This window comes from Carcharhinus amblyrhynchos, chromosome 26 (genome assembly GCF_965287045.1).
Source record: "Carcharhinus amblyrhynchos chromosome 26, sCarAmb.v2.hapA, whole genome shotgun sequence".
Taxonomy (NCBI): Eukaryota; Metazoa; Chordata; class Chondrichthyes; order Carcharhiniformes; family Carcharhinidae; genus Carcharhinus; species Carcharhinus amblyrhynchos.
In genome coordinates, this window is record NC_137349.1 from 29,549,187 (window position 1) to 29,610,134 (window position 60,948).

A 60,948-nucleotide genomic window follows, 5' to 3' on the forward strand; every position below is an offset into this window, starting at 1 on the left:
GGTGTAACCATCCAATTTATACAGATTCTTCCCTCTCCCAGAGCCATCCCCCATGCCCATTGGAATCTGAAACCCTCCTCCTCACAGCATCTTTTCAGCCATGTAATCATCCTGTGTATCCTGCTGTTTCTACTCTGACTGGCATATGGTGCAGGGAGTAATCCTGATTTGAGATCCTACTTTTCAGCTTGCTCCATAGCTCTCTATATTCTGCTTTTAGGACCTCATCCCTTTTTTTAACCTATGTTGTTTGTACCAATGTGTACGACGACAACTGGCTGTTCCTCACTCCCTTCAGAAGATCCTGCAACCATTCCAAGACCTCCTTAATCACTTCTTGATACCAGGTCTTCCTCTACCCACTATACAGTCAGGGCGACTGTGACAAATTCTCCCAGAATGCCCCTCGGTGGTCTCTCTGACGGATGAAAGTGTCGGAAGGATGATTCACCTTGGCCTCCTCCAGAGGTTCCCTAGCATCACAGATGTCAGTCTTCTGCCAGTTCAATTCACTCCATGTGATATCAAGAAACAGCTGAAGACAAGAGATACTGCAAAGGCTATGGACCCTGACAATATTCCAGCAATAGTACTAATAATAGCTAAACTGTTTCAGTACAACCAATGTGGCTACAGCTATAACAATGCTATCGACCTAGCAATGTGGAAAATTGCCAAGGTGTGTCCTCTACACAAGAAACAGGATAAATCCAACCTGGCCAATTACGGCCCCATCAATGTACACTCGATAATCAGCAAAGTGATGGAAAGGGCCATCAACGATGTTATCAAACAGCACTTACTCAGCAATAATTTGCTCAGTAACACCCAGTTTGTATTCCACCAGGGTCACTCAGCTCATGACCTCATTACAGCCTTGATTCAAATATGGACAAAAGAGCTGAATGCCAGAGGTGAGGGTGACTGCCCTTGACAACAAAGCAGCATTTGACCGAGTGTGCCATCAAGAAGCCCTAGCAAAACTGTGGTCAATGGGAATCAGAGGAAAACTCCCCACTGGTTGGAGTCATATTGAGCACAAAGGAAAAGGGATCGCTAACAGTGGCAGCTGTGTGTACCATGTACAAGGTGCACTGCAAGAACTCACGAAGATTCTTTAGGCAGCACCTTCCACAATTGCTACCATCTAGAAGGATGAGAATGGCAGATACTTGGGAACACCGCCGCCTGTCTGTTCCCCACTGCATCCTGACTTGGAAATGTATCTGTGTTCCTTCACTGCTGCTGGGTCAAAGTACTGGAATTCCCTCCTTAACAGCATTGCGGGTGTACCTATACCTCAGGGACATGAAGGCAGCTCACCACCACCTTCTGAAAGGCAGCTAGGGGTGGGCAATTAATTCTGGCCTAACCAGCAATGCCCCACATCTGGTAAGTGACTTTTTAAAAATCCATTTTGACTGGGATACATCCAGGAAATACTTGCAGATGTGTATAGTGGATAGAGGAAGACCTGGTGTCAAGAAGTGATTAAGGATGTCTTGAATGCTTGCAGAATATTCTGAAGGGAGTGGGGAACAGCCAGTGTCATAATACACATTGGTACAAACAATATTAGGTAAAAAAGGGATGAGGTCCTAAAAGCAGAATTGAGGGAGCTGTGGAGCAAGCTGAAAAGTAGGATCTCAAATCAGGATTACTATCTGTGCCACCTGCTAGTCAGAGTAGAAACAGCAGACTTGTTACTCCCCAAGATTGGACAATGAAATCAGCAAAGTATTCGGCCATCAGAACCAGATCTGATCCTGTCCTCAGGTCACATTCATACACACGAACCTCTGTCAAGTTGACTTGTTCCCCTCTTTATCCCCTTGACACAGAGATTAATGGTTACATCCCACGTGTCCCTCTAACAGAAACCAGGGTCAGCAGCCCTGCGGTCTCCAGGTGACACCCTTATTTATTTAAGAAGCAGGTGCTCTGTGAATGGCAGGGATTCACTTAAGTGAAATTGGCTTCTGTATGTGTGTGTGTTCCCCATTTTCTTTTCATTTCAAACACGGAGGCACTTTTTTTGTTTCTCTAACCCTCTTCCCATCCCATACAGGTCCCTTTTGTTCTCTGAGTGGGATTAGGTTTTGGTGTAACTACTCAGATGGCGACCTGTGCAAACTTGGCGCCAGGAACTTTCCACTGCAGGAATCCTGTCATGTGAAAATGCAGAGCCTATTCAGAGTGTATTTTAATCAAACTCAATCTCAATTAATTCCGCTTGTTGCTCCATTATCTTTGCTCAGACGTTGTTCCCTGCGAGTTGGGCAGTTAATTTGAAGCCAGTCCCATTAGTGGGACCCAGGGAATCGATTATGCGATTAATTACTAGTTAGAGACTTAATTGTCCCTAATGAATCAGCGGGTCCTGAACCGCCTATAGGGGAGTAACGAGCGGAAAAAAAAGCTACTCCAGTTTGCACTCTCTCTAATTAGAAAAGGGGATTCTGAGTCTTTTCAGGAGCCTGGAACAGAATAGACTTTGTCCCTGAAACAAAAGTTAGGCGGGGAATCAAAACAAATTTAAAACAAACCTTTTGAAAGATGTTCCCCTGGTGGAGAGGATGCATGCAAACATGAATAAGTCCATTGATTAAATTAAAAGCGACAAGTTTTGAATTAAATATATTACATTAGTAAGAATAAAAACAGGCGGAGGGAAAAGTCACGATGGAAAATAAGCACAGGCAGAATGATCCAGGAACATATTATTTTCAAAAGCAGGATAAGCACCCGGGAAGAGAAGAATTAGGGATTTGGCAAACTAAAAGCAAAGATTTGTACAGGACGGTATCACAGGTTGCAGTGGAGGTGAGCGCTGTCTCCACCCGCCCATTCTGTTTGATACACCAACAGTTTCTTCCAGAGGGAAACGCTCTGTAATATTCTCGAGAAGCCGGGAACACATTTCATTGGGGTCAATTTACCACCGCTCCATCCTTTCTCCAACTCGTCTTAGTAGGGCAATTAACCCTTAGCAATCAACTTCATCAGAAACAGATTCTCTGCTCATTATCACATTTGCTGGTCGGAACTGGCCGGGCAGAAATTGGCTGCCGCCTTTCCAGCATTACTGTGGTGACCACATTTCAATAGTGCCATCGGCTGGGAAGTGCTGTAGGTGCTATACAAACGCAGGTTAGACTGACAGCGATACTGTCACCTCCATAAACACCCGAACGAAATTGTAAAAGATATCAGAGCATCTCAAGAATCTGTTAAATTAAAATTCAGCCAATTGTCATATCTTTTACTAAAGATACTGAATTAGTAACGTACGTTCTGTTCTCCACTCTGCAAACAGGCAGGCAGATGATGCCAGACTAGCATGCACTGGAATGCTAGTCTGGCACTGGAAAGGCAACATCGAACCTGGTGGCAAAGTGGTTAGCACCGCTGTCTCACAGGGACCTGGGTTCAATTGCCAATTTGGGTGACTGCGTGGAGTTTGCACGCTCTCCCCGTGTCTGCATGGGTTTCCTCCGGCTGCTCTGGTTTCCTCCAAAGATGTGCTGCTTCGGTAGATTGGCTATGGTGAATTGCCCCTTAGTATGAGGGGAACTAGCAAGGGTAAATGCATGGGGTTATGGGGATTGGGCCTGGGTGCAATTGTGGTTGGCACAGATTGGATGGGCCAAATGGTCTCCTTCTGCACTGTAGGATTCTGTTCTGATTATTCTCCACACATTTACAACTTTGGAAGAAGGAAGAGAAGGAAACAGTTACAAAAATGCATGTTGCTAGATATGATCTATCTATGAGTAATTCACTTAATTAAATCAAATGTCTCAAAGTGGCTTGGAAATATGTATCCATTCTTGATTTGCTGTAACTCTTATTTAGAAACATAGAAATAGAAGTTATGTTATTCGGCCCTCTGTGCCTGCTCCGCCATTCATTATGATCGTGACTAATCATCAAATTCAATATCCTGATTTCCCCCTTTCCCCAGTAGAAACACTGTATCTCTCTCCTCACTCTTCTCCAACCAGAGGTGTAGCCATGTGCTTCCTAAATGCATTGTCTCCCTCCACTGCAATGGCATGTCATTGTTAACCTGCCATTATCTTTGTTGCTTCTCTCTGTCAAAGATTAAACCTTCTATTAGATGCCCAGAGCTGCATAAAGTGCTCCAGGTCCGCTCTGACTAATACTTTATACATCACAACAATGCAACCACTTTTTGGTTCACTCTGTCCCCTTCCTGATATACCCCAGTGATTTTATTTTCCAGTTTCACTGCAGCCATGCCACAGTGCTAATACTTTCTTAGCATTACCATTAAAACTCAAATTTCTCTCCTGATCCACAATATTTTTTTCAGCACACTGATATCTCCTGATCCCCACACTGCCCACTGTTCTCTTTCACTCATTCTTTCTCTTGTATCTTTTTCCTGCTAATTACTTTGCCCTCATCCACATTGGGGCACATCGGCCATCTGTTGACTCAGTTTAAAAAAAATCTTCATCTGATTGCAATGCCCCCCTTTATTTGCCATTAATGCGTTGTGAAGTGGACTGATAGTACTATGGTGGCACAGTGGTTAGCACTGCTGTCTCACAGAGCCAGAGATCCAGGTTCAATTCCAGCCTTGGGTGACTGTGTGCACATTTCCCCCCTTGTCTGCATGGATTTCCTCTGGGTTCTCTAGTTTCCTCCCGCACTCAATAATGTGCAGGTTAGGTGGATTGGCAATGTTAAATTGTCCTTTAGTGTCCAAAGATGTAGGGTTGGGGGGAATTTGCCATGGTAAATGCATGGAGTTGTCGGGATAGGGCAAAAGGGAGGGCTTGGGTAAGATACCTCTTTCAGAGAGCCAGTGCAGATTTGATGGGCTGAATGGCCTCCTTATGCCATGCAGGGATTCTATGGTTCTACTCAATGACTAGAAGAACCAGTGTTTGACATTGCTCTGGTCCTGTTGCACGCTTCTCAGCAGCCATTTATAGCATCCTGCTTACAGAGGGCAGACTTAGCCAAGAGACACCTGAAATAACAGATGCAGCTAAAGATCTTTAGCCGGATTTAGATCAGTCTGCAACTAGACGGAGATAAATGGCAGACGAGCGTCAACAGCTTGGCACAATTGGTCATGTTCTTTCCTCTGAGTCAGAGTAAGGCCTACCCCGGATTTCAGCATGGAACTTAGGCTGAAATCTGAGCAAGATTTGGAGCACTGCATTGTCAGAAGTGTCACTTCACAGATGAGACATATAGGCAGACAACCTCTCAGTTCAACTGGATTAAAATAAAACATCTTATGACACAACATAAAAAGGATCAGGGATGTGCACTGACCAATATCCTTCACAATCAAAATCTGGAAGTCTGGTTGTTCATCTCAATGCATTATTCATATTTTCTTTTGTGGATATTGATAGTGGTGAGGCACTGTACAGTGCTTAAAAATAGATATCATGAAAGGTTTTGTATTATCAAAGGCAACACTGGCTTCAGTGCATCAAGAGGTGGCACAGTGGATAGTACTGTGTCAGGGACCCGGGTTCAATTCTGGCCTTTAGTGACTATCTGTGTGGAGTTTGCACATTCTCCCTGTGGCTGTGTTTCCTCCAGGTGCTCCGGTTTCCTCCCACACTCCAAACATGTGCGGGTTAGGTGGATTGGCCGTACTAAATTGCCCCTTTGTGTCAGGGGCAGTAGCAGGGTTAATACATGGGGTTATGGCCTCTTTTATAAGGTCAAACCAAATGAACAAATTCAAGTTAAATCAGGACAAAGTAAAAGGGACAGCTCCCCAAAAAGAGGGGGAAGCAGCCTGAACAAAACCAAAGTACAAAGGAAACTTGAAAACATCAAATTAAAATGTGATCATTAGGGTCGATAATGCACCCCAGCCCCTGCGGTGCCCAAAAGGCATGGAAAAACATGGGATCATGGGGATAGGGCCTGGATGGGGTTGTTGTCAGTGCAGGCTGAATGGCCTCCCTCTGTACTGTGTAGGGATTCTATGAAAAAGAGCATTTGGGAGAGAAATATTGGTTCCTGATCACAGTTGCTGTCCAGTATTTCTTGCTGAAAAGTGTCTGTGAGTTCACGCACATGTGTGTGGAAATATGAATGGGAGGGCAGGTTATGTGATTTCCCCCATGGTTTATATTTCAGATGGAACTCAGTGGTATCTCTCACTACTGAGCAAAATGCTCTGAGTTCAAGGTTCAGCCCAAAAAAGTGAGCACAGAATCCAGGCGGACACTCCAGTACAACACCAACAGAGTGCTGCACAATTGGAGGTGCGGTGTTTCAGAGGAGAATGTCTGCCCTCTGAAATGTACACGAGAGATGAAGGGAACTCTCTCTGGTGTTGTGGCCAACATTTGCCAGCACAAACACACATTGTCACATTGTTGTTTATGGGAGCTTGCTGTGCACAAATTGGCTGCCTTGTTTCCTACATCACAACAGTGACTTATACCTGAGAAAGTACTTCATTTGTTGCAGAGTGCTTTAGGGTGGCCTGAAGTCACAAAAGGCAAAATATAAAATTCTGAATAACTTGCCAACATCCATTCTTATTTATTATTAGTGTCACGAGTAGGCTTACATTAACACTGCAATGAAGCTACTGTGAAAACCCCTAGTTCTCACACTCTGGTGCCTGTTCGGGTACACTGAGGGAGAATTTAGCATGGCCAATGCACCTAAACAGCACATCTTTCAAACTGTGGGAGAAAACCGGAGCACCCAGTGGAAACCCACACAGACATGGGGAGAACATGCAGATCCCACACAGACAGCGACCCAAGCCAGGAATCGAACCCGGGTCCCTGGCACAGTGAGGCAGCAGTGCTAACCACTTGTGCTACAAGAGCCCACCAGTATGTATCAGTCACCATGGCCTCAGATAGCAAGGCTCGGCTAGAATAAGTACCTTCAGGATAGGAGGGGAGAAAATTAATGTTAAAAGCAACAGAACATTTACCCATTGGTTTATGGCTCTCAGGTTGATCTCTCAGTCACAGCGAGGCGCCAAACTGCTGAGACAAACCCTGAGAAATTTGCTAAGAAATCTGGCCATGTTAATGTCCTCAAGTTTAACATGTGCTGAAGCAGGGAGATTCCCCATAATTAAAACAGCTCCTGCCCAGAGAACTGCCAGACCCCTGCCACGCTGAATGATTGGAGCCTGCCTGCTCCTGACAGCTGCATGAAAACCCACATCGCCTGTGTAAAAGTTTCCAACTCAACTCGTTTCTGCTCCTGTGGCGAAGAGACAATGTTAAAAGGAAACAAAGCACAAAAGACTGTGTGCAGCGTGATGTGCTGTTATTCCAACACTTGCAGCAAAAACAGTTACAGGCATATGGAGCAGGCATTCATTAACCCTGGACTCATATATTTACTGGCACTTTCAAGAGCAGATAGGAAGCAATGTTATAAAAACACAAAAATGCTGGATAAAAAAAATAAACACAGCAGCTCTGGCATCTGCAGAGAAACAAGACCAATGTGGCTCTTCTGAATGTTCCTTCATGTAACATTGTGAATAATGGGCAAATAAATGGAGCATTGTGGATTTAAGTTTATTTATTATTGTCACAAGCAGACTTACATTAACACCGCAATGAAGTAACTGTGAAAATCCCCTAGTCGTCACACTCTGGTGCTGGTAGCACAGTGGTTAGCACTGCTGCTTCACAACGCCAGGGACCTGGGTTTGATTAGCAGTTTGGGTCACCGTCAGTGTGGAGTTTGCACATTCTCCCTGTATCTGCATGGGTTTCCTCCAGGTGCTCTGGTCTCCTCCAACATTCTGAAAGACGTGCTGGTCAGATGCAGTGACCCAAACAGGTGCCGGACTGTGGCGACTAGAGGAATTTCACAGTAACTTCATTGCAGTGTTAATGCAAGTTTTACTTGTGATTAATAAATATATAAACTTAGAAATAAATTTATAAACTGTTCGGGTACACTGAGGGAGAATACAGCATGGCTCAGTGTACCTAACCAGGGTCTTTCAGACTGTGGGAGGAAACTGGAGCACCCAGAGGAAACCCACGCAGACATGGGAGAAGGTGCTGGCTCTGCATAGACAGTGACCCAACCTGGGAATTGGACCGAAGTCCCTGGCGCTGTGGGGCAGCAGTGCTAACCATTGTGCCACTGTGCTGCCCTGTGGTGGGAGTCTAAGATAATAATAGAAAATGCTGGAGATGCATTAGTGAACTGCCCAGCATCTGAAACAAAAAAAAACAAGTTGAGGTTTTGGAATTTTTTTGCCCCTGAGTGCCCCTGCATTGCTCCCACTCTCCAAAGAGCCCTCAGCCTCTCTCTTTAGCTGGGCATTGTTGTCTCCAGCTTCAGTGTTTGATTTACTGCCACCATGTGAAGCTGTCTCTGGAATTTTGCGCAGTTGTGAGCAGTCTCCTCATTCACAATGGCTGCACAACAGTATGTTGTCTTTGGACAGCTTATCCCCTTCCATCCATCATCCCCACTGACCATCACAGATCTTCTTCAGCCTTTGTTAATGCATAAGATTGGAAATGGATTCTTATTCCAGCTCTGTTGATGTGAATGGATTAATAGCATAGTCAGGAATTTCATAGAATCATAGAACAATGCAGAAGGAGGCCATTTGGCCCATCAAGCCTGCACTGACAACAATCCCACCCTATCCCCATAATCCCACATATTTATCCTGCTAGTCCCCCTAAAATTAGGGGACAATTTAGTATGGCCAATCAACCTAACCGGCATATCTTTGGACTGTGGGAAGAAACTGGAGCACATGGGGGAAACCCAGGCAGACACAGGGAGAATGTGCAAACTTCACACTGTCATCCAAGGCCGGAATTGAACCCGGGTCCCTGTTGCAATGAAGCAGCAGTGTTAACCATTGTGCCACTGTGTGACTCCTAGTTCAAGTGTGAAACGCATTTATACCAAAACTGTCCTCAGTGGCAAACGTGATGTAACTTCTGAGGTGGGATTTTCCGGCTGCGCTCGCCCCAAGACTGGAAAATCCTGCCCAAAGTCAATGATCTTTGCATGGTCCACCCTCTGCCCTTTACAATCCCTGTGGTAGGTGGGATTGGGAAAATCCCCCCCAGTCTCTCATTGCCTCTCCTCTTAGGGTTAAATTGGCTGATGTCCATTCGGGTGATGGCCCTCACAAGCAGTTTTGTATTGAAGAATTAGTGTGTAATGGAGGGTCTACCTGCATACAGACAGTTAACGGTATATATTACTGTGCATGTTGTTCAGAATACATACATTATACAATCAGTTAAAGGTTTGGGGAAAGTGTATGTTTACTGTTTTTGGTGCCTGTAAGCGCAGGGCTGTTTCCCTCAGGAATCACTTTGTTAACGTTGTCTTTGGTTTGGTTCTTCTCCCTCTTGTTGTGTGTTTTATACATCATATAACTTTTATGTTGACATATTGATAGCTTTCCACTGAATTGCTGGAATCTACATCAAACCAAATGTTAGAAGTCAATTATTTAGGGGAGTTTTGTGGGTCCAAGTCTCTAATACAGACTCAACCCACTTGATTAATCTCTTCTGGGTATTCTTTCCCTGTCGCGGATTTTACCCACACATTTATTTTTGGTCGGCACCTCATGTACCCTTGCTCCTATCATCATTTATTAGTATCCTGAGGGAAACGTATCTGTAAGCACTTCCCACATCCCCAAAGATATTCAAGCAAAAGTTTAATGTCCAATTTCACACTTACAGAGGTTATTAAACGTGTGTACTTATCACTGCAAATGCTGCTTGTTGTGCTATACAATCGCCCCTGTTTCTACTGTGACACTGGTCTCTGCAGTAGCCAGATTCGATATGAAGGCCAACATGTTTAGTCTGGCTTCCAGTCACAGTCACTTAAATTATCCTGACGATCTTGTAGTGGGTTTAGAGCACAGACTATTTGCCTTATACTACTACTGGTTACTGTTTCATGAAACCTGCCCCTATTTTGATGAGTACGCTTCAAAAGTATCTCATCGGCTGTAAAGTACTTTTGAAAGATCTGCTGGCTGTGGAAGGTGCTATATAAATGTAACTCTTTCTCTTTTTACATAACGAAGTTGAATCCTGAGGCCGTTGAATTCCCCTTCTGGTGATTTCACGTTTTATTTGAGTTCCTAAAAGTTCAGGACGGAGACCCTCGTCTCTGTGCTCAACTGCCCATGGTTTATTTTACCTGCCATCGCCTCCGTTGGAAGTCACAGATCTGAATACCTCTGGCTATGAATAGGGAAATATCAAACCATCCTCCCCACCTCACCCCCCTACCCCCAATGCACCACCTCACCCCCCTGCCCTACCTCACCCCCCACCCTCTACCCCTCCCACACACTCCCCATCCCCCTACCCCCTTACTCCTATCCCCGCTACCCTCCCACTCCCACAGCCCAACACCTCCCCCCATGCTTTAACTTTCAATCAAAAACGAAACAGAAAGTTAGGAGATTGGAGACTCCGTAAATGTTGAGTCCCATTACCCTCACAACAATGCCACTTGAATCCTTTATTTAGAGAATAGGAACGGGATGATCTGCTCTTGTCTACCTGTTCTTCGTAATGTAAAGACTCTGGATTAGAGTTGCCAACTTTTATTTGGATTTATTCCTGGAGGTTTCATCACGTGACCCTCCCCAATAACCTCACCCACCCAAGTAGCTTTTCCTCCCCTCTTCAGTTTTGTTAATAAATGACTTTTTTTTACTCATTCATGGGACATGGCATTTCTGGCTGGCCAGCATTTATTACCCATCCCTAGTTGACTGAGGGCTCTGAAGTCACATGTATACCAGACCAGGTAAGGACGGCAGATCTCCTTCCCTAAAGGACATTAGCGAACCAAATGGGCTATTCTGATGACTGACAATGGTTCCATGGTCATCAGTAGATTCCGGATTCCAAATATTTTTTATTGAACTCAAATTCCACCATTTGCCATGGTGGGATTTGAACTCAGGTTCCCAGAACATTAGCTGTGTTTCTGGATTAATTGTCTGGCAATAATACCAATAGGCCATCACCAGCCCTAAAATGTTCAAAGAACATTCCAACAAGTCTTTTTATACCAGGTCCTCTGATTCTTTTCCTGGATTTTGTGCAACAATATCCAGGATTAATCTTCAATCCTTGGGGATTCCTGGCTAATCCTGGAGGGTTGGCCTCAGCCTTCACTGTCCCAGACATTGCTTGCAGCACTCCATATTTCTTCTTAGGACATTTCCTACATATACTCATTTCAACATGGACTGTATGTCAGTTATCTCAATATTCTAGGCCCAATTTCCACTTCCCTTTTGCTCACTTTATTCTATAAAGAACTTCAGGAAAGTTTATTTTGAATGTTTTTTTCTAAAGGACAGAGTTGTAACCTTTTTCTAAAGGACAGAGTATCAAAGAAAATGGAGCAAAGATGAATAAATGGAGTTGACACACATTTCAGACATTATTTAATTGATGATGGAGCAAGCATCAGCGGCTGAATGCAATGTCCCTAATGTAGACAGTACTTTACTGAATATCAGATCTATGCTAACAAGACCCCAGAGTGCTTTATTAGGTAAAATAGAGGAAACTGATCTAATGGTGGTTAGAACTGCTACCTCAAAGTGACAGGGACCTGGGTTCAATTCTGGCCTTGGGTGACCATCTGTGTGGAGTTTGCACATTCTCCCTGTGTCTCTGTGGGTTTCCTCCACGAACTCCAATTTTCTCTCTCAATCTGAGGATGTGAAGGTTAGTTGATTAGCCATGCTAATTTCCCCTTAGTGTCAATGGGATTAGCAGGGAAAGTATGCCAGGTTAGGTCCTGGGTGGGGTTGTTGTTGGTGCAGGCTCAATGGGCAGAATGGTCTCCTTCTGCACTGTAGGGATTCTATGATTCTAACTTCTCTGTATGGGAACTGGCATTGTCTGATGCTGACATTGGGTATTTGCTTGGGGAAGTATTTCATTCCCAGCACCAACACGCCTCACTCTATAGAGTACAAGCACTCAAATTAAAAACGAAAAGTATAACATATCAGAAGTACTGAAACACACAAGTGATTCAACTGACATCTTTCATTGCAGCACTGTTCAATAAACTGACCTTTGGCTGAATGGTGACCTGGCAGATTTGATATTAGTTAATGGTAAGGTGTTAGGGAGAGAGTTATAGAACAGAAATCTGAGAGCCCTGATTCTTAACTCCTTGAAAATGGAGTCACAGGTGGACAGGGTAGTGAAGAAGGCATTCAGCATGCTTGGTTTCATTGGTCAGAACACTGTATACAGGAGTTGGACATTTTGAAGTTATACAAGACATTGTTAAGTCCACACAAAATACTATGTACAGTTCTAGTCACCCTATTACAGAAGGATATTTTTAAACAGGAAAGAGTGCTGAAAAGATTAAGTAGGATGCTACTGGGACTTTGATAGTTTGAGTTACAAGGAGAGGCTGGGACTTTTTTCCTTGGCATGTAGGAGACTTAAGGGTGATCTTATAGAAATCTACAAAATAATGAGGGGCACAGATCAAAGAGAAAGTCAACATCTTTTACCAATGGAGGGAGTCTAAATGTAGAGGACAAAGGTTTAAGATGAGAGGGGAGAGACACAAAAGGGTCCAGAGGGGCAATTTTTTCCACACAGAGGGTGGTGAGTGTCTGGAACAAGCTGCCAGAGGTAGTAGTAGAGGCAGGTATAATTTTGTCTTTTAAAAAATATTTAGACAGTTATATGGGTACAGAGGGATATGGGCCAAATGCAGGAAATTGGGGCTAGCTTACTGGTTAAAAAAGAGCGGCATGGACAAGTTGGGCTGAAGGCTTGTTTCCATGCTGTAAACTTCTAATTCTATATGTAACCTTCTGTAATATCATTGACCAATATTCTAGAATGTCCTTCACATGTGATTCACATAAAATTTATTCATAAGAAGTCAAATGTTAGACCCAGTGAGAAAGCACTGTACACAATGTTTGCTTGCTAAAGATGACAGTTCTTTTCAAATAACTATTTCACAGCAATGTAGTCTTTGTTCTTAAAAGGAAGTCAAGTTTAAGACAACAAAAGAAGTGATCCTCTCTACATCATTGTGTTGAAATCAAAATTCATCGCACCATCTCTTCATCTTGCATACTAAATTCTACACATTTTAATAACCCAAGCTTGAGCATCACCTAACCACTATTGTCTTGTCTTCTACCCTTTACAACCTTGGTGGTGTCCTGCACTGTGGGCCTTGCCCCTGCACCTAGGTTCCTCAATAATATTTATTAAAATTGCACATTGTCTACAAGGTTCAATAGATCTACATTGGGACAATAATGGAAGACAACAGTTTGCTAGTTTCATGACAGTGGAAAAGCATAAAAATCAGCAGTGTCTTTATATTCTCCCCTTAGCACTCAAGTGTCACCTTATTAATGAAAAGATAAAATTGATCCTTTGGCTTGTAACCATGACCAGTCAACATGTATGGTTCAATTGTATCCCAGGTTAGAGCTGGTGGCGTTTATTGTGGTGATTATTGCCTCATGATGGATGACGTTATTTTGGAGCTGGAGGCTGCCATCACGATGCCATGCCAGCCAAGAAATTGTTCAGCATCAGTCTGTCCCACAGCTGGTAACTTGGCGTCAGATGGGTTGCCAGCTCTTGTCGATGGACTGAATGTGCTCCTTGGCTTTCATCCTTAAGGAAGCAATGCTGGAACTTCTCTGGTCTACGTCTTCCAAAGGATATTTGTCCACAAATGTCGTCGCACATTGGTAAGGTGGCGGTCCCATGGACTGCATTGTCTGGGCCATCGGTGGTGGGGAATTTAAGAAAGTGTGACCTGGGTAGCTGGTCTGTAGGCCTTGAGGTGCCCCCATGAAGCCAGGTATACTGTGGATAGAGGTTGCATTAGAGATGGGCGATGTCAGCCAAGGGTCCAGTGGGAGGGAATTGCCCATGGGTCCAACACTGGGGGGCATCGGTGGTCTACTGAAAGACAGCATGGGCGAATCATGCAATTTCATTGTGCTAGCCTCTATCTTCTCTTGTCTCCTCCACTTTGCTCTCCTATTTTGAAACCACACCTGTGATTTAAAAGTAAAACATTTGACGGGATGACTGATGTAGAAGATACAATGCACATGCTAGTTTACACTTCCCTCCTTGCATGATGAAATTTTCCACTCTCTTCCATTGAAAGTTTGCGCTCATGTTGGGGGTACAGTTACCTGGGCACTGGTTTCCCTCATAGGACTGCACACAATAACCAATTTCCAAAAAGGGGGCATAGTAGCTGATGCCCAGCTGGTATCCCTCCACCACCGCCCCGCCCCCCCCCCCCCCCCCCGCCCCCCCCACCACCCCACAACTCATTAGTAATTAGTAACTTAAAGTAAAAACACTGGCTGGTCTTCTGGATTCAATTCATGGAGAGACAATGAAGGATCTACATGAAAAAAAAATCAAAGCACTGAAATACATAACTCTCTGAAAGGGCAAGAATGGCTAGACAAAACCAAAACAGAACTTTGCATCTTATAAGTGCACCAGTATAAAGAAGCAATGATGAAGTTGTACATAAGGATTTCAATCCAGTGACATTTACATGGATATAGAGGGAAATGGGCCAAATGCGGGCAATTGAGTCTAGCTTAGTGGTAAAAACTGGGTGGCATGGACCAGTTGGGCCAAAGGGGTGTTTCCATGCTGTAAACTTCTATGACTCTATAATATTGGTTAAGCTACATTTTCAATAACAGGTACAGTTTTAAATGCCCTTAATGAGGGCATTAAGAACAGAAAGAGGGTAAAAGTGTAGACTTACCAGGATGATGGAATGGGGATCTATATTTTGGGAAGAGACTTGAGATACCAGCAATCTTTAAAATTCTGTTTTAATGTATCTGGCTGGAGACTTACAACAAGAGGTCAGCGATTTAAAATTGTCACTCAGAACTTACAGCATAGAGCATAGAACATTACAGTGCAGTACAGGCCCTTTGGCCCTCGATGTTGCGCCGACCAGTGTGACCACTTTCGAAGTGTGGTCAGGCAAGATCTCTTTATGGAGGGTTAGAATGTGAAAGACTTTTGTCACAGGAAGTGGCTGAGATAGAGATCATTTCACCTTTTACAGGGGAAAGAAAAGGACAGGATAAAACTGTGGGGAGAGTATTGGCGGTGAGATTAGTTTGGAGTGATTTAGCAAGGGGTTTAAAAAATGGGCAGAATGGCCTCTGTCTGTGATGTCAACCTCGGTGGTTCTATTTTTAGGTCAGAAGTGGGGAAGCCAATTGTCATTTAGAGAGATAAATGTTGTAGAAGTTGAACCTGGCATTGGGTCCATTAATTTATCAGAATGCCACAGGCTGCCTCACCCACTGTGCCACTGGGGATACATCCACTAAAGTACAAGGCAAGCTGTCCAATATGGATTTAATTACCCAGAGCACACAGTTCAATAGAATAAATATTTTATATTTTTTGCTCCGCCCAACATATGGCCTCAAACAGAACATGTACACAGTGACATGTTGGAGATCTGCATTAATGGATTCATTCCAATTTCAAATTGAAAATTGATTGTACTATGTGAAAATAGAGCTGAGCATTGAGTGGCAGGGTTAAATCCCATCACCTTGGGCCAATGTGTGTATCAGACATTGACAACAGCTATCAAAAATGGCAAGGTGGGCCATTTCTAACCACCATGAACAAAAATGTTCATCCTTGTGAAAGATAAGAAAAGTTTATTTACTAGTCACAAGTAGGCTTACATTAACACTGCAATAATCTGTTCAGGTATGCTGAGGGAGAATTTAGCATGACCAATGCACCTAACTAGCATGTCTTTCGGACTGTAAGAGCAAACTCGCACAGATATGGGGAGAACATGCAGACTCCGCACAGACAGTGACCCAAGCCGGGACTCAAACCCAGTTCCCTGGCAGTGAGGCAGCAGCGCTAACCACTGTGCCACCGTGCCACTCTCACAACCCAACAATTAACAGAAAAAAAAGTCCTCTTTTCATCTGCCACTGGCTTTGGTCATTAGGTAGAAGAGCAATCAGATTAAGCTTCAAGCACAGAGTACCAGAGCCAAAGTATTCAGACAACATGGGCAGAGAAAACACAGAATGTATATTCCATACAGTCCCTATAGTGCAGAAAGAGGCCATTCAGCCCATCGAGCCCACACCCAAAACAATCCCACCCAGGCCCTATTCCTGTAACCCCTGCTAATCCCCTGACACTAAAGTCAATTTAGCTTCGCAGATCCACCTAATCTGCAGATCATTTGTTGCCACAGGAAATGATTAAACATGTTATTTCAAGATGAGGCAGAAAGATAATCCACTATCGAGAATTTATGTTCCAAGTATTCATGAATTAAGTGGTCCCGGGTACAAACGCCTCCTCGCCCACTTCCGTCTCCCACCCCTCCTCCTGAAGATGCAGATGTCTGCTGGGGTCCACTCCAATGCTTATCGACCACACGGCTGGTGCTCGCTGAAGTGACTGTCGTTCATATGCTAACCCAAACAGTTTTGGTGGAAAGGCGGGGGTGGGGGGTCCCATCCTCTGGGGAACTCATCGCTGGCCCGACTTCCTGGGACAGCCTCAAGCGGGACTCCAGGATAAATTCCTGCTCACATTTTGCGAGCTGTAAACCGCTATCCGCAGCTGCCAAAAAGGGGCAGACCAATCTGAGGGATTATCATTAAAAAAAATCTCCAATTTCCACTGGTAGAATCCACTAATCGACTAATCTGCCAATTTTCCTTATCTCCTTTTGTCATCCCGGCTGTCAGTCCCCCTTTTTAAAATCCCTCTCAGTCATTTCCCCTCCGTTAGTGACACTAGCTGCCTGTTTAAAGCTGCCATTAGTGCTCAGTGTTGGAAACAGAATGGCCATTACCAAAGACAATTCATTCCTTTGGAAGTGTAGTCAGTTTTGTGCAACATCCCAAAACAGCAAAGAGAAAACGGAATAACTGACCATTTGACTGTATGCGAGCTGGCCATTCACCACCCCATTACCTCGCACTATTTCCATTCTGTTTCCTTCCCTACGTTTCTCATTGTTAGTTTGTTTTTTTTAAACTATTTCTGTACCTTTTATTTATTTGTATGATTCTCACACTCAGCTCTATTTTCCATGATTTTCTCGTCTCTTTCTCCCCGTCCTCCTCCAATTTCTCCTCTTCTTATCTGTGCATTTCTATCTATACAGATCATTCTCTCTCTCTGCCCTAGCTGTATTCCTCTTACATTTCACCTTCATCTCCCCCACTTTAGTCTCGCTCAGCTAACTTCCTTCCGACAAGAGTCATCCAGACTTGAAACGTTGGCTCAAATCTCTCTCCACAGATGCTGTCAGACCTGTTGAGATTTCCCAACACTTTTTGGTTTTTCCTTCCTCTATATCTCTCCTTGTTTACTGGATTGCCACTACTTTTTCTCTGCTTTCTTCTTCTGTTACTTAACAGTGTCCCCTCTTTAAATCTGTCCCATTTCTCCCTATCCCATCTATTTTTTCCTCTTTGATTTTCTTACACCTCCTGACTGCTTTCTATCTCCATCTTCATCTGTTCTGACCTGTTTTCTTCCTATCCATAAGTATTTCATCTCCACCTCCACCTCCCCCACCCCCCCCCCCCCCCCCCACCGCATTTCGATCTCTTTTCACTTATCCCCCACTTCCCTACTTGACTGGAATGCTGTCTCACCTGCACCCGGACTTCTGGGAGGTTGACCTTCATGGCTAGCTCCTCCCTGCTGTACACATCAGGGTAGTGGGACTTCTCGAAGGCTCTCTCCAGCTCATGGAGCTGGTAGGTGGTGAAGGTGGTCCGGTTCCTCCTGTGCTTCTTCTTCGGAGGCTCCTCGTCCATTTTCTGCCCTCCCTTCTCCTCGCTCTGTGCGTCGCTGGCCAGCTCACTCAGATCCTCCCCGCATTTGTTCAAAAAGGCCCTGGAATCTGAGGAGGGCACAAATCAAACATTGAACTTGACAGGAACCATCTCCCAAAGTTTCGAGAGCCCACCCTCCTCGGTAAGATGCAGCGATTCCATCTGCTGGGATCAAATCACAACCCTCCTGCAGCTCAGTTACAGATAATAGACAACGATGGCATCCAGATCTTCAGCACAAAGCAACTCCTTCCATTTTGGCACATTAATCGGAAGCTCAATTAGAATCACAAAGTGATACATTGTTGAACTTTTCTCACATTCCACTCTGCAATGTCTTGTTTAGTCGATTGGCTGGGAGAGACAATCACAACTCAATGTGTTTGTGTATTGCTGAAAAAGAGAGATGTCAAAGTTTTGCCTCTTGCACTCATCAGCACACTTCGCAAGCATATCAAATCCAATTAACGTTAAATGAGTAAGAAGTCTCAGAGCACCCAGGTTAAAATCCAACAGGTTTATTTGGAATTTGGAGCGCTGCTCCTTCATCAGGTAAGTAACTCACCTGATGAAAGATCAGCACTCTGAAAGCTCTGATTCCAAATAAACCTGTTGGACTTTAACCTGGGTGTTGTGAGGCTCCTTACTGTGTCCGCCCCAGTCCAATGCTGGCATCTCCACATCATGGCAACCTTAAATGAAAACAAACTTTCCACTGATATTCTTGCCATGTGACCTGATGAGTGCAAGACCAAAAACTTTGACCTGTCTCTCTTTTTTTCAGCAATACTCAAATTTTGTACTATCAAACAACTCTTGAAACTACTTGAGCACCAACTTTCCCTCAGGGCCTATTCCCATCACAATTAATTTGTATCGAATGCCCAGCGATTCAGCGGTATTTAAGATGAGACTTTGTACAAGGGCATGGGGTGGCAAAGCAGAGGAACTCCACTCAAACCATGAAGTCCTTATTTCCTGCACAGGACATTGGTCAGACCACATGGGGAGTATGGTGTACAGTTTTTGCTCAAGGAGGGATATAACTTCCAATGGAAACAATTCAGAGAAAGTTAACTAGGTTGATTCCTGGGATGGAGGTGTCGGTTTTATGGAGGCAGGGATTTATGGATCTATTATACTCACTGGAATTTGGAAGAATAAGAGGTGATCTTATTGAAACAGCTGAGAGGGGCTTGACAAGGGTAGAGAGGGGGACTCTAAATCTAAATGATACGGTTTAAAATGTCTCCCGTTTAAGTCTTGGGTGAGGAAGAATTTATCTTCACTCCGAGGGCCTTTAGTATTTGAAATTCTCTTCCCCGGAGATTAGAGGAACCGGGTCATTGAATACAGCCAGGACTGATTTAAGCAGGGAAAGAGGAGAAAAGACCACAGTCAGATTATGCTATGGCTTTATCGAAGAGCGGAACAGGTCAGATGGGCCGAATGGCCTTCTCCTGTTCCTATTTCTTATGTCCCCTGGGTCTCCAGATCCCTGACAGGCTCAAGAGGGATCTAGCGGATCTGGAGCACCTCAAATGCCGCGCTGTCCCCGATTTTGACTGTCTCTTCCCCACCCCCCCCCACCCCGCCCATCGCTCTGCGCGCCGTGTGTGAACCGCTTGCGGAAACTGCAACTCCGCAATGTCTCAAAGAGATGGGTTAAACCACTGGTCAAGTGCGGTTAAATACGACGCGAACGAATTAATTCGATGGAGGAAAACGAACGAAAAATAAAGACAGAAAATAAAGAGCAAATGACAAAGCAAAAATAAACAAAATTGAATTTAAAGGTATTCGGAACAGATTAATATAATTGATTGTATGGAGGAGAGGGATTAATTCCAGCGCAACTCTTAATAAAATGGTAATGAAATTGGAGTGAAAGTGCTTTACGAGGGAGGCATGGATTCATTAACCGTGATATTGTGTCCTGTATAAATCTGGAGAAAGGTGGGAGATTCAGTGAGATCTTTATACTTCCTTCCAAATGTGATCATCCAATTTAAAAGGGGGAAACAAAAATCTCCAGTGACCCTCCCAACAAGTGTAAAAACCAGGCAGCTCCACTTGTTCCATTTAAACAGAACCAGGAAGTCCAAAACCATTTAGTATCCAGGTTGGAACTGATGCTGGGGAGTGATGAACGAGAAAGGTTGCACTCTGGAGAGGGAGACCGCTTCCACTTGTACCCGGTTTCTGTATTTCTAATCTTCAGTTTCACTTCTGGAGGGGAACATTCCCAAGCGGAGAGTGCCCCACGTCCCAGCTGAAATATTCCCAGGAGAAATATTTCTGGAACCAAGCTGGACGGTTTAAAAAAAAGGGACCTCTTCGTTGAGATTTGCTTGAGGTGATACAGGTCCCTGCAATGAGGGTGATTCCATTTCAGAATATGCCATTCAAAATTTCAATGCGGAAAATTATTTTCAAAGTTCCGTTTCGCTAATTTTTTGGGGGAGGGGAAAGTGGCAGAAATCTGATAAATTCTGATCGAAAACAATCCATAAAATAGGAGGGCACCGCTTGAGAAACTATTCCCCCATCCCGCCAAATTTCAAGAGAACTCTACGCAAAATAAATTGGCAGAAAAAAAAATTCAAATTCCGTTGCCTCTGCACCACCGTAAGATTTAGTGCAAATTTAAAATTGGATTAATGTACTCATATATCGCTGAGAATTAAAAGGATCGAGTTATGTTTTCATTCATTTACAATGTATTTAATTGTATCGAGTTATCATTCATATGTATCTCATTAATATGTATTACAATGTTTCCCCACGTTTTGACTTAAAAAGAAGTTTCTCAGTGAAGATGTGATGACTTGGTCACCCAATGCATTGCCATGTGAAGTACTTAGATACATAATGGAGGGAAAATTCTTCAAAAATAACTTTCTGGAAATGTATCTATTAAAGTATCTGTGGCAGCGGGTCACAATGTTCACCACTGGTACCGTTTTTTTAAATTGCATCCACACCCCTTCTGAATGCGATTTCTATTTCTAATCTCACCCTTTTATCTTCCCTTAAGTTCCAAAATATAGCTGATCAATTTTGAACGGCGATAATGGAGTTGTTTATTTATTTGCGCCGCTTTCACCAAAAAGAGAAAATAAATCCAAGTTTAAAAAAGGGGGGAAGTTGTTAAAATCGCAGTTTTGTTTTTGGACAGTATCTATCTTACCGTCAAAGGTGTGAGGCCGGCTTGTCACCTCCCGGAGCCCGAGGCCGGGGATGTGGTTGTAGCAGTCAGTGTGCTGGGGCTGCCCCGGCTCTGGCAGGGATTTGGGAATGGGGGGCGAGGAGTTGAGCAGGGATTGATCCTTCGCAAATCCCAGGATCACGTCGATGCTGTGAACTCGCGAACAGGCGCCTGGGCTCTTAACCATTTCGTGGGAGTTGCCGGGGGTCAGGCAGCCCTCCTCCACGCCGTTCATTTCACCCTCGAAGGACGCATCAAAACGGCCTCCAGGAACACAAATCACCAGCAAAAAAAAATAAAAAGGAGAAACACTTGGCTCACAATTCCGTTCAAAAGAAATCCGATCTTACTTTGCTTTTTTTAAAAAAAATGCTATGGCCATTATAGATCCTCGACCTTTGAAAATTTTAAAGATGTACTGTTGCTTAAAACAACAAACACAAATACATCCAATGTATAAATATAGGTTACAGAAATAAAATGTTTTGCTGTCATCCTAACCAACTCCAGAACGGATTACAAAACATCAGCACAAACTCAGAGTTCACAGCCCCTCCAGTTTGTAAATATTGTTTTATTTCCCTCCCCCAGTGTAAAATATTAACAGAGGCCGGGCCAGCAACTAATAAGGTCCCCAGAATAAAATGGGAAATAGTTACCGTCGATTGAGTGAAAAGGCAAGTTGGAGAACTCCACAATTCTGCAGCAAGTCCGGGGAAAGCTCCCTCTCCACACTCAGCTACAGCCCGCGGAGACTTCCCACCCCCCACCAAACACCATCCCCAATCTTTGCAGCCCCCTCAATCTTTTAAGCTTTCCAGATGTCGGTACACGGGGTTGCTGGCGTGGAGTGGGGGGGGGGGGGGGGGGGAGCAGTGGAGGAGGGATAAATCCCCGGGGATTAGCGGAGTTGATTATGAGGAGAGACATCCTCTTGCCAGTGATTGGCACGAGGATTTTTGTTTAAATGCGTTAATTGCTGCAAATATCTGTCCTCAACTTGTAATTCGGGGAGGGAGGGGGGTGTCTTAATGAACTGTCATCCCCAGAGGAAATCTTCAGTTTGTGAACTGGCGCCTCGGGTGCGAATGAAACATTGAGACAGCACATTCAGCGATTAATGTGAGCGCAGAGAAAGCCGCATCTCCCTCGTCAATCTCAAGATTGAACACAGTATGAACATGAGCCCTTTTCTCATGAACAGAATGAAGTAACAGAAAGCAGGATAAAACGTTTAAAGCGCGCTTTTGGAAAGAGCCGTGCACCCAGCGATTCCCCTCTGACTGTTCATATTAGAAAGTAAAGTGTCTTGAATAAAAATTCCCCTGCTCTAAAGAGAGATAGAGAGTGCTGCAAATACTAGTCAGTCAGTGCCCCTACAATAAAAAAAGAAAAGGGGGCTTAATCTTCCCCGTCTCTTCCAGGATTTCCCCACTGCTTGTTTTCATGTAATGGTGATCACTTTGACAACTCTGTACAATAACTGCGATACTTAAATTATAGATTATACAGGCAGCCAACACATCAATTCGTTACAATTGATATGAATTTTTAAAACTAATTTTTACCGAATGCAGGATCAACTCAAAGAATAATTCATACGTTTCATATGTTTGCGGCTCCACGGATTAATTGATTGCATTTCCCCTTTTTTGATTGGAGGTCGATATTAAATTTCACCCTTAGCCAGTGCATATATTCGGGGAGGTATTTAAGCTCACCCCCCTCCTGTTAGTGATTCTTTACGAATCAACTTTTAGTTTGAGGAGAGATTTAATGTGACATTTAGGTGCCTCTCTTGAGAAATATGGATGAACGGAGAAATCCAACAAGAACAGCAAGATACAAAGCAGTGAAAATAAAACTAGGCAACAAGGAATGACTGCGGATGCCGGGGAACAGAGTAGGAGACGGGCCAAATCTCTGCTTCCTAAACATTCTCCTTTTCCATTCTCAAATTTAGAGCATGGTAAAACCTAACGTGTATTTACAGATATCTTTCCTCTGCTGTAAGCAATTGTAAACAGCGCCAACATGCACTGGAACATTGGAATCACCACCCAACCTGTGCGGCAAATACCCACACACTGCAAAAAATAACCCCTCCCCTTAGACAGCCACACACTGTATAAAATACCCCCCTCCCCTTAGACACCCACACACTGTATAAAATAACCCCCTCCCCTTAGACACCCACACACTGTATAAAATAACCCCCTCCCCTTAGACACCCACACACTGTATAAAATAACCCCCTCCCCTTAGACACCCACACACTGTGTAAAATACCCCCCTCCCCTTAGACACCCACACACTGTATAAAATACCCCCCTCCCCTTAGACACCCACACACTGTATAAAATAACCCCCTCCCCTTAGACACCCACACACTGTATAAAATAACCCCCTCCCCTTAGACACCCACACACTGTATAAAATAACCCCCTCCCCTTAGACACCCACACACTGTATAAAATGACCCCCTCCCCTTAGATACCCACACACTGTATAAAATAACCCCTTCCCCTTAGATACCGACACACTGTATAAAATAACCCCTTCCCCTTAGATACCGACACACTGTATAAAATAACCCCCATCCCTTAGATACCCACACACTGTATAAAATAACCCCCTCCCCTTAGACACCCACACACTGTATAAAATAACCCTCTCCCCTTAGATACCCACACACTGTATAAAATGACCCCCTCCCCTTAGATACCCACACACTGTATAAAATGACCCCCTCCCCTTAGATACCCACACACTGTATAAAATACCTCCCTCCCCTTAGATACCGACACACTGTATAAAAGAATCCCCTCCCCTTACACACCCACACACTGTATAAAATAACCCCCTCCCCTTAGATACCGACACACTGTATAAAATAATCCCCTCCCCTTACACACCCACACACTGTATAAAATAACCCCTCCCCTTAGATACCCACACACTGTATAAAATAACCCCTCCCCTTAGATACCCACACACTGTATAAAATATCCCTCTCCCCTTAGATACCCACACGCTGTATAAAATACCCCCCTCCCCTTAGATACCCTCACACTGTATAAAATGACCCCCTCCCCTTAGACAGCCACACACTGTATAAAATAACTCTCTCCCCTTGGATACCCACACACTGTATAAAATGACCCCCTCCCCTTAGATACCCACACACTGTATAAAATAACCCCCTCCCCTTAGACAGCCACACACTGTATAAAATGACTCCGCCCCCCCCCCCCCCCCCGTTAGATACCGACATTCCGGGCAAAACGGAATACTTTCAGCCCACGTTTACAAGCTTCGTTCAGTAAGTTTTGCCACGTAAAATCGCATGCTTTATTAAACGCTGATAAAATCATGATAAACTATGTTACTAGGGACACCAAAGGAATATATTAAAGTGGTAATATTTCATGAATAAGATGACTTCCCACGCACACCCCTCAGATTAGAGCCTCTGTGTAGTTGTCTATTGCTCTCTATCCTCATATTGGACACTCGCAGTTGAAACGGAGGGGACAGTTATCAAGTTTCTGGGTGTCCGACCTGGACACAGATTGAAATTGTGGTCCAAAAAGATTTTCTAAATCTTTCCAAAAGCAGTGACCTCCTCGGACATCACCTTCCAAACTGGGGGCCAGTACCACTGGGAGGGAGAAAGATACCTGGGAACACCACCTGGAGTTTCCCATCCCACTTACTCACCATCCTGACTTGGAAATATATCGCCGTTCCTGCATTGTGGCTGAGTCAAAATCCTGGATCTCTCTATCTCTATCTCTCTCTCTCTAACAGCACCGTGGGTGTACCTACACCCCAGAGAGTGCAGTGGTTCTAGAAAGCAGCTCCCCACCACCTTCTGATGGGCTTTTAGGGATGGGCAATAAGCGCTGGACTAGCCAGCCGACGCCCACGTCCCATAAATAAAAAGGCAGGACTTCCAAAAAGAAGTAAGAACACAGTTTCATAATTAATTTGCCCGTTTCTGATCCAGATAATCAGGATAAAATTTCCATCCCCAGACCTGGGCAATTGCCTACTCGACATTACATCTGTGGGTGTAGGTGGAATATTAAATAAATGAAAGTAATTCAGAAATCTTGAATCATTGCCACTCAATGTACCATAGTTGTTCTATTATTGCACTGTGCTGCTGTATTTAAAAACCTCCCAGAAATAATTGTGACTTTATTGTGATTACAGGGTCGTGTTTGCAATTAATTCGAAGGGAAATTTAATAGGCGATTAATAGTATAATAAAGCCTTTAAGTTCCAACGCACCCGCTATTTCTGTTGTAATTGGCCGCAGTTCCAGGACTGGTAATATGTTGGAATCAGGAACAATGTGTGGGAAAGCAAGCGCCAGTCAGGGAAGTTAAATGATTGTGAAAGCGGCTGGAATATGATGAGCTGTGTGTAAATGCATTGGGTTTTTTTTATATAAAATAGGTCAGATGGAGGGACGCGGTCTCTTTAAAACAATTGTAGCGGAGACAATGAGAGCTGCCGGGGTCTGTGGAGTCTCTCCCTCTAATCCCCTCATTACTGGGAGCGGTAGAAGGCCGAGCATGTTGTGAGTCTGTATCTTTTTTTCAGAGAGAGAGAGCTACAGGTTCCGAACTTCAATCTTTTTCCGCACTGCAAATTCACATGACAAGAATTTTAGATCCTTAGAGCCGAGAGTTAGAACAAATAAAAACCATCCCATCACAACGGGGGGAGAATGTGAATATGTACACATTAAACTTATTGAGTCGCTATGAATATGCGTAGAATTCGATTCGCTTTTTAAATACCTTGATTAATAACAGAAGTTCTGTTGGTGTTAATTCCTGGGAACACATTCCGAAATCTGAAATATTTGCATCCTTTCAATTTTTTAGGAATAACAAACATCACTTTTGTTAGGGGGCTTGCAATCTCTGATTGAGTTTATGTCAGTTCGGTACAGTCAAACGGTATTTCATGGCCTTTTGAACGAATGTGGCAAACTCAACAGGTCCCTGCTTCTGCCAGCAATTCCGGGAATATTGGCTTGCAATTCATCAGTAACAATGTGTGTGTGTGTTTGTCAGCACATGTGTCTGGATGTGTATCTATGCCCATGTCTTTGTCTACAGGTCTGTACATATATGTGCGTATGTGAGTGTGTGTCTACGCCTGCGTCTGTATCTCATCTAATCCCTACAATGCAGAAGGAGGCCATTCCGCCCACCGAGTCTGCTCTGACCACAATCCCACCCAGACCTATCCCCATAACTCCCCGTATTTACCTGCCTCGTCCCTTGACACTAAGGAGCAATTTAGCATAGCCAATTTACCTAACCCGCACATCTTTGGACTGTGGGAGGAAACTGGAGCACCCGAAGCAAACCCACACAGACATGGGGAGGACATGCAGACTCTACACATACTGAAGCCGAAATTGAACCCGGATCCCTGACGCTGTGAGGCAGCAGTGCTAACCAAAGTGCCAACCAGCCGCATACAGTAAACTCCCAGACAACAATGAAATTAGAGAATCATAGAATCCCTACAGTGCAGATGGAGGCCATTCGGCCCATCCAATCTACACCAACAACAATCCCACCCAAGCCTTATTACCCTAACCACATGTATTTACCCTCCTAGCCCCCGACACTAATGATCATTTTAGCATGGCCAATCAACCTAAACCACACATCTTTGGAGTGGGTTATATTATTAGTCATGTTGGTTGTGGGATTAATATTGGCCAGGACACTGTGGGGTTTTGCTCTACTCACCTTCACAGTAGTGTGTTGGGGTGGTATGTATTTTAAATGAGTAGATGGTGCTTAATTTAAAGTTTGAGTGGAAAGATGCCAGCCTATTGTGTGGCAATGGAGTTTCGGCCTGAGGGTGAAGAGGACTTGTGTGTGTGTGTGGGTGAGTGTGAGAGAGGGGTGGGGTGGGGTGGGGTGAGTGGGGTTGAGAATCGTGGAAAATGCAGATGTTAGAGTTGACTTTGGGCTCTTGTGTAAAGTGGGAATAGCCAATGGGAGGGGAGGCAGTGGCATAGTAGTATTGTCAGTGGCTTTAGTAATCCAGTGACCCAGGGCAATGCTTTGGGGACACAGGTTCGAATCCCACCACGGCATTAGGTAAAATTTGAAATCTATAAGAAGATAATGAAAAGCTGGAATTAAAAGTCTGATGAGGGCCATAAAATCATTGTCACTTGTTATAAAAACCCCCCTGGTTCACTAATGGAAACTGGCCTACATGTGATGTTACACCTACAGCAATGCGGTTAACTCTTGAAATGGACCAGCAAGCCAATCGGGATGGGCAATAAACGCTGATAGAGCCAGTGACACCCCATGAACAAAAAAATGGGCATTTTGTTCTTCATCTCTCCTGATTTTTACTTCCATTGAGGTGAGTACGGGCGGGGAGGAGTTAACGCACCCGGTAGTTCGCTATGACCCATTGGGCACTGTCCACTCTCCCGCTGTTCACATTATCCTGGTGTCAGAAGTCTTGATTTTAACACAGCGGAGATGCAGAAAGGCGGAAGAGTGCACGGGGACAGGCTTTTTGAAGCTTAGCTGAGGCAAGGCAGGGAAGTTGTGAGGGGCACTGACCCAAGTAGTATTGATAAAACAAGATTGTGACGAGACCAGGGGTCAAGGTTAGAGGTGAGAGGGTTCAACCAGCAGATGACACCCTCTTATTGAAGTTCAACTCAAACAGTTTCCAAATCTTTAACGCAACAAGTAACAACATGTCAGGAACGCTTAAAGGATTGTGTTTATTGAGAAAGCTCTGAAACCGGGACTGCACAAAGGAATTCAAAGCATATTTTACAAATACTGTCCATAGGATTGAAAAGTGTGTCAAAATTCTGCTTCACTTTGTTTCAGGTTCCCTCTGCCTTTTTCCCTAGTGCTGGGGTCCCAGCCAGGTTGTCACACTTCCCTGAATCCTGATTCCACAGGTGCCCTGGGAAACTAGCCATCTGTAGAATGTAGAAACTGGAGTTTCCACTGTCCCCAGCTGACCTGTGGTGAAATTGTGATATGGGGAAGGAAATTGCACTGTAGAAGTATTCAATGTGGAAATTTGGGACCTGTTGAAAATCCCATTCCTTAACTTCCAGGGGTGTCAGGACAGAGGCCATTTGGCCCCTTTGAAAAAGAGAATCATCCTGGCTCTTTCTCCATGTTTGTCTATTCGTGTATCTATCTAATCCCCTTTGGAAAAACATTATTGAAATGACATTATCAGGCGGTACATTCCAGATCGTTCAATTTCACGGTTAGATTATTAAAGTATGCCTCTAACAGGGTGAGGTGACTGGAAGGAAACACAAAGGCAAGGCTCTGGGTGAAGGGGGGGAAGATCTCCCCCCTCCCCCTCACATTACTATCTAACAATTCCTGTTGGGCAGTCAAAGTGTGTGCATTTCCATCCAGTGTCTGTGGATCTTGGCTGTGAACTGCGATGCCCCCTGTGGCTGAATAGCTGCCAAAGGCTCGCCCTCTGCAGTCGAGCTCTCAGAAAGGAAGGTGAAAATGGGGGCGGAAGTGGGGGGATTTGGGCCTTTTTGGTGGAGCCTGGGTGTCCACTGAGGCCTAGGTTTCAATCCTGACAACCAGTGCTTGGTAAACTGGAAGTTGCTTCAAAGGAAAGGCTGTAGAAATGGCAGCACACAACCCATGCCTGATGCCTAAACCTCCTTAACTCAAGCATCCACTTAATAAATTAATATAATTGCATTTTAGTTTTCAGCAGGGCGAGTGGTAAATTGATTTGTCCCTGCAGAGAGGATTTGATAGTTTCATCACTTTACTATATTAATACAATACCGCTTTGCTGGTTCTTTAATTACACTAATTGAAGGCAAATTGGTTAAGAAGGAGCAACGTACATGCCAATCCGCTTACTTTTATCAGATGACAACATAAGCTGCAGTGATCCTATTAACTGTAAAATCTGCTAACACTTAGAGGAGCTGCGTCAGCGCAGTGTAGTCACGTGAATCACTGGGCCACGACTTAAATGTTTTGTGGTTCACTTAAAGTCCGATTGAGAGAGGCAGGATAAGAAACCAGGAGAGAGAGAGCGAGCTGCTTAGGCTCTAGTTTCCTACTCCCTCCCCTTCTTCCTGAGGGTCAATCTCGCCCATTCTTCATGCGAGTTAAGTTTATTTATTAGTGTCACAAGTAGACGTACATTAACACTGCAGTGAAGTTTCTGTGAAAATCCCCTAGTCGCCACATCCTGGTGCCTGTTCGGGTATACTGAGGGAGAATTTACCAATTAACCAGAATGTCTTTTTGGACCATGAGAGGAAACTGAAACACCTGGAGAAACCCCACACAGACACAGGAGAATGTGCAGACTCTACGCAGACAGTGACCCAAACCGGGAATCGAAACCTCCTGGTGCTGTGAGGCAGCAGTGCTAGCCGCTGTGCCACCCTGAGTTATTGGACAGGTAGAGGCATCACAGTCTTGACATCCCACCCCACTGAAGGAACATGGGGTTTAGGAATAGGCTATTCAGCCCCTCCAAGCCTGTTCAGCCATTCAGTAAGACTGTGGCTGATCTGTTTGTGGACTCAATTCTACTTGCCTCCCCAAAAGACAATTTTGGACTCAATTCTACTTTCCTCCTTGTCCATCAACAATCAATCTTGAATAAATTCAGTGACCCCCAGCCTCCACTGCCCCCTGGTGAAGAGAATTCCACAGACTGAGCACTCAGTGAGATTGCCATCTTAAAAGGGAGATATCTTATTCTTAAACTTTGTCTCCTGGTTCTAGTCTCTCTGACGAGTGTAAATATCCTCCCAATGTTTAGTCTATCAAGTCATCTCAGGATCTCATGTCTTTTAATAAGACCACCTCTCATTCTTCGAAACTCCAATGGGTAGAGATCTTTCCTCATGGAATCATAGAATCTCTGCAATGCTGAAGGAAGCCATTCAGCCCATTGACCGACAACAATCCCACCCAGGCTCTATCCCCATGTATTTACTCTGCTAATCTCCTTGACAATAAGGGTCAATTTAGCATAGCCAATCAACCTAACCTGCACATCTTTGGATAATAAGGGATAATTTTAGCCTGGCCAATCCATCTAACTGGCACATCTTTGGACCGTGGGAGGAAACCGGAGCACCCGAAGGAAACCCACACAGACATGGAGAGAATGTGCAGACTCCACACAGACAGTGACCCAAGGTCAGAATTGAACCTGGGTGAGGCAGCAGACCCAGTGCTAACTATTGTGCCATTATGCCGCTCTGCCACCATGGGATAAGCCATTCATCCCACTCCCACTATTCCCAAAACATGTCTTCATTTGATGTACGGACCTATGCATTCTTCCCAGCTATGGTGAGGAAACAGGAATCCTGGACTGAGTCTCTCCTCCCTAAGCCAGTATCACTAACCCCTCCCCATGCTGCAGCATTCAGCTGAGTTGAGTTCACTTGGCAGATCCCAGGCTCAGCTCCCTGGCAGAATGGTAAGTTATTGATGAACATTTACACATTGAATTTGTTGATGGTTGGGAAACAGTTGAACGGAATCGGCAACCTGAAAATGACCAATCTTATAAAATAACTTAAATTGAGAAGATTGAGGAAAATGTAATTTTGATCCATCTCAGACTCAGAAGAATTGTCCTAGATTTCTCTCATTAACTCACTGTTTGTAGCCCAATGCTGCTCACTGCATGTGCCCAGAAGCTGAGCTATTGCTGTGGACTATGGGGGCAGCACTATTTTCTTCTGGGGCTGTTACCAACTGAAAAGGAGAATAGTTTTCAGAATAATTAATTAATTGGATTTGGCTTTAACTAAAATGCAAAGATGTACCACCAGGACTCATTCTTTCATTCATCTCTCCCTATCCTAATCTGTCATGCTTTTTTGGTGCTATTTTTCCTTTATTCACACATGAAATATATGCAATGGGGACAAGGCCAGCATTTCTTGTCCTGAAAAAGGTGCTGGAGGGCCACCTTCTCAAAGCTCTGCAGCCTACCTGGTGTAGGTTCACCTCACAGAGCTGTTAGCAAGTTCCTAGAACTTCAGCCAGCAACTGTGAAAGAGTGGCAATGTAGTTTGAGGCCTGGATGGTGTGTGGCTTAGAGGAAAACTTGTATGTGGTGGTATATCTATGCATCTGCCATCCTTATCCTTCTAAGTGGCAGAGTTTGCGGGTTTGGGAGTTGTTGTCAAAGGAGGCTTGGCACATTGCTGCAGTGCATCATGTAGATACTACAAACTGTTGCCTCTGTGTTCCTTTGGACTGTGGGAAGAAACTGGAGCACCCTGAGGAAATCCATGCAGACACGGGGAGAAAGGTCACCGTCCATGTGGAATTTGCACTAAGTCAGGAATCAAATCCAGATCCTTAGTGCTGTAAGGCAGCAATGTTAACCACTGTGCCACCATGCCACCCAGCAATGTCTCCTGCACTACTCACTGAATAAGGGTTGAGCTCCAGGTTTGATGATAATGATTGTTCTTCTGTTGGGTTCTTATAAGCTTCAAATACCCTGTCCCATGTATGTTTTCTCTTCCTCAGATGATCACGCTATTATTCCTTACACAGTTCCATATTCTAAGTCATTCTTTTCATAAATCCACCTGCTCATTCTGAACCATTTTCCTGTCTCCGAACCTTTCCTCTCTCGAAATCTGTCCCCTCTTTCTGAACCCACTCCCTCTCTCTGACTATATGATTCCTCTCACTCAGCTGGTATCCTGTGAACTTGTTTGTACTCTCCCTGAATCTACTCCATCTCTCTCAACCCCTTTCCTCTTTATGTACTGTTCCCTGCCTCTGAACCATTCCTATCTGTGTCTTCCACCCCTACACAATAATATCAAGAAAAACAACAATGGCATGTGTCTATATAATGATTGGAATTTTCCAGTCCTGTCCGCTGCCAGAATCTTCCAGTCCTGCCAAAAGTCAATGCTTTTGGCTGGCCCATGGCGTGTTCTGCCACATCAGGACTGGAAAATCCCAGCCAATGTCTTTAATTTAGGAAATTGTCCCAAACCAAAGAAATGGTCAAAGATGTCCATTTCAAGGAATGTCTTGAAGGTAATGAAGGAGGGGTTTAGGAAGGGAATTCCAAGGTGCGGGCTAAAATAGGGTAATCATGCCCACCATTGATGGATGAAGGAAGTATCATGTCCTGGTATATTCTGAACTTCAAATTAACTTATATATTTTAACACTGACTATAAAAGGTTGAAAAAAGATGACCGCCCATTCAATTACTAGCAGGCATAGGTTTAAGGTGTGAGAAGCAAGGTTTAAAGGAGACGTACGAGGCCAATTTTTTTACACAGAGGATAGTGGGTACCTGGAACTCGTTGCTGGGGGAGTAGTGGAAGCAGTTATGTAGTGACTTTTAAGGTGTGTCTTGACAAGTACATAAGTAGGATGGGAATAGAGGGAGATGGTCCCTGGAAGGATAAGGGGGTTTAGTTCAGTCGGGCAGCATGGTCAGTGCAGGCTTGGAGGGCCGAAGGGCCTGTCCCTGTGCTGTATTTTTCTTTGATCTTTGTTCTTTGAATTGAAACATTCTTATGAGGAGAGGTAGAATAAACTTGGATTGTTTTCACTGGAAAGATGGAGGCTGAGGGGAGACATGATAGAGGTCTACAAGATTATGAGAGGCATAGACAGGGTGGATAGTCAGAGGTTTATTCCCAGAATGGAAGTGTCAATTACAAGGGGGCAAAGGTTCAAGGTGAGAGGGGGACTGTTTAAGGGACTGTGAAGGAAGTTTTTCATGCAGAGTGGTGGGTGCTTGGAATGTGCTGCCAGAGTAGGCGGTGGAAGCAAGCTTAAATTAGTAACTTTTAAGAGGCATCGGATGGGTACATGAATAGGGAGCAAATATGGACCAAGTAAAGGCAGCAGATTTTTTTTTAGTTTAGTTAGGGCATTACGGTCGGCACAGGCTTGGAGGGCTGAAAGGCCTGTTCCTGTGCTGTACTTTTCTGTGTTCTTTGTTCTTTCTACTCCCTTGTCTGGGAATTCAGGTCTTAATGCAGGAAAGTAAAAGAGACTTTAGGGTGGCTTTGAAAACAGATGGTAAGGTGGCGTAAGAAACATGTTACCCTGGGATTGGATGATAATTAATATAATTCAGCAATGATGTTTGAGAATAAATTATAATAAATTATCACAAAAGCATGACATCACAGTGCTGCAAATTTGAAATAAAAACAACCAATGCTGGAAATACTCAGCAGGTCAGGCAACATCTGTGAAGAAACAGAGTGAAGATTTTGGGTCTGTGATCTTTCCTGAGTATATTCCAGCATTTTCTCCTCTTATTTTATAGACTGTAAAGAATAGTGCTGCACTGTGGCACAGTGGTTCGCACCGCTGCCTCACCATGTCAGGGACCTGGGTTCAATTCCGGCCTTGATGTGCGGGTTAGGTGGATTAGCAATGCTAAATTGCCCCTTAGCATCGGGGAGATCAGTAGGGTTATGGGGATAGGACCTGGGTGGGATTATTGTCGGTGCAGCCTTGATGGGCCAAATAGCCCCCTTCTGCACTGTAGACTTTCTATGATTCTAATAGAGGCTCTTCCGAGCTGGTAAGAGTACATTAGAAAACATGTTGAGGGAAAAGACACAGTCAAAATCTCTGATATCTCACTGTAGAGCGCAGTCAGACAAATCACTGATATTCCTCACATTGCAAAGTCATTCAGAAATATCACTGATCTCCCACACACTGCAGATTCATTCAGAAATCATGGGATCACTATAGTGCCCATTTGGCCCATCAAGTCTGCACTGATTCTCTGATTAAACATCTGTCCCAGGCCTGCCCCTGCCCTACCCCTGTAAGCCCACCCAAAGGGAACCCATGCAGACACGGGGAGAACGTGCAAACTCCACGCAGACAGTGACCCACGACCGGAATTGAACCGGGTCCCTGGCGCTGTGAGGCAGTAGTGCTAACCACTGCCACCATGCTGCCCCTGATATCATCACCGATATCCGCACAGTGCGGACTGCGTTTTCTCCCTGAAATGTGACATTTGGCTTCTTCTCCAAAGATTGGGTCCCAAAAAAAATTAATCAACTTTTTTTTATAAGTGGATCAAGTTTGGTTAAACTGCTTATCCATCACACAATGTAATATCTCAGACCACAAAGGCTGCCCTAATAATCCTCCCACCCAGTGCATCATGTCAGCAAACTGCACAATTGTCGTCTTGTAGTCTGATTATATTTTTTCTTGTATCTGGATTATTGGACGAGGAAAGAAATCCCAAGACGGATTACAGGGATCAGGAATGAAAGAAGCCAGGAGATAATTTTTTAAAGGGGAGTTATGTCTTGTCCTGATTGTTCAGTACCATGTCTGCACATTCTCTTCTCTGCTTTTGGATCTTTTTAAACATTGGACGGTGCTTGCTGGTTTGCTTGCAGTTTGATTTGTGGAAACCTGGGTTATAGAATCCCTGCAGTGCAGAAGGAGGCCATTCGGCCCATCAAGTCTGCACCAACAACAATCTCACCTATCCCCATAACCCCACATACTTATCCCAGTAAGCCCAGGGCGGCACTGTAGCACAGTGGTCTGAACAGGCACTGGACTGTGGTGACTAGGGGAGTTTCACAGTAACTTCATTGCAGTCTTAATGTAAGCCTTACTTGTGACTAATAAATAAACTTTTCTAACCGATGCATCCCGGGACACATTTAGCATGGCCAATGCACCTAACCCGCATATCTTTTGGACTGTGAGAGGAAACCGGAGCACCTGGAGAAAACCCACGCAGACACGGGGAGAACATGCAAACTCTACATAAACAGTGACCCAAGCCGGGAATCGAACACAGGTTCCTGGCACTGAGGCAGCAGTGCTAACCATTGTGCCACCCAATCCTTAGGCCCACGCCTAAGGATTGTGAAGTCAGGCTTCTGTAAAATCCAGAAGTAGAGTTTGTCTGGTGGACTGTGTGCGAAATATTTCGATTCCGCTCGCCACAGGAATCGTAGTGGGTGACGGGCAGACCATGGCAAAGTCTGTCAATCTCGGGCGGGATTTTCCGCTTTCGGGGTAAGCGCGGCCAGAAAATCCCATCCAAAGCTTCGAGTCCTTATGAATTTACGACAGAACAGTTGTAAGGACTTGAAATATTAACTCTGTTTCTCTCCACCAGACATGCTGAGTTTCTCCAGCATTTTCTGTTTCTTTCCCATCACAGTCTTAGTGGCTGTCAGTCACCCAGTGGAGCCAATGCACTATTTCCAGCTCCTCCTGGCTCCACATTCACTTTTTCATGGAGGCTGCTGTCTTCACTCCATTCCTGTCCAAAAAGTTCGAGTAGGCCAGGCTCATGGCTAGACAGCCTCAGTTCTAGCCAGTGTCCTTCAACAGACAATCAGCCCCTCATTAGCCTATTCAAGATCTGTTGCCAACTAATTCAGCAATGGGATCAACATCTGCACAGACTGGGTGCTGTTCATCCCATTGCTAAATTTATATGGTTTGGACCCACTCTACCAAAAAAAGTACACATTCAGACACATTTACACATGTACAGACACATGCATGTGCACACATAAGCATTCATGTGTACACAGTTGTGCATATACACCGACACAATTACACACATGAACAACCGTGCAATTACACACATGAACAGTCACACAATTGTACACATGGACCGTCCCCCACACACATGCACAGTCACGCACAATTGCACACATTTTCCATCTCTCACACATGCACAGTCGCACACAATTGTACACATGGACTGTCACACACACATGCATAGTCACACACAATTGCACGCATAGACTGTCACACACAATTGCACACATGCACAGTAGCATACAATTGCACACATGGACTGTCACACGCATGGATTGTCACACACAATTGCAATGCATGCACAGTCACACACAATTACACATGGATAGTCACACACAATTGCACACATGGATAATCACACACACATGCACAATCACACACAATTTCTAATCTTTGTCTTCTGTATGCCCATACCCCACTTACCTAACTCCGTGGCATAGGTGCAGGTTGGCAAGAGTCAAATCTTGTGCAGTGGGACATTGTTGGTGGCTGATCAGCGCAAACTACACATACTAACAGCTCCACTGAACAGGTAGAATCATCCTGCTGACTTGCAGGGCAACTAGAGTGAAGCGTGTACAATCAATGTCACTAACTCAGTCTTGTCTCCGGTGGCCGTATCTTTGCCTCTGAGTCATGAAGTTTGAGGACTCAAAGCCTAATCCCTCAACCCAGAAAAAGATCAACCTTCAAAACAGGCAAGTCTATTGAGAAATATCAATCACCAACCTGGGGGCTGTGAGACCCAGCACAAAGCAGAAGGCAAGGACAGAGAGAGGGTCATCCAAACTGTCCTTCTGCTGGTATGAAGCAGAAAACCGTACACTTCTTTTAGCCAAAGGCATGTCTGAGTTACATCCTGTGTGAGTCAATATGTGAGTGTTTGTGACAGAGAATGTGTGTTGGTGTGAGTGACAGTGGTATTTGTATAAATGTCTGTGTGTGGTGGAGTATGGTACATCTAAGAGAGTGATTGTGTTAGTTGTGTGTATGAGGCCTAAGTGTCCATAGTTTAGATGAGGCTAAAACTCAGCTGCTGGTCGCTATCTAATCATTCTACCATGGAAATGTGCTGGGGAACATTGGGTATGAGGCCAGAACAGGGTCAGCTACCAGGTTGTCCATAATCAACTATAGTTTAAACTCTATGGGTGAGATCCTCCGGTCTCCCAGCCGTGTGTTTCCCATCAGTGGGAGTTGATGCATTGTTTGCTAGCGGAAATTCCCATTGACGCTGCCAGCAGGATCACAGAATCCTGTCGGTGTGAACGGCCAGAGAATTCTGGCCGTTGTTTTGGTTCACACATAAAGAACAAATCTTGAATGAGGAGCCTCTTCCCTGCATCAGAGAGATGTCGAAACCTGAATTGACCTAAGAAGGTGTGATATCATACCATATAGCCCAAGGCCTGATACTGTAGACTGTTAGATGCCAATCTGATATTCTCGTGTAGCACATGTGATTGAACAATACTGAAGACTCTCAGATATATGATAAACGCTGGCAAGTAATTCTTTCCTTTAATGAATGTGGGCATCACTGGAAAGGCCAGCATTTGTTCCATAACCCAAACTGTTTCTGAGAAGCTGGTGGTGATTTGCTTGCATCTTCTTGAACTGTTGTGGTCCATCTGGTGCAGGTGCGGGATTTGATCCAGCAACAGTGATATTCCTCCAAGTCAGGATAGTATGTGGCTTGGAAGGAAACTTGCAGGTGGCAGTGTCCTGGTGCCCATGTCCTCCTGGGTAATAGATGGCTTGGGTTTGGAGGGAGTTACCAAAGGAAGGCTTAGCGAGTTGCCATAGTACACCTATGAGTCTATGACTCTATGACCTTGTGGTACACCCTACTTTGCGCTAGTGGTTAAGGGAGTGAATGGGGCACCAATTAAGCAAGTTGCTTTTTCTGGATGACGTTGAGCTTCTTGAGTGTCCAGTGGTAATAGAAAATGTAATATGGCCGGTATTCCAGCCATTGCAGAACGTGTTAATCTGCTGCTAAAGTGGTGTTGTGTTCTTTAATGGGCATAGGTCTAATTGCTGTGAATAGATACCGAGGAATTAGAAGTGGATTGACTGTTTTTCTATAGATTAGTAGCTTGTCATAAATCATTGACTTTATCCTAAGATCAGACAAAAATAGTAAAAAAATGTCTGCCCTTTCTTCTTTCTGACTGATGTTTACTGAAATGCAACGATTGGTGTGTGACATCTAGACTGTGAAAAACGCACAGGCACACGCATACACACACACACAGGGACACGCACACAGAGACACACACACACGCACACAGACGCACATGCACACACAGGCACATACACGCACATACACAAGCACACAGGTACACGCGCACACACAGGCACACATTCGCACATGTGCAGATATACACTCACATATAGCTATGCACACACAGACATACATGCACTGGCACACACTCACACACGGCACAAGTCTTTTATAAGTTTATAAATACGTGGGTTAAACCCTGCTCTTGTGGCCAGACCCCCCAGCCTCAAATTAAATTTCAGCCCTGTAATCCTATCCAAGATCCCTAATAATTTTCATGTAATCTTGTTATATTTTATTTGATTTCCTAGCCTCCGGAGCATGTAGGAATAACTCTGATCCAAAATTTGAAATCTAACAGGATTACAAGGGATTCTTTTTTGTGCTTCTAATTCTGACTTTTCAATGCCTCTGTTACAAAGTGACAAAAAATTCAATTTTTAATATTTCTTCAATGGTAAGTATTGTTGAGTTTCTAACAAAACTGACTGCTGGGTGGGACCAGTTTACACATTGCAACACTTAATAATGCAGTAACATATCTCCTCAAACACCAGGAATTGATTTATTAATAATTAGCTGTCAAACACAATTTTACATAAAAATTAAAATGTGAAGATGTTATTTGTCCTCGTATCCTTGTTTTAACATCTGCCATTTATTCTAACTTGATCATTCTCCAATCATTTTTAGTCATTGTTTTTAACTCTTTTGTTCACTAATCTTTAGCTTCTCTCATTTCAAAGTTTGTGATCCAGGTTACCAAGGTCCATTTACCTAGAATCTGCAGCACAGAAATAGGCTATTCACCTAACTAGTTCATGAAAGTGTTTATGCTTCATATTGAATGTGGTTAATGTCGTAATAATGGGTGACTTCAATTTGCACATAGACTGGCTTAACCTGATCAACACTGATGCTGTTGGGGAATGCGTACAAGATGGGTCTTATAGAACATAGAACATAACAGCACATTATTGGCCCTCAATGTTGTGCCGAGCTATGTCCAATCCCAAGATCAAGCTATCCCACTCCCTATCATTCTGGTGTGCTCCATGAGCCTAATCAATAATCGCTTGAAAGTTCCTAAAGTGTCTGATTCCACTATCACAGCAGGCAGTCTATTCTACACCCCAACCATTCTCTGAGTGAAGAATCTACCTCGGACATCCCTCCTATGTCTCTCACCATGAACCTTATATTTATGCCCCCTAGTAACAGCTACATCCACCTGAGGAAATAGTCTCTGCACGTCCACTCTATCAACCCCCCTCATCATCTTATAAACCTCTATTAAGTCGCCTCTCATCCTGCTTCGCTCTAAAGAGAAAAGCCCCAGCTCCCTCAACCTTTCCTCATAAAACCCACCTTCTAAACCAGGCAGCATCCTGGTAAATCTCCTCTGCACTCTCTCCAATGTTTCCACATTTTATAGTGAGGTGACCAGAACTGAACGCAATATTCCAAATGTGGTCGCACCAGTGTTCGGTGTAGTTGCAGCATAACCCCATGGCTCTTAAACTCAAACCCCCTGTTAATAAATGCTAACACACTATAAGCCTTCTTCACGGCTCTTTCCACCTGAGTGGCAACCTTCAGAGATCCGTGGATATGAACCCCAAGATCTCTCTGTTCCTCCACATTCCTCAGAACCCTGCATTGACCCTGTAATCCACATTCAAGTTTGTCCTGCCCAAATGAATCACCTCTCACTCATCAGGGTTAAACTCTATCTGCTACTTTTCGGTCCAGCACTGCATCCTATCAATGTCTCTTTGCAGCCTACAAGAGCCCTCCACCTCATCCACTATTCCACCAACCTTGGTGTCATCAGCAAATTTACTAACTCATCCTTCAGCCCCCTCTTCCAGGTCATTGATAAAAATCACAAATAGCAGAGGACCCAGCACTGACCCCTGTGCTACACCGCTGGTAACTGGCCTCCAGTCTGAAAGTTTTCCTTCCATCACCACCCTTTGTCTTCTATGAGACAGCCAGTTACTTATCCAATTGGCCAAATTTCCTTCTATCCTTATCTTCTTCATGAGCCTACTATGGGAAACCTTATCAAACGTCTTACTAAAATCCATGTATACGACATCAACTGCTCTATCTTCATCCACACACTTAGTTACCTTCTCAAAGAATTCAATCAAATTTGTGAGGCAGGACTTACCCCTCACGAAACCGTGCTGACTATCCCGGATTAAACTGCATCTTTCCAAATGGAGCAGGATGTTGAGGAGCCAACTATGTATTGGGCTAATTTGGATTTGATGTTGTTTAATGAGAAAGGTCTAATGAATAACTTTTCTGCAAAGGAGCCTATGTGATATAGTGACCATAATATGCTAGAAGTTTGCATTACGTTTGAAAGCTATATGGTTCAATGTGAAACTAACATCTTAAATCTTCAGCAAGGACATTATGAAGGTAGGAGGGACAAGTTGGCTGTGGTGGATTGGGAAAATGCCCTAAAAGATTTGACAGTAGATAGACAATGACTGGTATTTAAAGAAATTCTACACGGTTTGCAACAGATATACATTCCCCTGAGGCACAAGCATCTGAAAGGAAAGGTGAATCAACTGTACTTAATAAGATAAATTAAAGATTGCATTAGGTTGGTGGAAGTGGCTTATAAAAATGTTAGAAAAAGCAGTAAGTCAGGAGCAATTTAAAACTGAGGGAAGTGTGGTGTTCTACTGTCTTGAGCTTCTGAAAAAAAAATGAATTAGGATAGGAAACAGGGTGGGATTTTCCAGCCACATGCGCCCCATGGCTGGAAATTGCCACCCAAACTTAACGGATCTTTAAGTTGTCCACCAAATTTTCTGTCTCGCCCACTATGATTCCCGTGGTGGGCAAAGCAGGAATGACTTGAATCTTGGAGAAATGAAGTGTACTGTGCCAGTGTTAGCAATTTCCTTTAATGGGAAAAGCCAGTCACCGTGAGTCCACCTCCAGAATTCTGTCTAATCTATGTGCAAAAGAGCTCACTACAAATGTCAGTGTCATGTGTCTTCATTTCAACACATGAGGATACGGGGAGGAGATTATGTGGTCAAAGTCCCACTTCCTCAAGAGTAATTAGTATGGGCAATAAACTATGGCCTTGCCAGTGATGCCCAAATCCTACAAATGATAATAAAAAGTACCCACAGCAGCGTTTATTATAGTTGTCACTGCCTCACAGCGGCAGGGACCTCAGTCCAATTCTAACCTTGGGTGACTGTCAGTGTGGAGTTTGTACATTCTCCCCGTGTCTGCATGGGTTTCCTCCCACGCTACAAAGGTGTGCAGGTTGGGCTGATTGGCCATGCTAAATTGTCCCTTAATGTCAGGGAGATTAGCAGGGTAAATGAATGGGGATAGGGGCTGGGTGGGATTGCTGTCGGTGCAGGATCAATGGGCTGTAAAGATTCTATGACTGAATGATCATGAGGAGAACCTTGGCTTCCTGCTTTTCCTGGTCCTGACCAAGGGTCACTGAGACCAAGCCTACATGGGTTTCCTCCAGGTGCTCCGGTTTTCTCCCACAGTCCGAAAGACATGCCAGTTAAATGCATTGGTCGTGCAAAATTCTCCTTCAGTGTACCCGAACAGATGCCAGAGTGTGGTGACTAGGGGATTTTCACAGTAACACATTGCAGTGTTAATGTAAGCCTGCTTGTGACATGAATAAATAAACTTAAACTATTGCTGCACTGTTCACCTCCACATGGACCAGATACAGAGATTGGAACTGTTGGTCCAGGTGAATCTTTACCACAATAGACATTGCATTTCCCCAGCTGAGCAAGATTTAGCATCAATAACCAACTTGCTCAACATAAAGTAGTATATCTCTCTGTACTGGGCCTGATTCAATCAGTTTTTTGTTCCTATACTGTGCCTCTGACAGTTAAGTTGCCTGTACTGCACCTATCACAGGTAATACTTGCCTGTACCTCTTTCAATTAGTACATTTTCTATACCATGCATATGTTAATTGACAAGTTTCCTGTACTATACCATCTGCTATTCTAATTCAAAGTTAACTTGTATCCCTATTGTTTCCAGTATCTTGAGAATAGATGTCATAATAATGGGAAAACCCCATCCAACTGAGCCTCAGTAAGTCACAGGTATAACAAAGTTTACATTAAAGAACATTTTTCCTCGGCGGTCTGTTTGATCTCAGTGAACGTTTCTTGGGCCTTGATCTTGATCGTATCAAAGTCCATGTTTTGGATGCTCCCCAGAAATGATTCATTCGCTTCTTCCTCTTCTTCATCCGCTTGCACCATCTTGGCGAGTTCCTCAGGGAGCTCCACATCTCCCCCAGCCATTTGAATCTGACTTTCGTCCTTGTCATTCTGAATCATGCAGGGGGTGGGGGGGAAGAAAAGAGATACTGGTTAACCCTTTCTGTATTGCGCTCTCCTCCCTGATTCAATGAAGATCAGTTGGAAAGACACATGGCTGTGAACGAGACATGAGCCTCTGTTACTGATAAGTCCTCCCAACATGGATTGAGATGGGGGCGATAATGTGGGCTCTATGCCAGGAATGCAAGACAAAAAGTTACCTCTTAGTTCATAGAACCATGAAATCACTGCAGTGCAGGAAGAGGTCATTTAGCCTCTCTGTACCAAGGTATAGACTGGAAACCCCCAGGTATGGTATGAAGTTAGACTAGGCTCCAACAATTTGTTATTTTGATATTAATGTGAGGACAAAATGTTTCACTACAGCACAATTCTGCTGACGTACTAGGGAAGTTTTTGTTCTTATGTAAAACAAAATGTATTTAATTATACGGTTTAACCATAACAAATGAATTAGCCTAGCGTTTAACAATTGAAAAATACTTAAAACAAGATAAAATTCTTAACTGCTAATCTTTCACTATGGGTTCCAATTCAGGCAATATTCTGCTTATGGTCTAAAGCCCTCGTTTGAAAATCAGTTAGCAAAACACAGGCTTACTTGTTTCTCTTAGGTTAACAGTCCTAGAGCTTTCAGAACACTTCTTCAGAGAGAGATACAGAGATACACATGTTTCCTCTGGCAATCTGGGTGGCAAACTGCTTGTATTTTAAAAATGAAACTAAAACAATATTTTTTCCCTGCAAGCTTCGCTCCTCCCATTAAGCCTTTGACTCTGTCCCTGTCAACCTATTCAGAGCTCCACTCTGAAACTCCAGGAGAAATCTAAGTAAATACAAATGTATTAACTCAGATTAAACAAACACCTCAGTTACTTATCCTGTTCTGCCAGTTACCTATTTAAAAGATTTCTTAGACAAATCAGCACCTTACAAACCAGATCTGAATTCTAAACATACCCCTTACAAGAAACTTGATATATACTTTTCTTAAAGGCACAGTATTACACCAGGCAACAAGCAGGCTGCTTGACTATTGAGGGCATCAGAATGGAGACCTATCTTGTCCTCTGCTAAAACCACCACCTGCAGGTTCCTCCTCCAAGTCACATGCCATCCTGACTTGGAAATGTAATACCATTCCTTCACTCCTACTGGGTCAAAATCCTGGCATTCCCTCAGGTGGCACAGTTGTTAACACTGCTGCCTCAGAGCACCAGGGACCCTGTTCAATTCCTGGCCTGGGTTACTGTCTGTTTGGAGTCTGCACGTTCTCTCCATGTCTGCGTGGGTTTCCTGTGGGTGCTCCAGTTACTCCCCATAATCCTAAAGACATGTTTGTTAGGTGCATTGGCCATGCTAAATTCTCTCCTCAGTGTACCCGAACAGGCACCAGAGTGTGGCGACTAGAGGATTTTCACAGTAACTTCATTGCAGTGTGAATATAAGCCTACTATAAATGGCTGTTTACCACAATGTTGCCAGAGCTAGGAAAGTGTAGGCGAGGATTGGATAAATTGGGGTTATTTCCCTTGGAACAAAAAAAGGCTGAGGGGTGACTTGATAGAGGTGTACAAAATTATGAGGGGAAGAGGTAGCGTAGGCAGGATAAAATTGTTTCCCTTGATGGAGAATTCTCGAATCAGGAGACATAGATGTCTGGAATTCACTGCTCGAGTTGGTGGTGGAGGCAAAAATCCCCAAATTCTTTTAAAAAGTACCTGGATCTGTTCCTATTTGCTGTAAGCGACATGGATGTGGGCCAGGTGTAGGAAGATGGGTTTAGCAAGGGTACCTGGACGTCCTCGGGCTGGCATGGACAAGGTGGGCCAAATGGTGTTGTAACCTTTCAATGGTTCTATGGACACTGTATTTGCCAACTGGGCAATCAGGGAAGCAAAACTTTCAACTGATTCCCAAATTCGGCAACAATTAGTACTTTTCCCTGTACCATGCCTGTTTCAGGCAGCATTTATTTCTGTGACAGTTAATAAATTGCCTGCGCTGCACCTATCACAGGTGATGTTTGCCTGTACTGTACCTTTTTCAATTAATACATTTTCAATCCCAAGCCTGTTTGTTGGTGTATTTCCTGTATTATATCTGCGGGTGTCTATACATGTCCTGTACTGTACCTGTGACAGTCAGCCTGTTTTCTACCTGAGATAGGTGATGTAATTACCGTGACCATAGGTATGTTTCCTGCACTGTCTGTCTCAGACTATATGCTTCCTTCACTGTGTCTATGACAGTCGGCTCATTTCTCATGCATAACCAGTGACATTGGATTCACCTTTTTGTACCTTACCTGGGGTAGCCGATATTTCTCCCTCATGTGCAATCGAACTGTCGCCCTTTCTGCTTTTTTTTGAGTGAAGGCGTTGTCTCGTTCTATTCTGGAATGGGAAAGTAATGATATTTTCGAATTCAAGGCTTGATTTTGTCCTTCATTTCCCCCTTCCGAATCGGGTTCTGTTTAATGCGCAACTGAATTCCATGATACTGATTCCAATTCTGTTTATGTCAGGAGGGTTTGTCTGGCTGTGGATTAGTCATTGCCCTTTCACCTCTGCAACTGAAGTTCAATTCCAGTTCAGTTGGCTCATAGGTGTTAACAGAAGTGCTCCTAAGTTGTCGCTGGTCTGGGTCTTGGACCTCTGTGTTACAGGTCAGCCATGACCTAACTGAATGGGCTTGAAGGACTGAATGGCCTAGTATTGCTGCATAAAAGCAAATTACTGTGGATGCTGGAATCTGAACTGAAAGAGACAATGCTGGAAAATCTCAGCAGGTCTGGCAGCATCTATAAGGAGAGAAAAGAGCTGACGTTTCAAGTCCAGATGACCATTTGTCAAAATTAAAAGGCATAGAAAGTGGGAGATATTTATAACTGCCATTAGCACCTTTTAGCCTTTTCCCCTTGGTTTTGTGGCTATCTTTCATTCCCTCACCCTACAGTATAAATATCTCCCACTTTCTCTGACTTTTACCTTTGACAAAGGGTCATCTCGATTCGAAACGTTGGCTCTTTTCTCTCCTCACAGATACTGCCAGACCTGCTGAGATTTTCCAGCATTTTCTCTTTTGGCCTAGTATTGCTCCCATCTGGGCAATGTGCCCTGGCAGGGGGTTGAGAGAGTGATAATGCCTGCGGAATAATACCCAATGCCCTTGGTATGTGGGAAGGTGAAATCAAACTAGGTGACCTTCTAAATGTGAAAAGTGCAATGGTGGAAAGAAATAAGGGTGATTAATTCAGAGAATCACACAAAGTGCCTGGAGCAGCAATGGAGGGGGTCTGGGGGTAGATAATCAGAAGTCTCAGTGTGCTCCTGTTGCACCGCCTCCCCCCCCCACCATTTCTCCCCCACTGCCAGCTCCACGGAAGCATTGAAAAAACATTGGTCTTAAACAAACTCACCTGGTCTGACAGGTTGTTGCTTAGGCCACAGGAAAGGCTGAGGTAGAGCAGCAGACTGCCTCCTGCTCCATCTGGCAATCTCTAGTTACCTGGCGGTGAGGTCTTACAGTTCACCCAGGGAGCCCGGACTGCTGAGGCATTTTGTATTTTGAACACGTTGTGGACGGTGATGCACCGTAACTTCCTCCACTGCAGCCTCCAGCATTCTTGCCATCACCCTGCCAACCAGGAATCTCTCCTGCTCTCACCGCCTGTCACTGAGAGGATTTGCAGGTGGATACGCAACCTGTCTGAACGCACCTTCCTTGGCCATCAGAACCTGGGCTGGGACTTGAACCTGGAACCTCTGGCTCAGAAGCAGGGATGTTACACAAGACATCCTCTCTAGTTTCCTACAAGTGTTACACCTCTCATTTCTATATTAAATGGGGTCTAATTCCTGCGTCAGCTACCATGAATAAATGGTTCAATTTAATACTGGTCATTCATCCTGGAAATTAGCCCTCGTAGCTGCTTCAGGCCTGTAAAGCGGATGCAATATGGTCCGACTTCCATCATGATGTTGTCGAGATTGTTAATTGTTGGGAGAATAGGACCCAGGGTCTAAATATTGTCCAGAATACAGGGGGAGAACACTGGTGCTATGCTTCAAATTACACCATGGGATCTCATATATCCAGCTGAGAGAAAACACAGAACTGTGGTTTAATGTCTCATTCAAAAGATGCTGCAAAGGCAGCTCTTAGTTTTCAAGACCCTCTGAATCACACTGCAGCTCAACAGAATGGATAGGGGGTTAGATTGCCCTTGGGCCTCACCATCTCACCCCCTGGACTGGCTGGGATCTCATTTGCATTGCAGCCTGTCTGTGGTTTACTTCCTCAAGAATCAGTAGCAGTGTTGGGCACAATCCCATAGCAGTGGCAATCGCACAGTGCCAGTGGCATCGGTTTTTCCTCCAGTATTCTGGACAATATTTAGGCCCTGGGTCCTATTCTGCAGGCAATTAGCAACCTAGGCAATAGCATGATGGACATTGACACTTTCTGCCCCCTCGCAAGATGGCAGAATATTGACTCCCCTGCCACCCTATCTACTTGGTAAAGGAAAGAACTTGCATTTATATACCTCCTTTCTCCACCTTGAGAAACCTTGGAGTAACGTACAGCCAATGAAGTGTTTCTGAATGGTAGTTGCTGTAGGAAATGAGGCAGTTAATGTGCACAGTGCAAATTCTCCTGGACAGAAATGAGATAATGAGCAGATTTTCAGTTTGAGTGATGCTGTTTGAGGGATAAACATTGAGCACAACAGGTCTCTGATCTTCAAATAGCACCATGGAATCTTTCACATCTAACCGAGGGGGCAGACAGGCCCTCAGCTTATCATCTTATCTGAAAGGTGCTGAAAGAGCAGCTGAGTCTGAATGCCCAGCAGCAGCTGACTGCCAGGCCCAAAGCCTTGGGATCATTGACCCCATAGAATCATAGAATCCCTACAGTGCAGAAGGAGACCATTCGGTCCATCAAGTTGTACCGCCAACAATCCCACCCAGGCCCTATCCTTGTAACCCTACATAATCCCCCTGACACCAAGGGGCAATCCCACCCAGACCTGTTTCCCATAACCCCAAGTATTTGCTCCATTAATTCCCCTAATCCACACATTTTGGGATACTAAGGAGCAAATTAGCATGGCTAATCCATCTAACCTGCACGTTTTTGGACTGTGGGAAGAAACTGTAGCACCCAGAGGAAAAGCATGTAGACTTGGGGAGAAAGTACAAATTCCTACACAGTCACCCAAGGCCAGAATTGAACCCAGGTCCTTGACACTGTAAGGCAGCAGTGCTAACTACTGTGCCGTGACCTCGAAATCTCAGGGCCCTCAGTGGAGCCTTTACCTGCCCCCCCACCCCCCATGTTGAAAGCAGTAAGGGGGAAGCTCATAGGAACAGGTAAGTAGCCAAGGTAGGACAATGGACCAATACCCACCCATACAACTATGTTGTTTTAGAAAATTTGTGCATGCCATTAAAATGGAACAAGGTTTGAGATTGTTCATCTGGTGGCAGAGCCACTGGTCTGGCAATCTCAGAGACCGCCAACACTGCTGTTGGCCTGTGCTCAGAGGTACTTTACTGCAAGGCAGAAGGGCTGGGAGAGATGTTAATCAGGACTGGTTATTGCACAGGAGTGGGTGGTCCACAGCGGGAGTGTGACTGGGTGGGGTGTGCGAGGAGGAGAGTGAAGCATTAGTTCAGTTGATTCCAGGAACTGAGCACAAAACTAGAGGCTGATGGTCTAGGGCTATGCTAAGGGATGATGTGGAGGTGGCGGTGTTGGACTGGGGTAAGAAGTCTCACAACGCCAGGTTAAAGTCCAACAGGTTTATTTGGTAGCAAACACCACTAGCTTTCGGAGCGCTGCTCCTTTGTCAGGTAAATGGAGTTCTGACAGAACTTCTTACTATGCTAAGGGATGTCAGAGGCTGTCTTCCAGATGTGAGGGTAAGCTGTAGCATTATTTGCCCCGTCAGTTGTGTTAACTGAATCTGAGCGTTCCTCAATTCCTGGCCTTCAATGAACTTTAAAGAAAATAAATGATCTGATCATCGTTACTGTTTGAGGGAGTTTGCTATGTGCAAAGAGGTTCCTGTGCTTTCAATCTAACAAAAACTATGGCTGGAATTTTCCAGCTGCTTACGCTGCCACTCAGCCAAATCTGCATTCATTGCAGCGGAACTGGAAAATCCCACCGGCGTAAATAGCTGGAAAATTCCTCTGTATGGCCCTACCACCTCACCCACCCGGGAATCAACGCGGGCAAGGCTCCCAGAACGGAAATCTCCATTAGCCTTGGGCGGGATTTTCCGATCTGGCCCAAGCGAGACCGTAATATCCCACCCTAGGTTTCTGAAGAACTCCATTGCCTGTAACGTGCATGGGGACGTTTGATGGGCATGAAAGGCGCTATTCAAATGCAAGCCTCTTTGACGAGCCTTTGCGGAACGAGGAAACCCTGGGGTCCCTAAATCAGCCCAGAGTGCTGTCACTGAGCCGGGTGCATCCGGTGGGTAAATGGTAAATCAAGGTCCCCCCCTCCCCTCCACTGGCTAACCTCGGACCCACTGCATCCCACACAGAAAAACATGGGCCACCCTGTTGAAACTGGAGTCCGGATCCTGTGTGAAGGGTCCCTCTGCTTTACCTATTGTCTCTCTCTCTCTCTCCTTGCTCGTGTGAAGGCTGGTCTCTCACTTCATGTCACAGGAAAATCCTGCTTAAATCTCCTTCACCCTAAGCCGCTGCTGTCAAAGTCTAGCCCCAAATCCTGGATTGCACTAGTTACCTGGCTTGTTGAAATAGAAGGTTACTTAGCCCAGTTTGTTGGCACTATAATTACCGTATTTCCTCAGATATAGGACGCACCTTTTCACTCCTGTGCAGGATTTGTCATGGCTTCCCTTACTGGGTTGGCTTAAACTGTGATATGTTGTACTATACATTTTGCACTCCCAGAACACTAGGCACATCAGCACCTTCACAAAGCAGTTCAGGATGGCTAATAAATTCTGGCTGATCCAATGATGCCCTCATTGCCCACTATGAATTTAAAAATTATAGTGTCTGCTTTCGTTACTTCAGTAGCTGCTGCTACTCTATCTTCTCACTGCTATCCCATCATGTTGGACCAGCAAAGGAAAGCAATAATCATAGAATCGCTACAGCGCAAAATAAGGCCATTTGGCCCATCAAGTCTGCACTGACAACAATTCCACCAGCCCTATCCCCGTAACCCCACATATTTACCTGCTAAACCCCTGGCACTAAGGGCAATTTAGCAAGGACAATCATCCTAACCAGCACATCTTTGGAGTGTGGGAGGAAACCCATGCAGACATGGGGAGAATGTGCAAACTCCACACAGACAATCACCCGAGGCCAGAATTGAATCCGGGTCCCTGGCACAGTGAGGCAGCAGTGCTAACTACTGTGACACCGTATCGTCGATGGACTTTAGAACGGCTCGCCGCATTTTACAGCCCCTCCCCCTCTGCCTGTGGCAGGCCTGTGGAATTCTGTCCCACATATTGATCTGAAAGGAACAGCTCGCTCATTTACCTTACAGTTAATGACAACCCTGATACCCCAGCCTGACATTGTCAATGTCTGTTGAAAGGGTAACTCTTCCATGGGTGCATTCTCCTTTCTGGAACCTCATCACATTTCTCATTGCTGAGTCAAATGGGTTTTGGCAGACTGTTTGACTGTAGGGGTCATCGCAGCCAAGACCAACCCTGCCCTCAGCTGATATTCACTTAAACACAGCTTACAAGCAAGAGACACTACCGGAGTGGGAGACCAGCCCGATTCCCCTGTACCCGAGGAGAGACCTACGCCCCAATTCTAACATCCTTGTTGCTGCCCAGTGCTCTGACTGTGAGGTAACACATGGCAAATAGTGCAGACAGCTTGGTTTGTGTGGTTCAGTAATGCACTAGAGGGTGAATTGTAACACCGAGGCAGCAAGTCCCCTATCTGAATAATATTTAACAATGAGTTGCTTACGAGTATGGGGAGGCAATGGCCGAGTGGTATTAACCCAACAACTCAGCAAATGTTCTGTGGACCCAGGTTCCAAATCCTGCTGTGGCTGATGGTGGAATTTGAATTCAAGAAAAATATCTGGAATTAAGAATCTACTGATGACCATGAAACCAGTGTCGATTGTCAGAATAAACCATCCTGGTTCAATAATGTCCTTTTTGGGAAGGAAATCTGCCGTCCTCACCCGGTCTGGCCTACATGTGACTCCTGAACCACAGCAATGTGTCTGACGCTCAACTGCCCTTGGACAACCAGGGATGGGCAATAAATGTTGGTCAACCAGTGATGCTCATGTTCACGAATGAATAAAAAACAATATGGAGATAGAAATGAATCTCCTGCTGAATATGTCCCTTTGTATCAGTGGTTCTCTTCCTGGTGCCACTCAGATGGAGGCAAGTTGGTTGATGTGCAGAGCCTGGCAGATGATGTTGTATAAATCACTGGGCATCAATTCACAGGCTGGCACACAGTGCGGGTCGAGATTAGAGCTAACGCAGAGACGGCTGAGTAAGTGAAAGGACCCTATTAAGTTGTAAGCTTTATTAACTTGTAGGCCCTTCTGTTTCATTTCCAGCCCCCCCACCCCTTTGTGGAGAAGCACTTGGCCACATTTGGCAATGACCAACTAGAATCAGGTGCTCATGTGGTGGTGGGGGAGCAGGGTCATTATGGTAGAGGAAGAAAGGGATGTCATTGTGGCGGTGGGGGGAGAGAGGGGGTCATTATGGTGGTGGGGGGAGGGGGGTTCATTGTGGTGTTGGGGGTGGGGGTTCATTGTGGTGGTGGGGGAGGGGTCATTGTGTTGGTGGGGGAAGGGGGTGTCATTGTGGTGTGGAGGGAAGGGGGTGTCATTGTGGTTGGTGGTGGGGGAACGAGGGTCATTGTGATGGGGAGGGGGAATATGTGGTTGTGGGGGAGGGGGTGTCAATGGGTAGTGAGGTGGTTATTGTGGTAGTGGGAGGAGGGAGGTCATTGGGGTGATGGGGGGTCATGTGGTAGTTGGGTGGTCACTGTGGTGGTGGGGGGAAGTGAGGCTCATTTTGGTGGTGGGGAGTGGAGGGGTCATGTGATGGTGAGGCTTCATTGTGGTGGTGGGGGGAGGGGAGTCAGTGATGATGGGGAGGGCCTTTGTGGTGGTGGGGGGAGAGGGGCTCATTGTGATGGTGAGGAGAGGTTGGGGGGGGTGGGGGGGGGGGGGGGGGGGGCGGTGCAGGGGAGAAGTTCCGGAAATCACAGATAAAGACTCATCTCCCAATATTCTGTAGTGTTACAGACAGTGACCCTTGAATGAGAGACCCTGGCTAAAACTGAGTCTCTCAATTAGAGTTTTGTAAAAACTCCATCACTAATGGTTGGCCATAGTTACATCTCCTCATGATGGATGTCTCTGGTCCTGGCCACTAGGGGGAGCATCTCAGAGCAGGAGTGACCTCCATGGTCTAAAAGCACTGTCCATTCCCATGGAGCCTTCGATTTTTATCCTCTTACCCTATCACAGACCTTCCCCTTCACTCTTCCCACTCTCTCCCTCATTTCACTTGCTGAAAATCGATTATACTTCTATCTTTCCTCAGTTCTGATGAAGGGTCATCATCAACCTAGAACATCTGTTTTTCTCTCCACAGATGTTGCCTGACCCACTGGGAGTTTCCAGCATTTTTTAAAATTTTAGGTTTCCAGGACCTCTGGTATTTTTGTCTGGATTGTAGCTGGTGTCGGAGATACTGACACGGCTGTACCCACCCAGGCACATCACACCAGGGTCCGAGCACATTGCATCGGGATAGTCCAGAAGTGTTCAACTTGAGTGGAAATATGAACTTGTTGAGAGAGGCTTTATTGATCATGAGCTTAGCACCTTTCAAGGTTTGTGTACATTTCCTGTGCAGACCCCTAGTTTGTACAATGCAATAGAATGTAGACATCATAAATCACATTATGGGGATGATGTGACAGTCTTACACATGCTCCCTCCCACTGCAAGAAGCATATAGACATGGGGACTGGCCATGCCTTAGCTCTCCCCCACTCCACAGCCCAGAACAAACATCTTGACTGCTCCCTCAGCCACTACCGCAGACAGAGAACACACTGGAAAGAGGATGGTTCAGTGACAAAGTGAAAGGACTGATTAGGTGGATTGGCCATGCTAAATTGCCCCTTAGTGTCAGAGGTACTAGCTAGGGTAAATGCATGGGGTTATGGGGATTGGAGCTGGGTGGAATTGTATTCGGAGCAGACTTAATGGGCTGAATGGCCACCTTCTGCACTTAGATTCTATGACAGCCTTTGAGCTGATGCTGGGTCAAATACTTTGAGCTGATGCTGGGTTTACAAATACTTGGATGGACTGGACAGGAAGGGATTTGTCTCATTGGAGTAGAGAAGATTAAGAACATAGGAGCAGGTGTGGGCAATTCAGCCCCTGGAGCCTGCTCCACAATTCAATACCTAAATGTGCCTAGTTTGGGGGCGTTTAAGAGATCCGTGGATAGGTTTATGGATGGAAAGGGTTTGGTTTAGGTTAGAGGGTCATTGCTTTTTAACTGGTCGGCGCAACATCGTGGGCCGAAGGGCCTGTTCTGCGCTGTAATGTTCTATGTTCATGGAGATCATGTCTCAGCCTCAACTCCACTTTCCTGCCCATTCACCATAATCCTTCAACCCATTGCTAATTAAAAATCTGTCTAGCTCCTCCTTAAATTTACTCAATATCCCGGCATCCACCACATCGTGGGGTAGCAAATTCCACAAATTCTCACTCTTGATCACAATAAAGGATAAACCTGCTGACAAGGACCTTCTTGCAGGCAGTCACGTGAACAAAGGCCTAGATACACTTATACATCTTTTCTTTCACTGGGAAAGGCTTCATTTTGCCCACCTCCAGATGCCCCTAACTGAAAGTCTCTAAGGACAGTTAAGTGTCAACCACATTGCTGTGGTTCTGGAGACCATGATCCAGATTGGTCTTTACAACAATTGTTGTCCTGGTCATTATTCCACCTATCCATCTCCTCTTCCATGCTTACAGGCAGACAGAGCACATACTCATGCCTGTTCCCATAGCTAAAATTTCCAGGGGTAGGTTGCTAGCCTGTCCCCACCTCAAACCATCAAGCTCTGAGGTGGGATTTGAACCTGGAGCTACCCAGCTCAGAGGCAGGGAGTCTAACCATTGCACCACTAGACCTCCTATATGGTCACTGTTACTGAGACTAGCTTTACATTCTGTATTTACTTATTGAATCTAAATTCCACCAGTGGGGGCAGCACAGTGGCACATTTGTTAGCACTGCTGCCTCACAGCGCCAGGGACCCAGGTTCAGTTCCAGCATTGGGTCACTATCTGTGTGGAGTCTGCACATTCTCTCCTTGTCTGTGTGGGTTTCCTCGGGTTCTTCAATTTCCTCCCACAATCCAAAGATGTGTGGGTTAGGTTGATTGGCCATGCTAAATTGACCCTAATATCAGGGGGATTAGCAGGGTAAATGTGTGGGGTTGTAGAAATAGGGCCTGGGTGGGATTGCACATTGATACAGACTCAATGGGCTGAATGGCCTCCTTCTTTACTGTAGGGGTTCTATGATCCTATAACTGCCATGTCCCCAGAGTGGTAGTCTAAGACTGAATTACCAGTCCAGTTTGTGCACCTAACTCTCCCAGGTTAACAGGACCATCAGGTTTTTGTATTAAGGACAAATAATGGATCCTTTATATTGGTCAGCCCCATGTGAAAGACACATCAAGGGTGCAATGAGGAGGAGAGAAGACAAAGGTTCAAGGCCCATTAACTACTGGAGGAGAGGGAAGGAGGGGAAGGGAGGACAGAAGGAGATAAGGAGCTCTGCAGTGATAGGAACCTGCAAGGTCTTCAGTTCAAATAGGAAACATAGTGAGGAGGCTGGAGGAAGAGAGTACAGAGGAGCACTTTGGATTGGGAGATTGCTGGTCATTGCAATCTCAAGAAAATAGAGAGAAAGGGAGAAAGGTAAAGAGATGGCTTCTCAGAAATATCCCATTGTAAAACTAAATACAGAGTGGGGTTTCACAGAAGGAAATTTAAATGCAAGACCTAATTTAATGTTTCATATTTGGTGGTATAATCACCACTAAGAAAATGAATATATGGTAGAAATATTAAATATGGGTATTTTTAACAGAAATAATGCTGAGATATTAAATTTTATGAACGAGTTTGTATTTAATGGACACTTATACAGTTGGTGATAATGATTTCTCCTCCGTTCTAGTATCGGTCCTCCCAGCCTTGCTGAATACTTGCTGAATATTGCTGCTGTGTTGTCAGTTACCCTCCAGCACCTCACCCAAGCAACCCTGCATTGAGTGACATGAAACTATTCAACCATGAGAGGCATCATGGCTGAAGTTGATCCTGTCTCAGCCAGTACCCACAGATGTTAACATTCCAGCAGGGCTCAGTGGAGAGTGATCAGAAGTGAGAACACTGGCTGATGCTTTCCATTCTTTAGTCCAGGGAAAGGGAGGACACTAGGAACATTGGCTAAATCTCTGCTGAAGGCACCAAGACTGGGAGTTCTGCCTGTGACCAGCGCAACATGTCTGTTTCATTGCCACACCAGTTGGGGCATTTAACACTTGCGTCATTTCAGTTCTTTGAGGGATATGTAAATATATGAGAAGATAGGTGTTTTGACTGTGTGTTTCAAATAGCACAGTCAATATGGCTAACAACACTCAGTAACGACGGCTGTGTTTCCTGGACTTGGGCTGGGATATAAACAAATAAATGGCTTCTCAGTTCCAAGCTTTAAATTCTGTTTCTGTAGAGTTCATTCAGAAGCCAGTGCTTCTAACGGAATTCTAAACCAACCTTCTCATGAACACAACCAAAGGAGTGATTCAGAATCACAGAATTATTAGGGCACAGATGGAGGCCATTCAGCCCCTCATGCCAGCACTGGCTCTCAAACGTGCAGCCTGGCTCTGTGCCCTTTCCCCGTACCCAAGCACATTGTTTCTATTCAAGTAATCGCCTAATGCCCTCCTGAATGCCTCGATTGAAGCTGCCTCCACTACAGCATTCCAGACAGTGCTGGGGGGCTGTGTTTCCAAACTCTCCTTCTACAGTTAGGGGACTATACGCCGACAGCACTTCAGGGTATAGGAACATCTGTAAATCTGTGGAGAGTTTAGAATTTCACTAATACAGATGCGGTGCTAGTATTTAACACCATGCGCAGATAGTTACTTTTGAAAGGAAAGGATAATGCAAACAGGCATTTATCTTTAACACTGCTGGCCTGGCTCCCACAGGCGCACACTTTCCCGATCCATTCCTTCACCCTCTGCCGCGACACTCACTTTTCCTCCAGCAGCTGCCTCTGGTATTCCTCGAAATCCTCCCTCGACATTCCCGTGCTTTTGGCCGTTGGCTTTCCGTCCCCTTCCTCTGTCTTCTCCTCTTCCCCTCCCCCTCCTCCCCCTCCACCTCCCGTCAGGTCTTTCATTTTCCCGCTGATCATGCTTTTGAGGAGGAACGACATTTTGGCTCAAACTGGTCCGAATGGTGGGGAGGGAGGGAAGGCAGGCTGGCGTTCGCTGGAGCAGCCTGTGTGCGAAGGACACGTAAGCCGCAGGTGTAATTGGTAGACATCGAGCTAAACGGCTTAAATCATTAAAAGGTGCTGCAGTAAACCATTGGGTGCTCTTCCTGTGCTCAGATCTGATGGTCCATTATCCCTGGTTTAGGGGCCTCCATTGCATGCATTTGAAAAACATGCCACACACAAATGACATTTTACTTTTAACTTTCTAGAGTTGTCCCCATTAACAGTGGTAACATTAAAACAAAAGTTTTTTGTTGTCTATTTGAAACAATGTGTATTTGTATATAGTGAAAAGTGTGCAAGAAACAATACTTTTCTTTGTATACATGTACATGTGACTGTAATAAATCAAATCAAATCAATCCGCAATGGATTTGGATGAATGAGGAAAAACTGTTCCCAATTTTGATTAAGGAAACATATTCAAGATTATCGGTGAGAGAACGAATTTGGAAATTAGGAAGTACTTTTTTTAACACAATGATTTGTTTTATTTTCTGGAACGCACTGAAAGGAAGCAGGTTCAATAGTAACTTTCCAGAGGGAATTGTATCTCTACTTGGAAAAGCAATCATTTGGGAAAGAGCAGGGACCTGGGACGAATTGTGTTGAACTGCTATAGGCCTCATGGGCTAAATGGTCTCCTGCTTCTGTGCTGTAAGGTTCCAGGATTTTCTTTTAACTGAATTCAAATTCTTGGATTACCACGGTGGGAGTTGAACTCACGTTCTCCGGCTAATTAGCTCAGGCTTTTCTGTGTTACTAATCCAGCAACATAATCACTCTACTACCGTACCTAAAACGTAAGCAACACGCTGCTGATACTGGCAATCGGAAGCAAAAAATAAGCCTGATGCACCCAGCACGTCAGCAGAGTTTGTGGAGAGAAAGGGAATCGGTCAGAATTTTATCTTCCCCTACCCGGCAGGTTTTTAGTGGTGGAATGTTAAATAAAAGGGCGGGGATTGCCTCCAGATTCCTGCCTGCCCTGACAAAGCAGGAATTTTACGGTGGGGTGAGTAAGGCCTCAGACAGGAAGCTCACACTTGCCCTGAAATGGCCAATTAATGGCCACCTAAGGGCTGTTACTTACCCAGCCTCAATTTCTTTTAGGCTGGCAGGAGGAACATGTGGGGGAAGTTTGAAAATCAGTGGAGTTAGATCTTAGGAGGTTGTCTGAGGGACGGCATGGTGGCACAGTGGTTAACACTGCTGCCTTATAGTGCCAGGGAGTTGGGTTCGATTCCTAGCTGTCTGTGTGGAGTTTGCACACTCTCCCCATGTCTGTGTGGGTCTCCTCTGGGTGCTCCGGTTTCCCCCCACAGTCCAAAGATGTGCAGGTTAGGTGGATTGGCTATAGTGGGATTAGGACGGGGGTGTTGGGCCTGGGTAAGATGCCCTTTTGGAAAGTTGGTGCAGACTTGATGGATCGAATGGCCTTCTTCTGCACTGTAGGGATTCTATGGGTCAATGTAGAGGCCCAAGGGACTAGGGAGAATGTGGAGTTGACAGAAATTAGTATAAGAAAGAAGATAGTATTGGAGAAGTTAGTGAGACTGCAAGTTGATAAGTTCCTGGGACCCGATATTGAGCAGGGTTCATTGGGCCCGGTAGCCTCTGGTGAGAATCCTAACATCCCAGTGAACTGGACATCAGGAATAAAATGGGAATCACACCAGGTGTCAGATCCATCACAATTCTCCCGCTCCAATTCTCCTGGTCCGCCCTGCTGGCCCTAATCATCTTCCTGGCCGGAGCGGTTGGGAACCTAACTGGTATTCAAAATAACAAATTTAAATGTCATTTGAGGATGGGTGCTCTGGTCTCCCAATATGCTGCCACCGCCCCCCCCATTTCCCCTCACCCCAGCTCATGTGGCAGGGTTGGATACAGGTCCTGACAAACTTGGACCCAGTGCTTTGGACCCAGGTGCTGCAAGGAGGTAAATACTGTGCCCGTGTGTCCCTCTGCCACTGCCAGGCTGCAGAAAGAGGGTCCCCCAAGGGACCTGAGGGTTGGGTGGGCTCGGGCTGTGGGAAAGGGGTTGATCTCGGGACTCTTCCCCTGGGTTGGGAGTCTGGTGGCTGCACCCCTTGTCGTTGCTCTGGGGAAGGTGTTCACTCTCGGCATGATGATTCCAGGCATCATTCTGATAAAGACATTCATATTGTCTCTGTCCTTTAAAACCTTTGAAGTGCCCTGGTCACTTTGATAACCATGTCCCACGGATACGCAGAAGCCTTCAAAATATACCTCCATTTCCACATTAGGGATTGGCCCTGATTAATGCCATAAGCTTCAGGTGTTAAATGACCTGTTTGAAGTGTTTTGATGGACAGCAGGGATAGAGTTTCACTGGGGAGTTCCCCTTTTAACACTGAAAATGAAGCAGCTGACTCCTTTGAAGTTGCTTTGATTGAAAGGTAGAACCACTTACCCACCAGCCAGGAGCTTTGTTTTCCTTCCCCTTCGGGTTGAATACTCAGGTCTCTGAAAACCCGGACTGACTGGCATATTTTGCGGCATGTGTAAATTAAAATGCTAAAGGTGGGTGAATCCCACCTGACAGGTGCTGCAAATGCCAATGGCAATTATACATCCCAGAGCGTTGAAAAAGGTTGCTATAGAAATAGCAGATGCATTGGTAATCATCTTCCAAAATTCTAAAGATCCTGGAGTTCCTGAAGACTGGGAGGTAGCAAATGTCATCCCATTATTTAAGGAGAGAGAAAACAGGCCTGTTAGCCTTACCTCAGTAGTAAGGAAAATGCTAGAATCAATTCTAAAGGATGTGATAAATGGACATTTGAGCAATCATGATCTGATTGGGCCTAGTCAGCATGGATTGAGGGGAAATCACGTTTGATGAACCTATTGGAGCTTTTCGAAGACGTTACTAACTAAATTGACAAAGGGAGATCGATGGACATGGTACATTTGGATTTTCAGAAGGTTTTTGATAAAGTTCCCCAGAGGAGGTTGATTAGTAAAATCAAAGCACATGGGATAGGAGGCAACATACTGTCATGGATTGAGGAATGACTAACAAGCAGAAAACAGAGACTAGGGATAAATAGATCATTCTCAGGTTGATAGGTTGTAGCTAATTGGGTCCCACGCAGGTTCCAGCTGTTCACAGTATATATTAATGATTTGGATGTGGGGACTAAATGTAATACTTCCAAGTTTGTTGATAATACCCAAGCTAGCTGGGAATGTGTGTTGTGAGGAAGATGTAAAGCGGTTACAGGAGAGTTTGGATAGACTTAGTGAGTGGGCAAGAACATGGCAGCTGGAAGATAATGTGGAAAAATGTGAGGTAATCTATCATGGCAGAAGGAGCAGATGTGCAGAGGTGCGTGAATTCCCTGGATGGCTGTGAGTGTTTATATTGAATATTTGCCCAAAACTTCATACTGATCATAGTTCAAATTCCACAGATCACATGGTTTCCAGCAGAAATGTTAATACCTTCCTTGTGTCCAGTTTTTAAAAATATTGACTAATCAGTTCATAGGATATAGGAGCAGATTTAGACCATTTGGCCCATCGAGTCCACTCCTCCATTCGATCGTGGCTGATATGCTCCTCATCCCCATTTTCCTGACTTCTCCCCATAACCCTTCAACGCAATACCAATTAAAAACTTGTCTTCAAACTCCAATTAAAAACTCCTCCTCAAACTTATTCACTGTGCCAATATTGACTGAAACTACTTTGAGAGAAGTAGTTCTCTTCAACTCTGTTTTAAATTTGCTACCCCTTATCCTAAGGTTATGATCTCTCGTCATCGAATGCCCCACAAGAGGAAGCATCCGCTCCAAGTCTACTTTATCCATACCTTTTATCATCTTGTATACCTCAATTTGACCTTCCCTCATTCTACGAAATTCCAGAGCACATAGGTCTAAGCTGTTCAATCTCTCGTCAAAAGACAAACCCTTCAACTCTGGAATCAATCTAGTGAACCTCCTCTAAACTGCCTCCAATGCCTACATCTTATGGGGTGACACAGTGGCACAGTGATTGGCACTGCTGCCTCACAGCACCAGGGACCCGGGTTCAATTCCATCTCGAGTTACTGTCTGTGCAGAGCTTGTACATTCTCCCTGTGTCTGCATGGGTTTCCTCTGGGTGCTCTGGTTTCCTCCCACAGTCCAAAGATGTATGGGTTGGGTTGATTGACCAGTCTAAGTTGCCCCTAATGTCAGGGGGATTAGCAGGGTAAATATGAGGGGTGTGGGGAATAGCGCCTGGGTGGGATTGTTGTTGGTGCAGACTCAATGGGCTGAATGGCCTCCTTCTGCACTGTAGGGATTCTATGATTCTGTGATCTAAAGCTGTTCTTCAGCCAATGAAAACTCCATTTACAAATAACCTTGCACCTGATCCAAATTGCAGGATAGGTTTGGGACTGGGCTGGAGCAGGATGGAGGCAAAAGAGACAGGAGAATAAAGGGGAGGAACGAGGGATTCGACACTTCAGAAAAAAGGGGCAAATAAATTTCAACATTAGGATAAAGCAAAATGAATTAGAAAGTGTACAAAATTAAAGTTCAATACTGGGCAGGAAATGAGGGAAAAATCAAATCAGATCAATGGATGGGATTTTCCAGTTACGCTAACCCAAAATCGGAAAATCCCGCATGAGGTCAACATACCTTTGCATGATCCGTGTCCAGCCCACTGCGATTCCCGTGATGGGAAAATTCCATCCATGAACACTTTGGCTGGTTGACAAAATGTTAAAAGTTTCAGTTAAACTTAAAATATTTTAAAGTTTATTCATTAGTGTCAAAAGTAAGCTTACACTATAATGAAGTTACTGTGAAAATCCCCTAGTCACCACAGTACGGCTGTTCGGGTATACTGAGGGAGAATTTAGCATGGCCAATGCACCTAACCAGCACGTCTTTCAGACTGTGTG

General features: G+C 44.8%; 2 protein-coding genes across 3 annotated transcripts; both read right to left on the reverse strand.

The window, feature by feature from the left end:
• Positions 1–12,885: 12,885 nt before the first annotated feature.
• rx1 (retinal homeobox gene 1) lies at positions 12,886–24,956 on the reverse strand. Of its 2 annotated transcripts, none has more exons than XM_080213245.1 (4): positions 24,828–24,956; positions 21,090–21,371; positions 17,717–17,967; positions 12,886–14,071 (listed from the first exon to the last, which is right to left on the reverse strand). In XM_080213245.1, the coding sequence occupies exons 2-4, from the start codon at positions 21,340–21,342 to the stop codon at positions 13,628–13,630; spliced, it is 948 nt and encodes a 315-aa protein (XP_080069371.1). In that variant the 5' UTR covers positions 21,343–21,371; positions 24,828–24,956; the 3' UTR covers positions 12,886–13,627. The 2 variants fall into 2 exon arrangements, with proteins under 2 accessions (XP_080069371.1, XP_080069370.1); XM_080213244.1 differs by lacking the exon at positions 24,828–24,956 and adding an exon at positions 21,767–21,927.
• Positions 24,957–38,570: 13,614 nt separating this feature from the next.
• Positions 38,571–56,039, reverse strand: cplx4c (complexin 4c). The gene is made up of 3 exons (XM_080212979.1): positions 55,777–56,039; positions 44,706–44,793; positions 38,571–42,385 (listed from the first exon to the last, which is right to left on the reverse strand). Exons 1-3 carry the CDS (start codon positions 55,956–55,958, stop codon positions 42,167–42,169), a joined length of 489 nt encoding a protein of 162 aa, XP_080069105.1. The 5' UTR covers positions 55,959–56,039; the 3' UTR covers positions 38,571–42,166.
• Between the last annotated feature and the right edge of the window lie 4,909 nt (positions 56,040–60,948).

What these genes read in the sequence shown, in the direction of transcription:
- cplx4c (XM_080212979.1), bottom strand. Translation starts at nt 55,958, where the DNA reads ATGTCGTTCCTCCTCAAAAGCATGATCAGCGGGAAAATGAAAGACCTG. An exon ending in AGGCAGCTGCTGGAGGAAAA is followed by an intron (nt 44,794 to 55,776) that starts GTGAGTGTCGCG and finishes TTCCCATTCCAG; the next exon opens with AATAGAACGAGACAACGCCT. An exon ending in AGAAATATCGGCTACCCCAG is followed by an intron (nt 42,386 to 44,705) that starts GTAAGGTACAAA and finishes TGCATGATTCAG; the next exon opens with AATGACAAGGACGAAAGTCA.
- rx1 (XM_080213245.1), bottom strand. Translation starts at nt 21,342, where the DNA reads ATGAACGGCGTGGAGGAGGGCTGCCTGACCCCCGGCAACTCCCACGAA. An exon ending in CCGGCCTCACACCTTTGACG is followed by an intron (nt 17,968 to 21,089) that starts GTAAGATAGATA and finishes TGCCCTCCTCAG; the next exon opens with ATTCCAGGGCCTTTTTGAAC. An exon ending in TCCCAGAAGTCCGGGTGCAG is followed by an intron (nt 14,072 to 17,716) that starts GTGAGACAGCAT and finishes TTTAAATCACAG; the next exon opens with GTGTGGTTTCAAAATAGGAG.